The sequence below is a fragment of the Xyrauchen texanus genome, chromosome 12 (genome assembly GCF_025860055.1).
Source record: "Xyrauchen texanus isolate HMW12.3.18 chromosome 12, RBS_HiC_50CHRs, whole genome shotgun sequence".
Taxonomy (NCBI): domain Eukaryota; kingdom Metazoa; phylum Chordata; class Actinopteri; order Cypriniformes; family Catostomidae; genus Xyrauchen; species Xyrauchen texanus.
In genome coordinates, this window is record NC_068287.1 from 6,476,963 (window position 1) to 6,549,051 (window position 72,089).

At 42.4% G+C, this 72,089-nt stretch overlaps 1 protein-coding gene across 1 annotated transcript; it reads left to right on the forward strand.

The window, feature by feature from the left end:
* The first annotated feature begins 6,729 nt into the window (after window positions 1–6,729).
* Window positions 6,730–37,436, forward strand: LOC127653320 (SEC14-like protein 1). Its single transcript, XM_052139971.1, has 16 exons — window positions 6,730–6,873; window positions 7,547–7,633; window positions 15,005–15,154; window positions 16,636–16,767; window positions 16,870–16,998; window positions 18,221–18,410; window positions 18,552–18,661; window positions 18,830–19,019; window positions 21,317–21,405; window positions 21,491–21,561; window positions 25,485–25,656; window positions 26,028–26,162; window positions 26,438–26,572; window positions 29,169–29,420; window positions 34,909–35,087; window positions 36,483–37,436. Exons 2-16 carry the CDS (start codon window positions 7,571–7,573, stop codon window positions 36,586–36,588), a joined length of 2,103 nt encoding a protein of 700 aa, XP_051995931.1. The 5' UTR covers window positions 6,730–6,873; window positions 7,547–7,570; the 3' UTR covers window positions 36,589–37,436.
* Window positions 37,437–72,089: the final 34,653 nt, after the last annotated feature.

Consider the following 72,089-nt stretch of genomic DNA (forward strand, 5'->3'; position numbering starts at 1 on the left):
TGAGTATTTCTGTAACTACTGATCTCCTGGGATTTTCATGCACAACAGTCTCTAGAATCTACTCCGAATGGTGCCAAAAACAAAAAATATCCAGTGAGCAGCAGTTCTGTGGACGGAAATGCCTCATTGATGAAAGAGGTCAACGGACAATGGCCAGACTGGTTTGAGCTGACAGAAATTCTACATTAATAGATTTTTTATTAATTTACTCTGTTGTTTCAACTGAAGTCGCAAAGGGCTGTTTATGTTGAAGTGCGATTTTAGACCAAAACACATTTTTGAATGTTTTGTGTTTTGTTATTTTTATTTTCAAACAATAATTGCTATTTTGACAATCCTTAATGTGGTGACCAGTCATACTAGTCAACTCAAATGGATGTGCCGCATAGCGCTCTCTAGCCTTTGATCCACTCAGGACTGGAGGCCTATCACTGCAGTATTTCTGACGATTGAATCCTCTCCTCAAATGCAATATCTTCATTGGTCCCTTGATTTCTTTTTAAATGCTGACTTGAAGTCCGCCAAATTATTCATCACCCCATCCACATCCCTAGTGGAGTTGGCCACAGCCGTAACAGCCTCCAAACCCCTTTCCCATACCCTCTTCTTAATTTCCAACATTATATAATTGTCAAGCATCCCAAGCAGAACTTTTTTCCTTGCAGTAATTTCCTCAGAGAACCTTCAGCTTTTGCCTACTGAAGCTTTTTTTTCTTCTTCTTCTTTTCCTCCATGTCAAAATAAGGGTCATGGCAATGTGTTTCGCTGCCCCTTTCAGCTTATCGCAGCTCACTTTGTCACACCCCGGACCAGTTTCACGGCCGGTCAAAAGGGAAAAGTCCTGGTTCTCCCGATGGCCAGTCTTCCTCTGGGCTTGGAACAATACATCAACCGAAGCCTCACCCTCACAATGGCACTGGTTCAAAGGTGTTTCTATTCACTTATAATGCGACTGGAAGTGCATTGCATCAACAGAGAAGGAGATCATAGTTTGCATCCCGTGTTGAAATCATGTTCACATAATCAATGCAAAGTGTGATTTGGCTGTTCCATTTTGCGTCCAAGATTATTATGCTTTTCTCCACTGACTGTTAGGTTTAGGGTTGGGGTTTGGGTTGGGGGTTGATTTAATAAATTATACATGCCTAATTACTGTACTAGATCCTTTACAGCTAAAAACAACTCTATTTTGACACCCTCTGTGGGCATTTCACCCAAAAACTGGAGCTCACACAAGCCCCTCCGTTCAAAAACACTTCCCGTTTTGGCCACTGGGGGCAGTGATTCGATTTACAGTAAGCACAGAACCAGTTTAAATCAGGAAAAACTGTTTCGGACTGTTTTCACTGTTAGATCAGTCTCACAACTCACCCATTGCTTGAAAAAAAGAATTACTTTTTAAAGCAAAGACTGAAAGCAGAAACATAAGTACTATGGCTATATACAGAATCATAAATGGCATATGGTATCTTAAAAGCTTTTCTGGTCTGAAAGACTGTATATTCTCTGGCTAGCTTGCACAGAGATCTGCATTGTTTACACAATCACTAATGCTTGGTCTTTTGCACTAATGCTTGGTCTTTTGGGAGCTCAATAGAGTGCCAAAATCATGACTGCCCACTTTTTGAACAGTCTTGGTTCCAGAAGTATTTTTCCCATTCATTTTTTTCCTCTGTATAGGCATTTCATAAATGCATCTACAAAGAGTTATACTGTACCAAACCAACCGTAATGATTGATGAATCACAATATTACAAATTTTGATTAGAGGCAAAAATAGATTTCTGACAGGCTTTATAAAACTTCCACATGCAATAGGGTGCGTATATTGGCTGTTTTACCACAGCTACAGATGTGGCTCATCCAGTGACATTTTTACATATATTTAAAGTGCGAGATTCAGTTTGTTCTCAGTTCTCTGAAAACATCTGTGTTTGTAAACAGACCAAGGACTTTTGACTTGCATTCTCTTTGCTTCAACATGTTTCCTTGTTTTATTACTGAGAGCATGGCTCTAGAAATTGCTTTCCATTTCCAACACCAGCTGTTTATGTGACTTATCCCATTTATGAATATGCATTTGCTTTCTCAGCTGTGACTGATTAAATGGAAAGATAGATAGAGAAACACACAGTCAGTATTGTAAAAAAAAGTTTTGAGCTATTTTTTATGAGGATATGAGATATTGAGACTGAGAATGTTATCTTGAATGAGATACTGTATATAAATATACCTTAAATATCTTAGGGTCTTTAATATGGCACCGTTAGACATATTACATCAGGTTTGACTGATAAATGATCAGTCTTCAACAGTTGTCCTTTTGTGTTCCACAAGTATAAAGAAGGTCAGGTTTTTTCTTTTTTTAAGTATGTTCTTCCTTTAAGGACCTTTTTCAGTCTGATCTGACACTTAAAAATCACAGTACTTGTTGGTGTCCTAATGTATCTATTATTACAAAATAATAGATAATAAATTGTATTATGTCTGACTTTACATTATTTAGATGAGTTTTCCACATTAAGTACTTTTATTGTATTGGTTACATAAGTGCATAGTACTACCTTGACACATAAAATGTTAATACTATCATACTTTTTTGTTATATGAAAATATGATGTGTATTCTTGTAACGAATGCAGGAGTGAAGGCAGACGAGGAGGTGCGGATCCAAAAGCAGGTTCTTTATTATAAATCAAAGTGAGGGCAAACAAACAGGAACAAAGAAATATCCACAAGGGGAAAACAACATGAACACATCCACAGGCAGGAGAAACAACCATAACATTCACGTACAACAACAACAACAACAACAACAACATTCAACGACCGACAAGGGAATGAAGGAACAAACAGGGTTTAAATACACAAGGACAAATCAACAAACAGAACTCTGAAACAGGATAACGAGATAATTAACTAAAACCAATGACAAACAAGAACTGAATCAAGGTAATCAACCAAGGAACCAATAAAACCCAGATACAAAACATGGAGGGAAAACAGGATGTGACAAAACTAGGAACTGAACAGGAATTTTCAAAATAAAAGTACACAAAAGAACAAAGGACAACAATGAACATGACAGAATCCCCCCTCAAAAGGATCGGATTCCAGACGATCCTGAAACAAAAAACAAAAGACAAAAACTCACAAAAATATCATAAGGGCACCAGGGGCAAACAGACAGTCCAAGTGGGCACATGGGCAGACAGACAGACCAGGGGGGCACAATGGGCAGGCTGGAAGTCCAGGGGGGGCGCAGAGGGCAAGACAGGCAGGTCGACGGAGGTGCAAGGGGCAGACAGGAAGTCCAAGGGGGCACAGAGGGCAGGCAGGAAGTCCAAGGGGGAAATGAGACAGTCCATGGGGGCACAAATGGAGATGAGACAGTCCACGGGGCCCATTAGGCAGCCCCGGGGGGCACAAAGGGACAGGGTTAGGGGCCAGGGAGGTATCGACCGGGCAAGGATAGGTCTGGGGGACCGGGGAGGAGGCCACTGGACAGGAACAGGGTCAGGGGGCCTGGGAAGAGGCCACAGGTCAGGAACAGGTCAGGGGCCCTGGGAGGAGGCCACCGGACAGGGGCAGGTTCAGGAGGCCTGGGAGGAGGCCACCGGACAGGGACCGGGTCAGGAGGAGGCCACAGGACGGGAACTTGGTCAGGGGGCCTGGGAGGAGGCCACAGGACGGGAACTGGGTCAGGAGGCCTCCTCCCAGGCCCCAGGACGGGAACAGGTCTAGGAGGCCTGGGAGGCAGCCTCAGGACAGGGACAGGTTTAGATGGCCCGGGGGCTGGCCATGAGGCAAGGGCCGGCTCAGGGGGCCTAGGAGGCGGCCACAGGATAGAGGCCGATCTAGGTAGCCTAGGAGATGGCCATGGGGCAAGGACCGGTTCAGGAGGTCTGGGAGCTGGCCTCAGAGCAAGGACGGGCTCAGGGGGCCTGGGAGCGGGCCACAAGGCAAGGATAGGTTCAGGAGGCCTGGGGGTTGACCACGGGATGTGGGTAGGTTTGGGGGACCTGGGTGGTGGCCGCCAGATAGGGACCGGTGGAGCCGCGTGAGGCGGAGCCAAGGAGGACTTCGGAGGCGGAGCCGTAGAAGACTTGGGAGGCTGCTTCGGAGGCGTAGGCAGGACCGTGGGGGGCTTAGGAGGCGGAGCCGAGGGAGGTGGCGCCGTAGGAGGTTCTTCAGGCGGTGAGCTGGAAGGCTTCGGAGGTGGAGCAGAGGAAGGTTGAGCCGTAGGAGACTGGAGAGGCAGAGCCGTGGGAGGCGGAGCCATAGGAGGCGGAGCCATAGGAGGCGGAGCCATAGGAGGCGGAGCCATAGGAGGCGGAGCCCTGGGAGGCTCGGGAGGAGGAGCCCTGGGAGGCTCGGGAGGAGGAGCCCTGGGAGGCTCGGGAGGAGGAGCTCTGGAAACTCGGAAGGCGGAGCTCTGGAAACCTCGGGAGGCGGAGCCGTAGAAGACTCGAGAGACTTGAGAGGGGGAGCCCTGGGAGGCTCGGGAGGCGCTGGCTCTTGGACGGTCATGGCTGCTGGCGCTGGGACGGTCGAGGCTACAGGCGCTGGCTCAGGGACGGTCGAGGCTACAGGCGCTGGCTCAGGGACGGTCGAGGCTACAGGCGCTGGCTCACTGACTTCTGAGGCGACAGGTACTGGCTGGGTGACCGAGGCATGCGCTGGCTTGGGTTCGCTGACCGTGGCTGACGAGGACTCAGGATCACTCACGGTGACATGCGTGGGCTCTGGCTCGCTCACGGTGACATGCGTGGGCTCTGGCTCGCTCACGGTGACATGCGTGGGCTCTGGCTCGCAGACCGGGGCAGGCGCGAACCGGGAGGCAGAAGCCCGTCTTCTCACCCTCCTCTGGGCAGACGAAGTGGACCGTGCAGGCTCGATGACGACAACAGGCGTGGGGGTTTGCACACTGACCGTAGGGGCTGGCGTGACAGGGAGAGCTAGGGACGACTGGAGAGTCACCGCCGCGGGAGGGGAGGCAGGATCCTCATCCACAACATCCACAGTAAGTGGCGAGCCGCATACCAGCAGCGTCTTCGCCACAAAATCACAGAGCGTCCAGCCGCGTGTCGCCGGTGGCAACCGCTCCTTCAGTGAGGGGTTCAGGTTACCCCAGAAGAAAACCACCAAGGCCGAGTCCGGGAAGTCAGAGATGTTTGCCAGCTCAAGGAAGTCACGGATGTGGTCCTCCATCGGTCGGTCCTCTTGCTTTAGGCAAAGCAGCTGGTAGTTCGCTTGCTGAACCGCTGGATCCATAGTGTGGTCGGTCGTTCTGTAACGAATGCAGGAGTGAAGGCAGACGAGGAGGTGCGGATCCAAAAGCAGGTTCTTTATTATAAATCAAAGTGAGGGCAAACAAACAGGAACAAAGAAATATCCACGAGGGGAAAACAACATGAACATGAAAACATCCACAGGCAGGAGAAACAACCATAACATTCACATACAACAACATTCAACGACCGACAAGGGAATGAAGGAACAAACAGGGTTTAAATACACAAGGACAAGAGTAACAAGGCCAATCAACAAACAGAACTCTGAAACAGGATAACGAGATAATTAACTAAAACCAATGACAAACAAGAACTGAATCAAGGTAATCAACCAATGAACCAATAAAACCCAGATACAAAACATGGAGGGAAAACAGGATGTGACAAAACTAGGAACTGAACAGGAATTTTCAAAATAAAAGTACACAAAAGGACAACAATGAACATGACAATTCTGTCATTAATATTTATTCTTTAATACTGTCTATTTATTGTCTAAATGTAATGGTATGATTGCTGGACTCCCAGCATATTTCAGATGTACCCTTGAGAGCTTCTAAAAGACAGCTGCTTGACTAACATCTGCAAAATTCCCCTCTGTTACACAATGTAATACTTTCGGAGTCTCATCCCACATTGTATTTCTTAAACAAACTGCATTTCTCAACCCCAAAAACAACCACTTCTACTTACTAACTGACTATCAGACAGATAACAGACACATCTATTAGACACAATTCAAGCATACATAGATAAACAGATATTGCAAAGGACAGCACAGCAGTCAGTTTAAAAAGTCCACATTGCCATCTGCTGGCACCCTTCACGTATTACACACATTTGTATGAATGTACTGTAATAATCTAAAGTAGGCATATGAGGTAAGCAAAAGAAAATATAAAATCACTCTATCTATCTATCTATCTATCTATCTATCTATCTATCTATCTATCTATCTATCTATCTATCTGTCTATCTGTCTATCTGTCTATCTGTCTATCTATCCATCCATCCATCCATCCATCCATCCAAGCAAAGTAACAATGGGGCAACCTGCCAATCACCATGACCACCCCAGCAAACTGTTTTGCAATTACCTGGCAACAATCCAGAGCACTATAACAACAACAACTAGTCAGAAAACTTCTATCTAATAATCCAACATTTGTCTGTTTGGCTCACTGTAAAGCCTGAATAAACTTCAAACATTAAGCTTTTTAAACAACTCTAAACTTCCATGCAAGGCTTTGGCAAGCCAGTATTAAAGTTGCAGAACAAAAATGAAAATGTATATCAAATAATTAAATTCATATATAGAACAGTTAAATAAAAATTCTCTAATTCTTAATTTCACCTACCCACTGGACTGATAACTAGAGCACTGAGGCGGGGTTTGTGGGTTATATGACTGATGTGGGTTATGTAACCTCACTGACACAAGTGCAGCTTTCACTCGACTGGCCGAATGAATCTGGATAACTAAAGCAATCAGACTGGATTTTAATTATTTCACATCAGGTTTATCTTCTTATCTTAAGACTTCCATGCAACTGCATTCTCTGTGGATTCAACTTCAAAGGTAAAGTGTAAAAGTTCATTTCACGGCTGTCATGAATGTTTGTCTAATGGCTTTTTGGATTGCTGTGCAGTCAGTCTTTGCTAAAACATTAATTCACTTGTGTTTTGTCCACAGCTCTTGAACCTGGGCACTTTGTTATATACTTTCGGTCTTTTAAACATTCATAGGAAGCCCGTGATTAGAAGTTGACCACAGTAAAGAAAAAAGTGTTTGCTGTTGACTGCACCAACAGCAATTTAATATTACAAATGTTCAGGTTACCATTCAGTGAACCTCAAGAAGGCCAGAGGATGTAGTCGTAGATACACTGTAAACAGTTTCAACCTTGTAAAATTGAGTAAGCTTAAGCTATCTAAAAGTACGAAGTACACTCAAAGTTACGTTTGATAAGTTCATTGCATATTTATTTATTTTTTTACTATTTTAAATGTATTACTGATAAAGAAAATCAACAAATAGACCAAAATCATAGAAATTATTTTAATGAAGTTAAATGGAAAGATGTTGTTCTATAATAATGATGAAAAGTATTGCATCATTGGAAAAGCATTTGTCATCATAATTTGATGACAAATGTATTGTAAGCTAAGTCTATACCTTCTGATGTCATTCAAATGCTATTATCTCAGTCCATATTCTATAATATAACCATTTAATTTGTATTTTTTCTAAGGAGTGGCTTTGTATCAGAGCAGTGATGGTGCAGAAATATCAGTCCCCTGTGAGGGTTTACAAATACCCCTTTGAGCTCATAATGGTGGTGAGTTTTTAAGAAATTACATGTTTTTTAAAGTTTTAATTTTATTAAAATAAAGTATTATAATGTTTTTCAAGCTTTTATAAAAGTGCAAATCGAGCTTTTCTGTAGTGAAGGTCCTTGGGTGTGTTGTAAAGCGTAAAAAAAACATTGGTTTAAAAGTAGACCCATGTACAAGACTTGGTTTAATCATTTCACATACTTGTTTTCTCTACTCTGTCTTGTTTCAGTCTTGTCTGGAATCAAATAGACTGGCCCCTTTGAATTTATATATATATATATATATATTTTTTTTTGTTTTTTTTGTTTTTTTTGTTTTTTTTGTTTAAAGAATCAACTTTTAGTTGTTTTTATTTTTAACTTGGACATAGTTTGTCCAGACAGCTACACTCTGCCACAGCTGCTTTGCTCTTGAGTTCACTAGTCTCTTAGATCAGTTGTCTTAAGTCAGCACAAATGGAAGTAAATCTTTAACCTCACTGCGCACAAGTCTGTCAAGCTTTACAGCATTAACAGCGGATTTATGGTTTTATCTGAACAAGCGTATCATGAGGTATGAAGACTTTATTGATTGTCTACTTTTTAAAGCAAAGACTGAAAGCAGAAACATACAAGTACTATGGCTCTATACAGAATCATAAATGGTATATGGTATCTTAATAGCTTTCATGTCTGGTCTAAAAGACTGTATATTCTCTGGCTAGCTTGAACAGAGATCTGCATTGTTTACACAATCACTAATGCTTAGTTTTCTAGGAGCTCAGTAGAGGGCCAAAAGAATGACTGCCCACTTTTTGAACAGTCTTTGTTTCAGAAGTATTTTTCCCTTTCATTTTTTTCCTCTATATAGGCATTTCATAAATGCATCTACAAAGAGTTATACTGTACCAAACCAACCGTAATGATTGATGAATCACAATATTACAAACTTTGATTAGAGGCAAAATGAGTTTGAAAATAGAGAATTTCTGGGAATCATTTTTTACATAATGCATTTTCCAATTTGACATTAGATTCTGACATTGTTTTTCTTCTGCGTTTAAGCTCTAAATACTAGGGCAGAAACTTTTGGAATTTATCCTGAGACATTACACTGATGTAAATACCACAAACAAACACACACACACACACACACACATTCCATGTTAATGATCAGGTGATGGCGAAAGGACCCCTTACAAAATTAACTTAAGTAATTAAGTACTTTGCAGCCTTTGTGATTATAGAACAACAATGGTACACAAACTTGTTGTTATATCATTGTGGGCACTCTCCATAGACTTCTATGCATTTTATGGATTTTATACATAAAGGTCATCTCAGGTAGGTGATCTCAGGTTCCATTTTGAGACATTTGGTCCCCATAATGTAGTATAAACATGTATGTAAATTGTGACAGAATTTAAATTTTTGGGTAAACAACCCATTCATTTTAAGCAACAGGCCATAGCTAGTGTATAACATAAAACAAATGGCTCAAATTAATATTAAAACCAATGTTAGGTCTACCATGTCTTACCAAGTGAAACTTTGACTTGAGTCTACAAAAATATTTTTTTCTGAGATCTTTAAAATATCACTACTCATCTCATCACAAGATGGTTTGCTGTGAAAGCTGATAAAAGCACATCTGTTTAAGTAAGAATTTAAATGTATAGACTTAGACCTTTTACAATTGTGTCATATCCTCTTTGTATTATCTCATCTTTGATGTAATCATTACCGTTTATCGTGAAAAGTTGCAGCGCTGTCAGTTACTGTATCACAACCTAAGAATAACCATCTGAATGCCTTTGATACAGTGGGCAGATCAAGCTTTTGGGCTACTATGCCTCACTTAAAAATGTGTGAAAGTCATTGCATTAGTTATCATTTTTCATCACTTTGTGGTTGTGAAACATTAGTGGAACATATCCAGAGTTGTTTTGCTGAACGACACCTGTGGTTACTCTGCTAGGACAACATGGTTGTGTACAAAATCGAATACGGTCAGAGTATGTACTGCATTTTATCAAGAACTCTGCAGTTAATACAGTGCATTCTTAAGGTTTGTAAGTGATTAGTATGAATACATTTCTGGACACTTCACCTGGGAATATGGGCATTGTACTGTGGGCATGCAGTTAAAAAGAGAGTGCTGACTCGCGGTTCTCCGGCATTTTTTTCAAATGTAGCATTTTGAACATGACTTCTCCTCACCTCCTATAGCTTTATGGGATAGTAACATGCCCTGTCGATGAACACTTCAGAATCTCACAAGATATAGAAAGCCATCCGGGTATTTCTCACCTTCTCTTTTATTGAATACTTAATTAATAATTAATCATTCTGACACCCTACTCCATTGGCAGACTGTTTTTGGCATATAGAGAAGAATGCATAATGCGGTCCATGTGAATTTGTAAAAATCACCTAGACACTAGTTGGTTAAAATGAGCAAAAATGGCAAAGTTAGTTCTGAGAAAAGGTCTAGCATCATTAGTTTGCAGATGTCACTTGCTTTTACATTTTTATGAAAAGTTTCTGACATTTTGAGCTCAGGATATGGCTCAGGTACAATCTAATCTCATAGAATGAATGGTAATGTTTTTGCAAACTGAGTTTTATGTGCAGCTTTCTACGTTTTCTGGTGAAATTAACACTAGACGCTCTACAACAACTGTTCATTTTATTCACTTTCACACAAATCACAAGTGTAATGGCTGATTATTACTTTATAAACACTTAGGGCTCTATTTTTGTGACCACGCTAAGCGTAGCGCAACGCACTACTACCGTGCGGTTTGTCATATAACATTTTCCTGAGAGCGCTAATTCTAAGTGCAATTGTCTTGCCAGCAGAAAACACAATGTGCGTGGGAGTGTTTGCGCTATCTGTAGGTGAATGCGTGCAAATTGTGGTAGTTTGGTACATTAATAAAGTGGCACAAAGTGCAAATATTTCATGAGAAATGGGTAATTGAGCAAAGACGTTTGAGAACCACTTCTTATCTCGGCGCAAATTCTAAAATAAGTTACAGTACAGTTTGGGGATTCCAAAAGCAGATGACATTAACGAGCTATCAATCACTTTTAAAATAACGATTTGTGTGTCAGTATATTAATAATAATAATACTAATAATACAAATAATAATAAAGTTTATTTTGTATGGTGCCTCAAGGATTTTGTACAGAAATAAAACATAAAATATTAAACAAAGAAAAAAGTATCAAAGTATCAAGTGTCCCGTAAAACCGCTAAGTCCGCAGGTGAGACAGGCCAATAGACAAAACATACATCAAGGCAAGAGGAAAAACAAACTTAACACCACAGCACTGGAACGATGGCAGACAAAGCGTTTCGGTTACTGTCGTAACATCCATTCCCTTATGGAGGGAACGTTGTGTTGATGTAGTGACACTAGGGGTCTCTCTTGAGATCCTTGGTTACCTCTTATCTTTGAGAAAAGGCCAATGAGAATTGGCGAACAGAATTTGCATGCCTCTCCCCCAGACATACGGTTATAAAAGGAGGGAAGCGTGCATCTTTTCAGACAGGTTTTGAGCTGAGGAGCCTAGAGTAAGTTCTCGGCCACATCAGAGGCTTAGGACAGTGTTGTGGCAAGAGGGACACAACGTCTCGTTTCCTCCATCAGCAGATACCACATCCTGCACAGCAGGGGAGGTTCACATGTGGCAAATACGTCACATGGGCCTACCAGCCACACATGGAAGTGGCGAGGTGGTAGGTCCTGCCTCGATGGGGACTAGCTCTACAAACACAGGGACCGGGGGACAGAGGGAGCTCTGCCCAAGGGAGACACAGGTCCGCCGACAGGGGGACCGTACCACGGAAAATACATCACAGGAAATATTGGAATAGTCACAACACAGGACGAAACCGGTTCAAACAAAATGTGGAAAAAGTGATGTGCTGTGCATACTTCCAGATGCACTGTAGGCCTGTGGACCCCTTACCCCAGAACAAAGCACTTGAGGTTCGTAGTGGGTCTGGCCGCAAATTCCTCCACTGAATTCACCAGACAGAAGGCTAGGAAGCAAGAGCTTAGTGGCTAACCTGGGAGAGAAAGCACACTGGATCACTTTGGTTAAGGGCGCTAGGTGCAAGCGGAACACCCGGTTGGCTGTTCCGTATTACCAAGTTCTACCGGCTCGGACCTGACAAAACACCGGACGAGACCGACTCAACCCTGAAATTGTAGAATCTCCGTTGGCCAGTGCCCACAAGGATGCCACACTTCTCTTCAAGTGTGCTTGAACCCACAAGGCCTGGGTCTGGTAGGGCAGGTAGATAGCGTCAACGACCCAGTGAGCTAACCCCTGTTTGGAGATGCCGTTCCCTTTCCGCCGTACGCCGAAGCAGACAAAGAGCTGCCAATGTAATTGACTGTAATCAAACAGTGTCTACAGAGGTCAAGGCCCTGGCTGTACTGAATGTTTCATCTACTGGGACAGAAGGAAGTGTTGCTGTCTCTGTGATTTCTCAGAGTAGATTGCCAAATTCTAAAATTTGTGCTCTGATATTTTTCAGTTAGTTTGTCAAATTTGGCCCTGTTCTCTGATGTTACATCTTTTACCAATGTGCTAGAGCATGACATTGATGTGGGTCAAACTACCCCTATTAAACAACATCCATATAGGGCAAATCCTGTGAAGCGCCAGCTTATGCGTAAGGAGGAAGTGTATATGTTAAAACATGGCATAGCTGAACCCAATTCTAGTGCTTGGAGTTCACCATGTTTGTTAGTTGAGAAGAATGATGATTCTCTTTTTGGACAGATTTTCACAAGGTAAAGGCCATCACCAAGTCTGATGCCTATCCTCTCCCACACCTGGATAACTGCATCAACCAAGTTGCTTCTGCATCCTTTGTTATGAAGTTAGATCTGTTGAAGGGCTCCAACGTCAGGTTCCATTCACCCAGCGAGCCCGTGGGATCTCTGCTTTTGTGACGCCAGATGACTTCTGCCATTATAAGGTTATTTGTTAACCTTATGAGAAACCTAATGAGCCTTAGCGTTGCTGTGTCTTGTGTGTACTTTGTTTACCTACTTGGATCGAACGCAGAGCTTTAGACACTCTGAGCAGCTCTTTGTCTGCTTGGTGGACAGCGGAAAAGGAACACTGTCTCCAACAGAGGCTTCCCCACGGGATCGCGGACACCATTGTGTTGGCCTTCCAGACCCAGCCCGTGCCCACCCCCTTCCGGGTTCAAGCACACACTCTACTTTTGTCATTTGTATTATTGTTATTACTTTGAGGATTTATACATTAGTATTATATTCCTGTATTATTTACTTTACTTGCACCTGGAGCTTATATTCTGCATAAATCTGCAATGTATTGTTCACCATGTCGCAAAAGACTGTATTTTATGTAGGTATCGTGGCAACATTCTTAACAGTAACAGTAAACACACAAGGCGCTGTGGTCCATCAGCACACTAGAGCAGAAGGGAAAAATCATTTCGGTTTATGAAGTGCTGAAACTTTGCTTGGTGCAGATAATCTGGAATAATGTTAAACATTGTAAATTGTCACCTCTTTACAACCTGAACGTTAAATCTGTGACACCTGCACTAAAAAACAATCTAGATGCAGCGCAACGATTGAAACAGAACGCATGTGTCTCGACATGCGTTTTTGAAATCTGAAGTTCTTATTAACTTCAAAAAGTGTCTAAAAAATGTGCCAGTTGCTGCGTGAGATACTGAAGAAACAGCGATACACGGTGCAGCAGTCAAGGATGAGATTTACATAGGAAAACAATAAAAAAACAGAGCAGATGCACACAATAACACATTTAGTGTGAACGGCCCCTAACTCATCCGTTCGTGCAAATCTGAGCATGTGAGTGAATGTGCCAAGAACAGAAAGCTGGCTCATAGAGACAGCACATTGTCCTGTGCCCACAGAAGAATGTGATGTGCCAGCTTCAGCATGGCAAGAGAGGGCACTCCTCCCTGGCAATTGATGTAGTACACCACCGTCCTGTTGTCCGACTGGATGAGGACATGGCTCTCCTGAATTTCAGGGAGGAAAATTTTTATTGCCAGCAGCACCGTGAACATCTCCAGACAGTTTATGTGCCAATATTGCCGCTGGCCTGTCCAAACCCCATAGGCTGGACGACCCTCATTTACAGCACACCAAGCTGTGGAGGAGGCATCTGTCATTATCACCTTTCGGTGACACACCTGTCCCAATGGAACGCCCAACATCAGAAGGCGGTGCTTTTCCATGGTAAGTTTGGTAGCACCCACGCGTCACTTTGAAGAGACAGAACATGTGTCAATGTGCAACTATGATAGTTGATCATTCCATTTTAATGGATACATGAAAGAGATGGTTGGGAATACCTGGGGTGGCTTTAGACTGGTTTTGTTTCATATTTGTCAAATAACAAATGTGTAATATCTGTTGGAGATAAGATGTCCTCCTCTTCAACAATGAATTGTGATGTACCACAAGGATCCCTGTTAGGGCCAATCTTGTTTTCTCTATATATGTTATATATAGGGCCTATATATGGTTCTGTGATTCAAAAATACAACATACATCATTGCTGTGCCAATTATTTGTCATTAAATCTCAATGATCTGTCTAGTTTGAATGTTCTTCAAGAGAGTATAGCAGCAGTACCTCTGCACTTTAAATCAACACACTTTAGCACAGCTACAATCATTGCAAAATGCTGCAGATAAACTTTTGACACAAAGAAGGTCTTTTAATCACATTACTCTAGTTTTAGTTTCTTTGCATTGGTTACCAATTTATTTTAGGGTTGATTTTAATGAACATTTAAAGCATTATATAGTTTGGCACCAGATTATTTAGCTGAACTTTTAAGACCTTATGAAACAGTTAGACATCTTAGATCTTCTTGACATTAACTTTTGGCTTTTCCAAGATCTAGATACAAAACAAAAAGTGATTGAGCGTTTGTAGTGAAGGCCCACTATTATGGAATAGCCTGCCCTGGGACATTAGATCTACTGAATCTTTGTCTTTTTTTAATTCTCGTTTAAAAACTAATTTGTATAAAGTTGCTTTTACTATTTACACTTTAGTTTTTACCTTGTATTTTACTAAGTGTGTTTTGATTTTATGAAGCACTTTGAGCTAAATTGCTAAAAAAAAGTGCTATATAAATAAAGTTATTATTATTATTAACTTTATGCAAATGATTATAACCAATGGATTACAGATGCAAAATATTGTTTATCTTGAATGCACTTTGTCACTTTGAATAAAAGAGTTTGGCAAATGCATAAATGCTAATTTTCTTTCCTTTTGCATTCTTTCACTCCTTTCTGACTCTATTATCCAGTTTTCTTCCACTAATTTACATTTCTAATTTGTTCCCACTCATAGGCCTATGAGAGAAGATTCCCAAACTGTCCACTGATTCCCATGTTTGTGAACAGTGAGATCATTAGTGAGAGTCAGAGTGAGGATGGGGAGACTAAGGTGGTCGAGCGCAGATGTACGGTGGATGTGGATGCACCTAGACTCCTAAAGAGGGTATTTTATCACCAAAATGTTACAAACTATGAAATTGTGACCCTTTTGTCTATTTCCTGTAAAATAAATGTTTTGTTATTTTCAGATCAAAAGAAATTGTCATCTGCTATTATTGTACAAAAAGTATCTTGGCACAGTTATCTGATGAATACTAATGTTAGTCAAACCCTTTTTTATGCTCATAAAGCAAAGGTTTTTCCAAAATTGAAAATTCTGTCATATTTATTAGGGCAGTCAATTGATAACAATCGTTGACAGGCTCATAAAAACTCTTAGAGGGTAGGCAAATTTCACTTTTATGATTATTAGTATTTTTTTTACAGATTTGTGTATATGATTAGCTGCATTTTAAAACAAAAAAAATTTGAATCTATCACACTTAATTAAATTAAATTAATGTTGGGTCCTGATCACCCTATCAGGGTTTATTTTGACTTACTGTACATCACCCCACTTACTACATGGCCAAACTAATAAATACATACATGGATATAAACTATTCATTTGCGTTGGAATTATGTTATTATGTGAGAAGAAATAAATCGTCAAACAGCTGAATTCCACCGCCAGTTTGCATTGGAGTTCTGTTCGTTTTTATTTTTCAGATTGCTCATTATCCAGCTTATTACAAGACTTCCTGCCAAATAAATAAATGGACATGAAACTGATTTGAGTTGAAATTATTTTATTAGCTTACTTGAGATCACTCAGCGATTCGAGAAATAGGAAAGATAACTAGCAATACCTGGATGACCTGTCTGATATGTCTTAATATACTGATGTGTTGTTATGCAAAAATATCAGACCACTAGATGATGCCACTGACCAATCAGAATTGAGTATTCCAGAGATCTGTGTAATAAGAATAGTGAGCATACAGCTTTTCTCCATGCAATGTGAGCTAAATAACAAGCAACATCTCTTAAAAACACCCCAAAGTAGTCCAAATGACCTGTGCAATACATTTGATATTTTCTGAAGCCATCCTGCACCTTTGGGTGAGGAACACATTGGAATTTAAGCTTTTATTTACAGATAATCTTCCCATCTACTGCAGCTATTATGTATTTCCAATCCCACATTTGAACTGGCATGCTACATTTAGTTATGATACATGCAATAACTAATGCTGTTTTGGCATCAATGGCGTCATACCACGCATCAGCACACTATTGAATTTACAGTATACGTTGAATACGAGTGCGAATAACATTTCAGACTACATTCAGTGAATAGCAAACTAACTTTCAGTGTACTCCTCACACAAAGCTATAGTATGTACTCAGAAGACTTGGAATATTGTGCATTGACAAATTTTTGGTACTTTAATCGTGTATTGTTTGGAGCTTGAAAACCGTGATCACTATGAACTGTTTACAGAATTGTCATTATTGGGTGGAATATTCCTTGAATTATTGCACACTCCTTTAAGTGTATAGGCCTACCTTTAAAACATGTCTGGCTCATGTCTCCATGTACAGATTGCAGGAGTGGAGTATCTGTATTTCATTCAAAAGAACTCTCTGGACCGCAGACAGAGAACTCTACACATAGAAGTCTATAATGAGTCCTTCTCTAGTAAAGTCTTCGTTCGTGAACACTGTTGCTACACGGTCTGAACCCACACACATCCTGACATTTTTCTTATTTGTGGATATGCGGTTATGTGTTTAAGGTTTAGCAATGATCCTGGTGTTTAAACAATTGCTCCTCAGGTTCACCCAGAGAATGAAGACTGGACCTGTTTTGAACAGTCTGCTGACATGGACATCAAATCGTTTTTTGGGTTTGAGAACTCAGCAGAGAAGATCGCCATGAAGCAATATGCTTCCAGTATTAAAAAGGTGTGTGCATTTCTTATTTGTAGTTTCAAAACATGACACCAGCAAGACTCAAAACATGCATCACCACGTCAGCGTTTCTGGGGCATATGCGCTAACCTCTAGGCCACACCTCTGGCAATACATTTTATTTCTTAACAATACTGAAAAGTGTCTGATAGTTAATGAAAAGATAAAAGAAGAATACTGAAATCATTAATAATATGATATCTCACGAAAACATACTACCATGGAATTTTTCGGACTATTTTCATGACAATTAAGCACACTTTCATCTGTTTAACAATTAACAAAAATTTTTAGTTCATACTGTGAAACTTTCATTATTTTAATTTTTTTCCCTGGTATCTTCATGAATGGGTATTTTACCTTTCCTCCTATTCTTCAGTTGAGCTTTTTCAAAATTCTATATATATATAAATTTCTTATCACTAATTTTCTATTTTTCCATTTTTGTGTCTTGCAGTTTGCGCTGTGGGCTGTAACATTACAGGGCTTTGGGTTGGGAAACGGACTGCTTTCTGCATGAAAGTTTAGAAGTAGTTTAAAAAGCTTGCCCAGGGGTCATTAATGGCAGAGTGGAAAAACCATTTGCATGTCCCACAGGGCACCAAGCACATCTCTAAAATTTTAGTGGGCCTCACAAGTATAGAAAGTTTAGCTTTGTGTATTCACTCTGTGCAGTTAAGTGGATAATAGCAGTTCGATCTCTCACTGGCTGGGAGAAGCTGCCACTGACGGATCACAAGTGTCAACTGTATGAATTTTTTCTCTAAGTCTATTTACAGTACATGGTGATCTCTCCTGAATTGCTATTCATTTTCTTTTCAATTTAGGTTTATATATCTTTTCATATACATTTAGGCCTTTATACGGATCTTACTTGCAAATTACCAGGTATTTTTTTTATGGAATCAAAATCCCGACAAAAGTATTCACGGATCCCAAAATAAAAAAAGCTTAAATAAAAAAATAACTAGCAAAAAAATTATAAGCGCAAAAATAAATAAAAAGTGCAGATCATTTTTTGTATTTTTTTTTTTAAACAACAGAAAAATTAAAACAACGTCATCAGAATTGCAAACAAAATCATTTTTTCCTTGTATGACTTGCGTGTAAGAGTATATTTTCATTAGAGAGGCTTTGTTAAATGTGTACATAAAGCCAGTGTTTACTTATGGTTGTGTTTCTCTCTCTCTCTCTCTCTCTCTCTCTCTCTATACAGGGGAAGGAGATTATTGAATTTTATCTCAAACAGCTGGAAGAGGAGGGTATTACTCATGTGCCCCTTTGGACTCCTCCTCCTGCCCCTACCACATCTCACCAACTGCCCGTCAGCTTAGCCAGAGCTAACCCAGCATGCAGCAGCAGAGCTCACCCTGGCTCCACAGACATCCTGCATGGCTCACCAGATGGTAAGATGAAGCATATTGCCTCCCACTAGAATAATAAATGTGGACGAGAAATGAAAAGATACTGTGCATCAACATGCCCCAGAACTTAAAAAAGTACCTTTAGCACACTATGGTCCTGTACACACTGTGTTTTGGTTACAGACAAGTTAGATGCCGATTACATTTCACGCTATCTGGGAAAGCTGACCCCTTTCCAAGAGAGCTGCCTTATTCGTCTACGACAATGGCTGCAGGAAACCCACAAAGGTAAGGTGAGTATCATATACAACATATACACACTGTACAATGTTCTTCCTATATATATATATATATATATATATATATATATATACACTGTATATATATATTAGTGATAAACATCTTGCAGATTCTGCAATTAAAAGTTGATTAAAAGTCTCATATGTACCACCTCCTGGCAGATCCCTAAAGACCAGCATGTGCTGCGTTTCTTGCGCTCACGGGACTTTAACCTGGATAAGGCCAAAGAGGCTCTGTGCCACACGCTCACATGGAGGAAGCAGCATCAGATGGACTTTCTGTTGGACACATGGCTGTGTCCACAGCTGCTGCAGGACTATTACACTGGAGGCTGGCATCACCATGACAAAGGTCCACCTTGTCTACTTTATTTGCAACACATTCTCACACCCCAACTCGTCACATATGGACGCTAGGGCAGGACCCCTTGGCGTCGCTTATTGACGCGCCGGGTGTACCTTTGGCGTCATTTTACGACGCGTCCGGTTTTGAAACATAAAAAACCAGTTGGAGGGCCATTGTAGCATATTCCTTTTTATTTTTATTGATTGTGGTCTCGACTCTCGACCCATTCGCGGCGTGAGCTTACCCGAGACGTGAAATTTCAACGCTACACGCTCCGGTTCAGAGATATGTAGAACGGCGTCATTTTACGACGTGTCCGGGGTTTTAAACATCAAAAAACAGTTGGAGGGCCATTGTAGCCTATTCCTTTTGATTGTTATTTATTGCGGTGTCGACTCTCCACCCATTCGCGCCGTGAGCTTACCCGAGACGTGACATTTCAACGCTACACGCTCTGGTTCGGAGATACATAGAAGTCTATCGGACTACCCTGCGCGTCGGAAAATGATGCCAAAGGTATACACGGCGCGTCAATATGTGACGAAACTGCCCTAGCGTCCGTATGTGACGAGTCGGGGTGAGAATGTGTTGTTATTTAACTTTGATAAAAATGTGACAGAACTTACAGAGACCTAACTTTTTACCTCTCAATCCAAGAAATGTGTCAGTCACGCCTTAGACTTCCATTGTATAAAAGATAAATCTAAAAGTTGGATACCGTTCAAACAAAATTGATCTGAGCGAGGTGTTTCCAATAAGAGTGCCTACACATTAAAGTTTACACTTTGTCAGAGAATGCTGAGAATCCATTGATTTTAATGGGATGGTGCATCACAAATAACAGTCATGCTGCAAACATGGAGTAAATCAGTACTTTTGCTAGAATGCTCTCTGATGTAGGCATTAATTGACCAATACAATTTCAGATAGGCAGTTGTAGTTGTTTTCAGAAATCCAATTGGCTGTATTCCCGCTTGATTTCAATACTGATTGGCTCTTTACACTTCCTCACAATGGATGCATTTCTAGCCATCAAACATATCGGCTTTTTCTAAAGTGTACAGTAGGCACTCTAAATGAGCTATGTGAACCTTATGGAATTAGCTGTTTTTTTGCATTAAATTATTATAAAATGTGATCTCATTTTTATCAAAGTCACAAACACAATGTGCTTAAACACACAAACAATTATAATCTTTCGTGTCTTTATTGAACACATCCAATTTAACATTCACAGTGTTGTGGAAAAAGTAAGTGAACCCTTTGGGTTTTATAACTGGTCAGTCCTCCTTTGGCAGCAATAACCTCAACCAAGCGCTTCCGGTATCTGCGGATTAGACCTGCACAACATTCAGAAGGAATTTTGGACGGTTCTTCCTTACAGAACTGCTTCAGCTCAGACATATTGTTAGGATGTCTGGTGTGAACGGCTATGTATTCATGTTAGTAAATGGAGCGCTTTTTACACCAAACGTAGTGCTGCGTGTTCTTCCCAAACAATTCAACCTTAGATTCATCAGTCCACAAAACATTTTCCCAGTAGCGTTGTGGAGTTTCAAGGTCTGTTGCAAACTCCAGGCACACAGCAATGATTTTGTTGGAAAGCAGTGGCTTCCTTTGTGGTGTCCTGTCATGAACACCATGCCTGTTTAATGTTTTCCTTATAGTAGACTGAGGAATAGAGATGTTAATCAGTTTCAGTGATTCTTTCAAGTCTTTAGCTGTCACTGTAGGGTTCTTTTTTTTTTTTTTACCTCTGAGCATTCTGTGGTGTGCCTTTTTAGTCATCTTGCCTGGACAGATGAATATATAAGCACTTCCAGATAACTTTGTAACCCTTTCCAGCTTTATGCAAAACAACAATTTTCTTCTGAGATTTATTTTTGTGAGGCATAGTCCACGTCAGCAGATGCTTCTTGTGAATAGCAAACTAAAAATGTTTGAGGGCTTTTTATTAGTCAAGTACCTCTTGTTTCACTGCTTGGATGCCAGGTTTGCCAACTCCTGACTCTAATTAGCTTTTGTTAACTTCATAAGCCTAGAGGTTCAAATACGTTTTCCAACTGTGAATGTTTGAATGATGTATTCAGTATGTACAATAACAATACAAAAATGTGTGTTTTAGTAGTTAACACTGATTGTATTTGTTCATTATTGTAACTTGGATGAAGTTCAAACCATATTTTAAGACAAATTTATTCATAAATGCAGGCAATTCCAAAGGGTTCACAAAATATCTTGCCTCTGTATTAATATAAAAAACAGTGTAGTTAAAACGGTTATGTGATTGTCTGTTTTTGTAGATGGTCGTCCACTCTATATTCTTCGACTTGGACAAATGGACACAAAAGGTTTAGTGCGGACACTGGGAGAAGAGACCCTACTGAGACATGTAAGAGTGAGACTAATAAACATACTTTCTATAATGACAAATATTCATATTAACTGACTCCTATAACCTTTAATTCAACTTTTAGGTGATGTCCATCAATGAAGAAGGCCTCAGACTCTGTGAAGAAACCACAAAAATCTTTGGAAAACCAATCAGGTACTTAACCTATCTGTGCATGATCAGACAAATCATGTACTCATCAATGTGTAGATAACCATACACATCAATGGCTCTCAACTGGTGGGTCACAGCCTCAATTGGTTCACAGATCTGTTCTGATTAGGACGATAGGAGGGAAAAAACGATTCTAAATACAAATATTAAAATGCAACTTATGATATAAGAGTGTTGTAACAGGTTAAAGGAATGAGGAAGAGGGGGGCCTGTCTGGCCAGCCTACCACCCACCTTTCTGGAGAGGAAGTCAGCAACAGCCATCTGTGCCCCTGGCACGTGAACCACCTCAAACTTAAACGGCTGGAGTGCCAGATACCAATGGGTACATCCTTCATGCTGTGGAGCCACTGGAGCGGGGCATGGTCTGAACAGAGGCTGAACGGTTGCCCCAAAAATTAGTAGCAGAGAGTGAGGACCGCCCACTTGATGGCGAAGCACTCCTTCTCCATGGTGCTATTCTTCCTCTCCCTCATAGAGAGCTTCCAACTAATGTACAGCACCCTGTCTGATGCGTCTATCTGCAAAAAAAAGGAGAGAGAAAGGAGAGAGAAGTCAGGGGAATGCAGAAGCGGCCCACCACAAAGTGCAGCTTTTACCTGCATGAATGCTTCTTGGCATGGCTCTGTCCACTGGACCGGATCTGGAGCCCCCTTTTAGTGAGATCAGTCAGTGATTGCCAGCAAACCCCAGGAACTGCCTCACCTCCTTTTTGGTCTTGAGTCTTGGGCAGGTTGCAATCGCTGCAGTTTTATCAATTTGGGGCCACACCTGATCATGACCCAAGTGGAACCCCAGATACCGTACCTTCACCTGCCCAATTGTGCACTTCTTTGTGTTTTCTCTGAGCCCTGCTCATCACAGTGAACTCAGAACAGCTCCCAGATTACGCATACGGGCATACGCAGCATGTGGTCTGAGGACCCTGTCCATAAGATGCTGAAATGTAGCTGGAGCCCCAAACAAACTGAACAGAAGGGTCACAAATTGATGTAAACCAAATGGTGTGGAGAAAGCAGTTTTTTCACAGGACAGTTGTGTTAAATCCGGTGTTGAATTAAAGCGAGCTGTGCCCAACCGATCGAACAGTTCATCAACACGAGACATATGATAAGCATTGAATTTTGACAACGTGTTAACTTTTCTATAATCCACACAGAATCGGATCAAGCCATCGTTCTTGGGCACCAGAACAACCGAGCTGGCCCAATCACTGAGGGTGATTTAATTATTTCCGTACTACCGGTTTCTTGTGTTCGGGTAAGCGGTAAGGACGACTACATACCACTACCCCTGGTGTTGTCTCGATGTGATGTTTTATGAGATTAGTGCAGCCGGGAAGAGGCAAGAACACATCATAGAAATTATTTTCTATCTTCGTACGCTGTGACGGCGACCGAGGTGAACTGATTGGCTTTCAGATTCACCTCCAGCCCGAGCTCCTCCTCCTACAGAACTACCGTTGCCAAAGATACGAGGACCGCTTCTCTCCTCAGTTTTGGTATTGTGAGGTGGTAAGTCTGACGTGCCCCGCTCCTATCTGTACACACTACCTCATAGTAGACTTACACTACTCGCCATGTGTCCTCAAAGGGCCCTTGCGACTTTGAGTAATTTCGAGCTTGATATGGGCATCAATACAAGTACTTTATTTCCCTGTGCAAACTCCTGTAGCTGATCTCCCCTGTTATACAGACGGGACTGATGTTCTTTCACCTGTAGAAAATTCTCCTGTGTGAATTCCCAGTGTGTGAAGTTTTGCTCTCAGGTCAAGAACGTATTGAATTTCATTCACTTACACACCACAGATCTTACGCCCATTTAACAATTAAAATGGGGAAAACCCTATGGAGGCTTGCAGGACCTCTCACACTGCAAATAACAGGGGCCACTTATCTCAGTTCTGAGCATCTTCGTGCACAAACTTATGAATCTTATTATATCTTTCGACCAAGCAGTCCATTTGTGGATGGTACATGCTTGTCTGAATCGATTTAATACCTAATAATTCATACAGCTTGTGTAGTGTACATGATATAAAATCAGTGCCCTGCTCCATTTCTTTTGGAATCCCCACTCGGGAGATAATTCTTAAGAGTACCTCCACAACACTACATGCTGAGATGTTGAGCAGAGGCACTGCTTATGGATATTGCGGTGTGTAATCCTCCAGGACTAGCGCAAAGTGATGCCCTCGTGTGGTCCATTCTAATGGCCCGATGAGATCCATACCAATTTGTTGGATCTCAATCAACGAGAGGGTGTGCAATGACGCTTTTGGAGCATTCGGCAGATTTACCAGCTGACATTCTTGGCATGCTACACACCACCGGCGAATATCCCCATGAATGTCCAGCTAGTAGAAACGGGGTTTGTAGGAGCAGGGAACCCAAATGACTGGGGAGACGGGCTTGGTGGAGTCTTCACCCGTTTCTGGGGAAACAGAATTGTATGGAAGGAAGGAGTGGGGAGAGAGAAAAGGGGAGGAGACTTTAAAGGCATAAAGGGTGTGGGGCGTGCCAGCCCCTGGAAACACTGCCAAATAGTCTTCTAGTAGCTGGACAGCTTCGTCCAGAAATGCCAGTTAGTGGTACTGGACCACTCATCCATCCCGTTTGGTAACTGGGAGATGAACTGTTTCACCACCAGCAGATTGATGTCATCCTCTGCATCACTGTCTTCCTTGGCCAGCACCCACTGCCAGCAGGCATCACGGAGCTGCTGGGCAAAGGCAAATGGGCTGTTGACCTCACTCAGCGTCATGGAGCAGAAGTGCTGGCGGTGTTCTTCTGGGCTGTGGCAAGATAAACTTCGTCAGCACAGAGTAGTCCAGGAGGGGGGCGACCGGAAGCTGTTGAGCCTTGATCTGGGCTTCCCTGGTCAGCAGCAGCAGAAGATGGACTGCCCATTTCAGAGCTTCAGCAGTGTGCTCGAAGGGCTCACGGTATGCCTCCAGATCATCTTGAGGCCCCAACTTAGTGAGCAACACATGGGAGATGCCCCCTCCTGGAGTACTAAGCTCCACAGCACCTGCCAATCCTCCTCCTGGGCCCGAAAGAGTGCCTGAAAACACTGCTGCTGCTCTCTGTGAAGATCCATGAGCACCTGGTGTTGGCCCTGGTGGATGCTGACAAGGGACCGAAAGACTTCCTCCAGCGGCGACGACTCCATGACAGCATATCCTTGGCACTAGTGTAACAGGATAAGGGAATGAGGAAGTGGGAGATGGCGAATTCAACTCAAAGGTACATTTATTAATAACAAAAACACATTTGCTGGAATGCGCAACTGTGTAGCTGCAGAAAAGTCACTCGACGTGTTCGCTCATGGAAATGGCCAACACACATGTAACTTGTCAGCTGGGTTCTCTCTCACTCTGAGGTTTGGCCCCTTTTATTTCCCCCATCTCTCATTGTGAACATAGAAACAGCAATTACCAGCAATTCGTCTCAGGTAAAAACCCATACCGCTTCCTCTCTCCTCAGACAAATGCTCAACCATGCCCTCGCCTCCACAAGTGTATTTAGAATGGCTAAATAAATTGGCTAGAAATAAACACTTCCCATTTTTGATGTTGATGTCAAAGGCTGTCTGTCTAATCAAACTCTATGCTATTCTGGAACAAATTAATTTGTCATTTGGTAGAGGCCAGCAAATAAAGGCTGCTTTCAACATGGACAGATTGCTTGATATTCCTTCATTTAAAAAAAAAAAACATGGAAAAGGTATGCAAGGTAAAAGAAAATATGACTCAGACTACATTGAATCTGGGATACAGATTTGGTATTGTTCTGAGGTGCCAGTTGATGTCCTTTGTAATCTGGGTCCTGAACCAAATCCAGTTGGGATCCACTGTTTTACATGGTGACTCTACCTTAACAACCAATGAGTGCTCCTCTGCTGTAGTTGTTGGACATGTCTGGTGGATCTGGAGGGGCTGAATATGAGGCACCTGTGGAGGCCAGGAATCAAAGCCCTGCTGAGGATCATAGAACTTGTAGGAGCCAACTACCCTGAGACACTGGGCCGTCTGCTCATACTGAGAGCCCCTAGAGTGTTTCCTGTGCTGTGGACTTTGGTAAACAGACACACACACATACTCATATTCGTATTATTCACTGGTGCATGTGCATACATGTTTTTAGAATCAACTAGTCAAAGGGTTGTCTAAAAGACGTCAGAAATGTCAGATAAATACAGCCAGTATTGTCTCATATTGTTTATCAAGTACATTCTCAATCTTCAATTAATAGTATTAAATGTCACAATACATTGACACTTAAGAGTTGAATGTCATGTTAGTAATGGTGTTATTTCATTCATCTTGCCTTTGTTCATTACTGGGCTGCTGAAGAAATGTCATGTTTGCCTGCGTATGTGTTAGCACAGTGCTAATGAATAATTACCACCTATCCAACTGACCTCTGCTGCCCACTTCTCTCCTCTCAGGTAAGTCCATTCATTGATGAAAACACACGTAAGAAGTTCCTCATATATGCTGGGAATGACTACCAGGACCCTGGAGGTCTGGTGGACTACATCAACAAAGACTTCATACCTGATTTCTTAGGAGGAGACTGTCTGGTGAGTATTTCAAAACTGCAGCTGGGATCATATTACATGCCATGATTAACTGGATGTTTTTAACTAACATGTACTTTTATTCATTACCAGAAGATTTTATCCAACGCAAACTACAAATGAGAAAAAAACCACAAATGATCAATAAAGATCACTGTTAAAAATGCCAGATTGTCAGTGTGGTCGTATACTTTTGGAGCCCACTATATAATTCAGACAAACAGGCCAATATCACTCTCTGTCTAACCTGAATGACCTTGTTTCTCTTGTCTATTCAGTGTGATGTTCCTGAGGGTGGTCTGGTTCCAAAGTCTCTGTACCGTACAGCTGAAGAACTGGAAAATGAAGATGTTAAACTGTGGACTGAAAACATCTACAAGAGCGCAAGCGTGTTTAAGGGAGCTCCACATGAGGTAACGCTTAACCACAGATATTACCTAGCAGTACATAGCTGGTAGTGTTTACTTTGTTCTTAGTTCACTTGCAAATGTTTATAATTGGTGCCATCTGTTGGTAGAAGAAAGCACAGTGTGAAAGTTTAATTTTGCTTGTAATTATAAACTACTTCTGCTCTATAAAACACAGTATTGTGCATGTATGAATTTACAGTAATTGCAAGGGTTGACTTGAATTTGAATTAAATTGGCCGTACTCCACATGACATTGATTCGCAATGTGAATTAGAACGACAGTTACACCAGATGAATTTAATTTTTCCAAGACAATATATACATATATATACTGTATATACTATCAATAATAATAATATTAATAATAACACAGCCATCAAAAAAATATAAATTTTGCAATACAAAATGTATCAAATTCTCAGAGCATTCTATGAAAATAATGTGCTCCTCTGCCATTGTCCATAAAAAAAATAAAAACATTAATTTATTAAATATATATACAAATTTAAATTGATATTAACATGAATTACAAATACAATACACATTATTTATAAAGAAAATATGTAAATAAGACACTTACTTTTACAAATATGGCACAAATATTTTTAAAATACTACACAAATTACCATTTTATATATTTTAAAGCATTTATTTGCAGAAAGCATTGTCCTGCTGTAAAAATTAATCCTCAGAGTTGGGGGAGTATTGTCAGAGCAAATGGAAGTTTTCTTCCAGGATATCACAAGGACCAATTCAAGCCTTGCTGAAGCATCCCCAAATCATCACAGATCCTCCGGTTCGAGTACCGTTCAGAGCAGGGAGGGCAGGGTCGTTTACAATGGTGCCGTGACCCGGATGGCAGTGAGGTTTATAGGGGTGAGTGTAACGGGAGCCAGCTGGTAGATAGCTGTGCAATGTGTAAAACCTCACTCTCCTGACCTCAAGAGGTGCACTAGCGACTGATACTAGAGGCTGTAGCCTTTAGCCTCCTTGTTAGCACACGTGCCTCCAACGCCGGAGAAGGCGGTTCGAGTACTGTTTGGAGAGGGGCGAGCAGGTCCGATTACAATGGTGCCGTCACCCGGATGGGAGTGAGGTTTAGGGGGGTGAGTGTAATGGGAGCCAGCTGGTAGATAGCTGTGCAGTGTGTAAAACCCTACTCTCCTGACCTCAAGAGGAGCACTAGCGGCTGACGCTAGAGGCTGTAGCCGGATCCTTGTTAGCACACCCGCCTCCCACGCTGGAGATGCCGGTTCAGTCCCGTTCGGAGGGGGGTGAGCAGGGCTGCTTACATATATATTACAAATTTATGTGTTAAAACATATAAACTTTTAATTACTCAAATGCCACTTTATTAGGTACACCTATACATCTACTTATTCATGTGATTATCTAATCAGCCAATCATGTGGCAGCAGTGTAATTTTTTAAATCATGCTGATATGGGTTAGGAGCCTCACTTAATGTTCTCATCAACCATCAGAATGGGGAAAAGTGTGATCTCAGTGATTTGGACCGTGGCATGATTGTTGGTGCCAGACGGGCTGGTTTGAGTATTTCTGTAACTGCTGATCTCCTGGGATTTTCACACACAACAGTCTCTATAGTGTAAAGAGAATGGTGAGAAAAACAAAAACAACCAATGAGCCAATGCGGAGGAAAACACCTTGTTGATGAGAGAGGTCAACAGAGATCGATCTAGCAGAAAGGCTATGGTAGCTCAGATAATCGATCTGTACAATTGTAGTGAGCAGAAAGTACAACATGCCGAACCCTGAGGCGGATGAGCTACAGCAGCAGATGACCATGTTAGGTTCCACTTCTGTCAACCAAGAACAGAAAACTGAGGCTGCAGCCCACGTTAGCCTCAGTTTCCTGTTCTAGGTTGAAAGTACTGGTGCCTGGAGGGGTCTTCTGCTGCTGTAGCCCATCCGCCTCAATGTTCGACGTGTTGGGTGTTCAGAAATGCATTTCTGCATAGTAACGCATGTTTATTTAGGTTTCTGTCACCTTCCTGCCAGTTTGGACCATTCTGGCCATTCTCCTCGGATGTCTGTCATTAAAAAAGCGTTTTCGCCCACAGAACTGCCACTCGCTGGGTGTTTTTGTTTTTCGCACCATTCTTTTTACACACTAGAGACTGTTGTGTGTGAAAATCCCAGGAGATCAACAGTTACAGAAATACTCAAACCAGCCCATCAGGCAATCATGCCATGCTCCAAATCACTGAGATACATTTTTTTCCCCATTCTGATGGTTGATGTGAATATTAACTGATGCTCCTGACCCATATCTGCATGATTTTATACATTACACTGCTGCCACATGATTGGCTGATTAGATAATTACATGAATAAGTAGATGTGCAGTTCTACCTTATAAAGTGGCCGGTGAGTGTATATACAGTGTTGGTTCATATATAGCCATATGTCAGATTTCTGTATTGGTTGAAATTGTGATTATTATAGTAATATTTTCTGTTGTTTCTGGAAATACTTGATATGATGTGTGTTTAAACAGAAAATAAAAAAAAATAAATATACATATTTTTTAAACTGCACTTACAGCAATAATAAAAATAAAATGCGTCCACTTTCAGGTACTGATAGAAATTACTGATGCATCGTCGGTAATTACATGGGACTTTGATGTGTGTAAAGGCGATATTATCTTCAATATCTACCACTCCAGAAGGGCCCCTCAACCGGCCAAAAGAGACGCACTAAGCGCACACAACCTCGCCTGCCCCTGCAGCAATAATGTCCAGTTCATTGACAGATCGTGGATGCTTGGACAAGACTACAGCATGGTGGAGACAGCCCTTACCTGCAGAGAGGGAGAGAGTGTACAGGTACTATGAGAGCATTTGTATTGTTTTCACGAGAAAACCCAGTGTATGTAGCACTGTGGTGTGGTGCAAAAAAATTGGGGTTGTAAGCTAAATTTGTTGGTTCAAATCCCTAGGGAATATCAATGAAGTATCAATGTTGTGCCCCCGAATGGATCCAGGGTGACTGTTCTTTAAACATGGAGTGTAGGGATATGTCCCTACCAAAGTTAAGAAACACTGAGTAATTTCTAGTGATCGCAGTTGTGACTGAATGGAATTTAATTGTATAAATAAAATTCAGATTTATTAGGAATGCTGTCTATCCCTACCGATATTCCTAGTGATCGCAGTTATGACTGAGGGGAATATAAGTAATACAAGTTTTTGTGTCATGTTATCAATCGTAAAATTATTATTGTATTTCTTTGAATAAATTTAATTATCATTTATAAGGGATGCCGTCTAGCACGTGACTTTGCCTTTCCTTTTTAATGCCTTGTTTATTCACTTTGGCGTGAACCACCGCAGACGGCTCGCACCGTCAGAGGCTCTGAGAGAAATGTATACAATGTGTTCTCTGTTGCAATATTCTCTTAAACTACAGGCAGAAGAGCAGAGAAAAAATCAGCTGAACATGCAGTAAATAACAGTGAGATTTAGTGGTTTACTGAACTTTACATTTACCCTTTCAAGGTACAGTGAGTTGTTCACTGGGTGTCATATGTGGGCAAAACAACTAGAATCAAGTCTGTGTGTCTCTTGTCCTAAACACTCTCTGTTTATTACAGTTTACATTTTAGAGACTTGTGATGTTGACTTTTACATTACAAGTGCTTAACATAATCAAATTGCATTAAAACATGTTAAATACAAAATCAATACAATTTTATACTTTATAAAATTGGATTAAAAAAACATTTTAAATAATACAAATTATATGTATTTTTTTTATTTTGGTCCAATAATATGCTGACAGAATATTTTATTACTATTTCTTAAATAAGCAGTGAAACATTTTTGTTTTAAAATGCTATTAATATTTTAAAAACTTTTGTCCACCAAATCAAAGTCAAGTGGTTTAAACAACATACATCAGGTTCTTTAAAGTTTTAATGAAAGGCACATTTTGTTCAGGTCAAATGGAGTAACCCTAAAAAAAAACATATATATATATTTGTGTATGTTATACAAATGTATGTTATTTGTAAAAAATAAATATATTTTTTGCAATTAAAATATGAAAAAGTTTGAAATTAATAATAACAATAATAATAACGATTAAGTTGTCTATATTCACATGTGTACAACGAGCAAGTATTTGAAGACCTTTTACTTGACCGCTACACCACGTTTCACATTTAATTTGTAAGTTATAGGAAATGCTATAAATTTCTATTAAAAATATATGAAATCACCGTGCACACAAATATTGAATTCATATTAACTTGATACTTGTCTTTAAATTAGATTTCTTTAAATACTTTTTATTATTATTACTAATATTATTCATGGACAAGCTTATTTGTCAACAACCCAAATACTAAATAACTTACCTAATACTATAAAATGTACATAAGAACAACTAGATGTAACAATATCACAGCTGTAGTTGTTCTAACATACACCTTCTGGTGCTACTTGGACACGTCATCAGTGATGAACCCGGGGTCAAAAGGTGTTTCGGGTCTTTAATCAACAGACACCCTCGCCCGGGCGACCCAGCCGGGGGTGATCAGTCCCCGGCCTGTGTCCAAGTGGTGTGCTACTCCACGGTTCCCCCCTCCTGATCCACATCCATCGTGAGGCTTTTTCGGCAGCCTCAGAGATGTTCTTTATGGCTCGCCTGCACAGTTGTCCTTTAACTCCAAGGAGTTTGAGTGTTCGGGGTAACGACTGTCCTGCAAAGCCCCGGCAACCGACCTCCACTGGCTCATTGCGTGTTTTCCAGCCGCCGCTCCTGCACTCCTCCACCAACTCTGCATATTTGGCTCTCTTGCGCTCATTTGCCTCCTCCAATCTGTCTTCCCAGGGGACAGTAAGCTCCACTATGACCACCTGCCTGGTCGACTCCGATGTAATCACCATGTCTGGGTGGAGTGAAGTGGCCGTGATGTGATTCGGGAACTTGAGCTGCCTTCCAAGGTCCACTTGAAGGTGCCAGTCTCTTGCATTGGCCAGGAGCCCGCCTGGGGAGCGTGGCTGCTGATGTGCCTTCTCTCCAGCTCTGACAAAGGATATGGTTTGCTTGGAGGGCTGCTGACTCTTACTGCTCTGAATTGCTGTGGTGATAATATCCGCAAGAGCCCTGAGGACTTGGTCATGTCGCCAGCGATACCGCCCATCCCCCAAAGCCTTTGGACAGCAGCTGAGGATGTGCTCCAGTGTGCCACTCCTTTGACACAGTTGGCATGTTGGTAAGTCTACCAGGCCCCAGCGGTGTAGGTTGGATGGGCTAGGTAGAAGATTGTACACCGAATGGATCTGGAACTTGATGTGCTGTGGTTCAGAGCTCCACAGCTCTGCCCAGGTGATCTTGCGCTGCTCGGCGTTCTCCCACCTAGTCCAGGCGCCTTGCTGTTTCATACCGACCATCTTGGTCATGCGGTCCTCCTCCACCTCTGCCCGCACCTCGTCCAGCACCAACTGACGCTTCTCCCTCCCTCTTGATTTGTCATAGCGTGGCTTAGGGAAACTGCCCAGGCCTGCACGTCCCACTGCCACGTTGCCAACCAAGACACCATGCCTCAGCCGAGCCTCCGCTCTGTCCACCGCTTCCTGTGCCTTCCACTTCCTTCCCGTCTTAACACAGATTCCAGCTGAGGAGACTTTGGCATCGGAGGAATCTTGGTACATGATGACCTCCCGGGCACGTGTGACCTTGAATTCCTCGGACAAGCTTGGGAAGTTGCAACTTGGTGGAATGGCCATAGAGGGCGATGTTACTCAGGGACCGTGGGAGTCCTAACCACCTCCTGAGGAACTGACTGATGGTTCTCTCCAGTGCTTCTACCTTTGTCATGGGTACCTCGTATATAAGAAGGGGCCAGAGAAGCCTTGGTAGGATTCCATGTTGGTACATCCAGGTTTTGTACTTTCCTGGAAGCCCCGACTTGTCGACTGCCGTGAGCCAGTTCCTCATGTCGCTTCTGGTTTGTTGGAGCGCGGTTGTGTCCTTCAGGGCGCTGTCAAAGATCTTCCCCAAGCTCTTGACTGGTCTTTCTGTTACTGAAGGAATTTGTGTCCCCTCCAAGTTAAAGCGGAACCTATCGGCCACTTTGCCTTTCTTTAAAACCAGGGACCTGGACTTGGCTGGCTTAAAACTCATCCTTGCCCATAGGCATCTACACCGGGGAACTGAAGCTGCTGTCACAGTAAGGTCATCCTTGAAGGCTCTTATGGGTGGCTGCCGAGTACCAGATCTAGCCATGGGACCTCTACATTCCACCTCTGATGATTTGACGATCATGTTCATGGCTAGAGCGAAGAGTGGTACGGAGATTGTACAGCCGGTGATAATACCCTTCTCTAGCCGTTGCCAGGCAGATGTTACCGTTCCTGATGAAACTCTCAATCTGAAACTGTTGTAGTAGTCCAGAATAAGGTTGCGGATCGTCTCTGGCACATGATGTCTTGTCAGTGCTTCTTTGACCAGCTTGTGGGGAATAGACCCGTAGGCATTGGTAAGATCCAGCCAGAGTACGGCAAGGTCTCCTCTTTTCTCCTTTGCCTCCCGGATCACCTGGCTCACCACTCCTGTGTGCTCTAAGCATCCAGGTACTCCTGGGACTCCCCCCTTTTGCACTGAGGTGTCTATATACCCGTTCTTCAAGAGGAACTCCATTAGCCGTTGTGACACGATCTTGAAGAAGATTTTACCTTCGACACAGAGCAGCGAGATTATGCGAAACTGCTCGATGGTACTTGCATTCTCTTCTTTGGGTATCCAGATCCCCTCTGCTGATCTCCATTGGGAAGCCACCTTCCCTCTCTGCCAGAACACCTTCAGGATTTTCCAGAGTCGTAAAAGGAGCCTTGGGCACTGTTTATAGACCTTGTAAGGTATTCCGCTGGGACCAGGAGTGGAGTTTGATCTTGCTGCCATTACCGCATCCTTCACTTCTTTCAAGGTGGGCCCGGAGATGTTGAACTGGGCCGCTGGTTCTGGAGGTTCGATGAGCTTCTCACAGGGGCCGAGGTCTTGCTCCCTAGCAGAGTCACTGAATGTGATACTGAGGTGGTGGTTCATTTCCTCTGCCGAGCACGTGAGGTTGCCGGTTTTCTTCTGTCCCAGGAGTCTCTTAGTGAAGCCAAAGGGATTTGAGATGAATGCCTTACGCTTGCGGGCTTGCTCCTTCCCCTTTTTTCTGTGCCACTCGGCCCGCCTGAGTGTGGTGAGCTTCTTCCTTACAATCTCTCTGAGCTCTGCCAGGGCCATTTTCTCCTCCTCCTTTGCTACCTTGTACTGACGTTTCAGGGATCGTAGATCTTGTCTGAGCTGGCTGATCTTTACCTCTTGCCGGTTTGGTTGTGATGGAGTAGATGTACCACACTTTTCTATAACACCAAACCGCTCTGCGCCTATACCCATTGTGAGGGTGCACATGGAACGGAGTTTCTGTTCAACATTCCCCTTGCATGTCGACTCCAAGATCTTATCGAGGTCCTCATCGAACTGGTGCCACTCCTTCTTGTTAGCGATAGGCCACTTCACCCGGCGCTGTTCTGGCTTTTTGCTTTGAGAAGAGGCTAGTGCAGCTTGGAGGTTCCGGGCCTGGCTCCTCCTCCGTCTAACCAGGTTTTGCAACCGGTACTCCAGAAACTCCAGAGGTACTCCAGAGGTACTGGCTACTGCCCCTGTGCATTGCTGCATTCGTCCACCCTTAAGGCAGGCCATCTTTGTCTGATAGATCTTCAGACCTGTCGGGTTTTTGCAAACCTTGCCGCAGATACAAACTGTGCTCATTGTCGGTTGTCCGTTTGCTTGTGTCATAGCCTGAGAGTCTGTCCGATTGGGATTCTCATTCTCCCCCCCTCTCGGGAATCCCTGGGGGTATTTTTCAGAAGGGTTTTTTTGTAGCTTGCTTGGGTGCTCCTTTACAGGAGCTGCAGTTCGGGCTGCTAACCCTTACTGCCCCGGTTGCCGTCTTTCCGCGCTGTCAGCTGTCACTCCAGCCGTTGCCATACTATTCATGGGCATCATCCGGTCTTTCCCGGAGGTCACTGGCTGAGCCAGCAGTGAAAGTTCTAACATACACCTTCTGGTGCTACTTGGACACGTCATCAGTGATGAACCCGGGGTCAAAAGGTTTTTCGGGTAAAAACACCTTTCGGGTAAGATGTTTAAAACTAAATATATGCCCTTGCCCTAAAATAAATGTAAAATGTAGTAAATATTAATGTTTCGAGTCTTGATGAGTTTAAAAATCTGTCAGTGACTTCTTAAACTAGTTAAAAAGATATTTTATGCTAGACTTTCATTCTCTTTAGTGATCCATCTCTTTTCCATCAGGGTTCTCATGTGACACGCTGGCCTGGATTGTACATCCTGCAGTGGCGTTTTTACAGCATTCCAACATGTATATCATCCAGCAGGCCACGTGTGGATGACGTTCTGGCTTCACTGCAGGTCTCCTCACACAAATGCAAGCTCATGTATTTCACTGAGGTGCTGCAGTCCACTGACTTCAGGTTAATAATATTTACCTTTTCATACATATTGTAAGGTGTTTAAATGCTTAGCATGAAAATTCAAACATGGTAAACATGGTAAAAATCTGTAAAGCTCAAAAAAAGGACAAAAAATACAATAATAGTACCATAAATGTAGTCCAGATGACTCATGTTGTATAAGACTTTGCAAGCCATTTGATAGCTTCCTGATAGGAACAGACTGAAATTTAAGTCTATTATCAGTGTTGGGTATAATGTAAGTTACTCAAAAAAGTAATCGACTACTCCACTCAATGAATTCAAAATGATGTTTTGAAATGTTCTACTTATGGGGTGTAAGCCGTACAGCTGTTACAGAAATGTAAATAAATATTACATATTAATATAATGAATGTGTTGTGTATTATACCTAAATAATATTATTTGAGAAATGTAATTTCCTTATATTTTACATTCACTTTAAAGCAATTCATGTAATTGAACATCAGTAACTGTGATCAGGTGGCGTATGTATAAAGTGGCTTAGAGTAAAAGTTTAGTCTGAAGGGTGTCATTATTCTAAGAATGGTGTCATTTTGCAATTATTTCTAGAATTAAGAATAAGTGTAATTATTATTATTATAAAACACAACCTTGGTCAGTGACATTACCATTGTGAAATGTGTTTCTATTGGAAAAACACTTGAAAAATGGTACAGAGCTGCATCTGAAAAGAGCCAGACCAAGCACTTGATATAAAAGTTTGATTGGAGCTCATCATCTCATGTGGGGTGTCAAGTGCTATAACAGATTTCTTCTGCTGTTTAATGAGCTTAAGAAATTTTTGGCCCAAGTGCATACCTTACATTTAACTGATTTATTCTTATCTGTTATTCAAACTGACTGGAAGTCAAAGCGTAGGACTATTCTCAAGAGCATTTCTGAGCTGTCTGATACATGCAGCCCCTGATTTAACCATAATGAATTACTTTGTAATCAGATTTCACCAACACTGGTCTTTAATCACTGAAATCCTTCCCCTCCACTGTGGCTTTTGAATCAAATATTGCCTTTTTTAATCAATCATCACTTTTCAAGGAAGGTTGTGTGAAATCATCAAATGCTTCTCCAATTTTTTAATAAAATGTTTTTGGTGAAGTATTCCTTTAATCCAAGCCCTAAATACAGTTGTATAAACAGTTGAGCGTTCTATTAAATACTTGCATAAATTAAGTATTTTGTCAACTGCTGGTATTTGTACTGTATATTAATACTAATAATAATAATACAATTAAAATTATTATTAATAATAATAATAATAATAATAATAATAATAATAATAAAACTGTCCATATGGGTTAGTATCTGGTGGTATACTTAATTTTGTGTTGGCCTGTGAATATGTGTTTCACTTCTCCTCTTTTTTTCTGTTAGGGGCTCCATGAGCAGTCTGGAGTCGAGTCACAGCGGCTTCTCTCTGCTCAGTGCCACCACCACCTCATCCAGCCAATCACAGACAAGTTCAACTATTTCAAGATAGCATCTTTGTTCAGCTGGAAAGCAAGAAACTTTAGTTTGCGAGTTAAGCAAAATCTCCTCTTCAATGCCAATATACGAACCTGATGGCCTGAATCATGGAACAGAACTTTAAAGGATTGTTAATAGTTCAATACCAGTTAAACAGCACTTGTGGAGTTAGTGTTTATTTTTACAAAAATAAGTGACTCTAATTTCGTTTTTTAATAATGATTAGTTTTTTAATAACTAATATATATATATATATATATATATATATATATATATACACACAGGGTTGGGGAGTTGCAGAATATGTGTAATGGGATTACATATTTAAAATACAAAATATAAGTAACTGTATTCCACTACAGTTACAGTTTAAATCATTGGTAATTAGAATACAGTTACAATCAAAAATTATTTTGATTACTGAAGAGATTACTTTATTTTATTGTCATTTGTTTCATTTCAGATGGAAAACATTTATAAATATAAATGATGCGATTCAAAGTGCATTTGAACAGCGGTGAAACACTTTCTTATGATGTGTTACATTCATACGAGCAGACAGAGAAGAACGTTTGAAGTAAGTTTGAAGTAAGTTTGGAGCAGAAGAAATAGAAATACATTTTGGGTACATTTCTATGAAGAAAGTTCACGTTGGATCATAATTTATTTTTTCAAGTAAAACCTTTGATATTAGGGCTCAATTCGTATTCTTGATAATAACTTTTGTATTGTCTTGCTGTAAAAATATTTAAAAATCCTTAAAACAAGATCAATTTGATTCATCTTGTCTTTTTCAGAGAATGTATTTTTAACATGTTTGTTCCCTTCCGAGGGAACTCGCACTGCGTCGTTGAAAACGACTCTTTGGGGAACGCTCCTTAGCGTGCGCCTCTGAAGTATGAATGAAACTATTCCAATCTTGATTGGTGTTGCGTCATGACGTAACATGTGACGGCATAACCGGATGCATAAAAGTGACGCCGGCACACATACACATTAGCTTTCGCTCTTCAGCAAGCGCTCTATGTATATTGTTTGTCTTATTTGGTGTTGTTTGTCCTATTTAAAAGAATTATGGCCACCAAGCAGTTCAAGAAGTGCGTGCACCCCTGCCCTCGTTTTATTACGGGTAGGGACACGCACGATTTGTGTGTGAACTGTTTGGGAGCGCAGCACGCACAGGCAGCTCTCGAGGGATCTGCCTGTGTAAGTTGTGAAGCACTGCCCATGAGAGTGCTGCGCTCCCGGTTGGCGTGCTTTGATGAGCACGGTCAGGCTCGCGTTCCCCACGGTTCTGGTCCCGCGTCTGTTGAGGCAGCGCGGCGATTGAGATCGTGGGGTTCGCAGCGGGATCTTGCAGATGAGAATGAGACTGCTGCGGCACTTTCTCATTCTTCATTTGAGGATCCCGAGCCTACTGTGAGTGGTGCAGAAGCCCGCGTCGCGGCTTCTTCTGCCCACGATCAGGTCCCAATGCTCGAGCTCTCTGCTTCCGAGGAAGTGGAAATGCTCAGCATTGATGCGGACGACCGTGAGCAGCCAAGCACGCCGGTTTTCGGCCAGGCTTTTGAGGAGCTGATTCAGGTTGTGACGCGTGCTGTGGCCAGACTTAACATTAGCTGGCCACAAAATGAGCAGGGAACGCACGTCGGAAGCAAATTAGACGAGCGTTTCCTGCAGCACGCGTCACAACCCCAGCGCCGGGGTTTGCCGTTTTCCCCGATCTCCACAAAGAGATCTCGAGATCGTGGGATAAACCACATTCGTCCCGTGTCTCCACCCCCAGTGTGGTCGATTACAGCGACGTTTTAGGGGCACGGGATATGGGCTATGGGAAGATGCCTGGTGTGGAGGAGGCTTTAGCCGGTTACCTCTCTCCTGAGTCGGCATCTTCCCTTAAAACCCCGGCGCTGCCTAGTAAGCCCTGCAGAGATACATCTGCATTAATAAGCAGGGCTTACATGGCGGCAGGTCGGGCTGGTTCGTGCCTGCACTCAATGGCGATTTTGCAGGCGTACCAGGCCGATCTCCTGAAAGACTTAGACGAGGGGAGGGGCCAACTCCCGAAGATATCGCGGAGTTGCGCAGAGCCGCAGATCTGTCTCTCCGGGCAACTAAAGAGACGGCCCGCGCTATTGGCCGCTCTATGGCAGCTATGGTGACCACGGAGAGGCATCTGTGGCTAAATTTATCGGGAATAAAAGAAAAAGACAGAGCTTTTTTGCTTGATGCCCCGCTCTCGCCCTCTGGCCTGTTCGGCGACGCCGTTACATCGGTCGTCGACAGGTTTCAAGAGGCGAGGAAACAATCTGCGGCGTTCAAGCAGTTTCTCCCCGTAAATCCAAGTCTAAGTCAAGTAGGGTGGGGCAAACACATCAGCCCCAGCCTTCAGTCAGCTCCTCGCACCGCGCTGAGCAAAGGAGAGCGTTTCCTCTAGAGCCCCTCCTCCAGGAGCTTGGCAACAGAGGAAACGCTCCCAGCGAAGCCCTCCAGCCAGGGGGCCGACCTGAGGGACGTCCTTAAGGCTAGGAGGGCTTCGGGAAGAGGTCCTAACCGGGGTGTTAGAACCTCGGAGGGCTGCCCCCGCTGCAGAGCAACCGAGGTTGTTCTCGCAGCGGAGTCCTCAGGAAATCGGTGTTGGTTTCCCGCCGTCTCTGACGCTTCGGGCCACACCAATCTCCAGCGAAAGCACACCGTGCCGTTCGCGTCAAAAAATAAAAAACACACATCAATTGTGGTCACAAGCACTGTATCGACCAAATCCTGCCGGTATCCCGCTTCAGGAAGTCGAGAACAGTGCTCGAAAACACCCGAGACCAGCCTCGAGAGGCTGGTTCCCTTAGTAGATTTTGTAGAGGCATGGAATCATCTTCCCAACATATCTGCATGGGTCCTGCATATAATAAATTCAGGGTACAGACTGCAGTTCGGGCACCGCCCCCAAATTCTCTGGGGTGGTGCAGACTACAGTGGTTCCGGAGCAGGCTCAGGTGATGGAACAAGAAGTGCAATCTCTGCTGCTGAAGGAGGCCATAGAACGTGTTCATCATTCAGACAGGGAGTCCGGTCTTTACAGCCGGTACTTTATAGTTCCAAAAAGGATGGGGGTTGAGGCCGATTTTAGATCTCAGAGTTTTGAACCGGTCTCTGAGGAGGTTCAGGTTCAAAATGCTTACTATTCCTGTCATCGTGAGTCAGATCAGATCCGAGGACTGGTTTGTCACGATAGATCTAAAAGATGCCTATTTTCATGTATCCATCCTTCCATGTCACAGGAGGTTCCTGAGGTTCGCTTCGGGGCGAAGCTTACCAATATCGGGTTCTTCCGTTCGGCCTAGCACTATCTCCCCGCACATTCACCAAATGTATGGATGCAGCTCTTGCTCCACTGAGACTTCAGGGCATCCGTATACTGAATTATATCGACGACTGGCTCATTCTGGCCCAGTCTCGAGAAATGGCGGTTCGGCATCGAGATGTCGTTCTTGGCCACATTCGAAGTTTGGGGTTGAGACTCAACACAAAAAGAGTGTGTTACAACCATCCCAGTGCACAACGTTTCTGGGCGTTGTGTGGAACTCTGTTACGATGCAGGCACGCATGTCTCCTGCACGTATCGAGTCCCTTATGGCGATGGTGTCCGGGTTAAAGCTAGGCCAGGCCATCACTGTAAAGCAATTTCAAAGACTGCTGGGCCTCATGGCAGCGGCATCCAACATTGTACCGTTGGGCCTTCTACACATGAGGCCCCTCCAGTGGTGGCTGAAAGCCAAGGGGTTTTCCCCAGCGGGAATCCATTTCGTATAATCAGAGTAACGCGCAGGTGCCTTCGTTCTCTGCTAATATGGAAGAAACCTTGGTTCCTGTCCCAAGGGCCAGTGTTGGGAGCGTCATGTCGCCGGAAAACCGTTTCGACAGACGCCTCCCTCACTGGCTGGGGCGCGGTCATGGACGGCCGCTTTGCCAGGGGTCTGTGGCAGGACCATCATCATTCTTGGCACATAAACTGTCTAGAGATGTTGGCTGTGTTCAGGGCTCTGAGGAGCTTCCTTCCAGACATCAAGGGTTACCATGTCCTAGTACGTTCGGACAATACATCAGTGGTAGCTTATCTGAACCGACAAGGAGGACTCAGATCGCGCCCTCTGTGCAGACTGGCGCATCAGATAATTCTTTGGTCCCAAGGGAAAATACTGTCTATCAGAGCAATGTATATTCCGGGGTTCAGAATCAGGGAGCAGACATCCTGTCGAGGCAGGGGCTGAGGCCCGGGGAATGGAGACTTCATCCAGAGGTGGTGAAGTTGATATGGGACAAATTTGGACCATCAGAAGTGGATCTGTTCGCGTCTCGAGAGCGTCCCACTGTCCACTTTGGTTCTCCCTCTCACATCCAGCCCCACTGGGGTTGGACGCCATGGTACAGGCTTGGCCGAGGCTTCGCCTGTACGCATTTCCCCGATCGCTCTGCTCCCGGGAGTCCTGGAAAGGGTCCGCCAAGAGGGCATCAGTCTACTTCTGGTTGCCCCCATGTGGCCGGCCCGAGTATGGTTCTCAGACATAATTTCACTCCTGATAGCTCCGCCATGGCAGATTCCTCTGAGGAGGGATCTGTTGTCTCAGGCGGGGGCACAGTCTTCCACCCTCGTCCAGAGCTGTGGAAACTGTGGGTCTGGCCCCTGAGGGGGTTCAGTACCTAAATGCTGGTCTATCAGCGGGGGTGGTTGAAACCATACTTAGCTCTAGGGCTCCGTCTACTAGGAGATTATATGGCCTCAAGTGGAATGTGTTCTCCACTTGGTGTAGAGAACATGAAGTAGATCCAGTTAACTGCCCGGTGGCTTCAGTTCTGGAGTTTCTTCAAGATCGTTTCTCTGCGGGTCTCTCCCCTTCCACACTCAAGGTGTACGTGGCTGCCATTTCGGCGTTCCATGCACCACTGAGTGATGGGCCTCTGGGGAGGCACCAGCTGGTCATTCGTTTTCTCCGTGGTACATGGAGGATGAGACCGACAACCAGGTCCAGGGTTCCTGCCTGGGACCTGGCGGTGGTTCTCGAAGGGTTATCCCTGGCCCCCTTCGAACCCCTTCAGTCGGCTTCGCCCAAGGACCTGACGTTCAAGATGGCTTTTCTCTTAGCTATTACCTCTCTAAAGAGGGTGGGTGATCTTCAAGCCCTGGCAGTGACGCCAGCTTGCTTGGAGTTTGCCCCTGGCGGAGTTAAAGCCATTTTACACCCGAGACCTGGCTATGTGCCTAAGGTGCCGTCTAACACGGCACGGTCTACGGTCCTGCAGGCTTTTCATCCTCCACCTCATGTGTCGGCAGAAGAAGAGAGGCTCCATTTGCTCTGCCCTGTCAGAGCTTTGAGCGTTACCTCGAGAGGTCCTCTTCTTGGAGGAGGTCGGACCAACTGTTAGTGTGTTTTGGGTCACCTAAGAAGGGGCTCCCTGCCTCGAAACAAACCATTAGTAATTGGATTGTTCAGGCTATTATCTCGGCCTACAAGGTGCGCAATTTGCCTTCACCTTTGGCCGTGAGGGCTCATTCAACTAGAGGCATGGCGTCCTCTAGGGCTCTCTTATCGGGAGTACCCCTCCAGGAGATCTGTGAGGCAGCCGGTTGGGCTACCCCGCACACTTTCATCAGGTTTTACAGTCTGCACCTCCCTAGTACGCCTGGCGCACGTGTGCTCTCGTCCTAGCTGAGTGCCTGAGTTCAGTTTCACCCTAGGGCAGGCCTTTTTTCGGTGCGTGGCCTAGTGGGCATTCGTTCCCCAAAGAGTCGTTTTCAACGACGCAGTGCGAGTTCCCTCGGAAGGGAACGTCTCGGGTTATGACTATAACCCTTGTTCCCTGAGAAGGGAACGAGACACTGCGTCGTCCTGCCACGCCCCTCAAGGCCTGAGAGCGGCTTGCTTCATCGCTAGGCTAATGTGTATGTGTGCCGGCGTCACTTTTATGCATCCGGTTATGCCGTCACATGTTACGTCATGACGCAACACCAATCAAGATTGGAATAGTTTCATTCATACTTCAGAGGCGCACGCTAAGGAGCGTTCCCCAAAGAGTCGTTTTCAACGACGCAGTGTCTCGTTCCCTTCTCAGGGAACAAGGGTTATAGTCATAACCCGAGACGTCTTCCTGTACTGGCAGAGCTTTATAGTCAAAACAAGTGAAAAAATCGACCAGTGCTGAAGAAGTAATCCAAAGTATTTAGAATACATTACTGACCTTGAGTAATCTAATGGAATACATTACAAATTACATTTTACAGCATGTATTCTGTAATCTGTAGTGTAATACATTTCAAAAGTAATCCTCCCAACCCTGAATATGTATATATATCCCAGGAGATCAGCAGTTACAGAAATACTCAAACCAGCCCGTCTGGCACCAACAATCATGCCACGGTCCAAATCACTGAGATCACATTTTTTCCCCATTCTGATGGTTGATGTGAACATTAATTGAAGCTCCTGACCCATATCTGCATGATTTTATGCACTGCACTGCTGCCACACGATTGTCTGGTTAGATAATTACATGGATGATTGCTGGTGCCAGATTGGCTGGTTTGAGTGTTTCTGTAACTGCTGATCTCCTGGGATTTTCATGCACTCTAAAATTTACTCAGAATTGTGGCAAAAACAAAAAAGCATCTAGTGAGTGGCAGTTCTGTGGAAGAAAATGTCTTGTTGATGAGACAAGTCAACAGAGAATGATCAGACTGGTTTGAACTAAGATAACCACTCTGTACAATTGTGGTGAGAAGAATGGTTGTTGGCACTATTTTGGCAGCAAGGGGGAACTACACAATATTAGGCTGGTGGTTTTATAATATATATATATATATATATATATATATATATATATATATGTATATAGTGTATATATATTAGTATATTAAAAAAATATCTCTCAGCTGATGTTTTTTTAACATACAAGGGACATTTTTGTATCTTGGTACAGTATGAAACATTAATTGTAAAAATTTTATTTTATCATACATTTTGGACACATTTTGCTTTTTTAAAATGTAAATATTAAATGTATATCATCAATAAATATGATGTCTTGAGATTGCACATATCCCTTTTGCAAGCACCGCCACTTTGGTGTGGATCGGGGTAAATGACATACCCAAAATAAAAGGTTTACTACTCATGAATCCCTCTGACTTCACACATAATCAAGTATCTTTAGATAGCTAACACTTGAGATTTTACTATGAAATCTTCAGAATTACTCAACCGGTTACTAACACAGAGATAAAGAAGTTCAAAAAAATCATATTTCATACTTATTTTGAAATAAATACACAATGTTGTGGTATAGGCACCTAAGCCCTAAGTCTTACCAAATTATGTTTCACATTTGAAGTAAATACTAGCAAAAAGTAGCTTTCTGTAAGCCTTTATCTAAGTTTTGTCTGGGTGCCTTTCTGAAAAGGACATTTGGAGACTCCAAAAGGTCCCCCAAAGTGACACTTGGTTGCCAGCTTATATTATGAGGTATATCAAACTGTTAGATCTGTTTCTGCTTTAGACTATCTAAATGTATACATACCTAAATGTAAATTATTTTAATGGTTTACAATCGTATAAATGTGTAATAAATGCTTTTTAGTCATTGTTGGAGTCTGAATGTCTGCAAGCTCCAAAGTTAGTGTCTCTCTGATTGCCTTCTGAGAAAGGGGTTTACAAAAAAACAAGTCTGGTATCGCTTTTTGGTTTTGTGCAGGAAGTTGTAGTAGACAATCAGGGGATCAGAGAGATCCACTCCCCACATATGCCTGGATGGAAAGCAAAAGTGGAATTTTAGACAAGCCAACATACATGTAATATGTGTACATGATAATATAATACTATAAACATACAATTTGTCCAATATAATAAAGAGTACAAACCTTATTGTAGTCCTTGATACAGTAACAGCTTGAACAGGGACATCTCTCCCTTTGACCCTTTGCTGCACATAATTACCGGTGAAGGCCTTGTGAAAAGTGGAGGCCATCAGCAGTTCCCTTGTGTCTTTCCACTCCACAAACATCAGATCGCTGTCCCTTATCCAGCGAATAGTGCCATGTGTTGCATTTCTGAGCATCTTGTTCACTGTTGCATTGGGAAAGCCTTTTTGGTTTGGTCTGATGGTGCCACAAGCATAGATCTTTTCCCCCAAGGAGGTCTCTGAAGAGTTTTGGACACCTCATTTACAATGGTCATGACTGAATCATAGCTCAGTCCATTAAATTTCTCTGCTGCTGTAGACTTGCCCTTATAGACAAAGAAGTCCCAGGTATAACCACAAAGGGAATCTGCAATACAAACAGTTTGTATACACACTTTGTGGGTTTATTTTTCATAAACTGTTTGAGTCCACATCTTGCTTTTGATGCAACCATCCGTGTCATCACTATTGAAAAACAAACACAGAAGTAGATTGTAATTCCAAACTCACATGTTTCACTTAGAAAACAAAATAATTCGATAATCAGATTACTGTCTGAGTTATAAGCTAGTGGTATGAATGTGTGCTAAGAGAATTCAAAAGAACAGGTATTGGAGCTGTCTGAACACACAGTTGGTTTATGTCTCAGATAGAAATGTGGCCAAATATCATATTTTATCTATTCTTTTTGGCAAAAATGCACATCTTAGCAAAAAAGAACACACTTTACTTACCAATAAGCATGTGTGTTGTCCCTGTCTCCCTCTTCCCCTGGCACTCTGGAACCAGCTACAGGTTTTGCAGGCTGGCAAGGATGTTTTGCTGGTGCTCTGGAACCCATTATTTATCTTATGAATCATAACCGTTGAATTACGCAAACAGGATTAGATGTGTTCTTCTAATCACAGCAAACTGTGAAAAAAAAAGCCATATAAAGAGAACAAGATATGACATTCAAACTGACATTCTAAAATGTTGTGTTGGAAATAACATTTTCCCTCTTTGTAATCATTCTAGAACATCTTGTTTTCTACAAAGGCAAATGTGCTACATTTTTACTTTTATATCCAACTTTCTTAGTGCTGTCACTATTGAACAACAAAAAGGGGATCAGAACTTACTTATTACTCAACTGATTTTCTCACACTACAATCTGACATAAACTATTACATTGTCTCCTCTGTGTACTCATTTATAACTTGTTATTTAGAGTCTTGTTCTATTTATATAGCTGTGTGCTACATATACATTTTATGAGGTTTATATAAAACTTCCAAAATCTCATCGCTATCAAAGCACTCCAACAGGATTAGAAATGCTTGTCCAAACTAGGTTGTTTGTTTCTCATACAGCGATCTGGCATAAATTATTCCATTGCTTCTTTCTGCACACTTACTCCTCTCTACACAACACAAATGATATATTTTATTTATGTCGAACATTTTGTGTCGAACATTTTAGTAAGTCCCTCAATAACTCCAGATGCATAAAAACTGTAAGAACAAAGTGCAACAATCGCTGCAATTCTGTAGAAACTTACCGATCTAAATCGGGGTCGAGACCTTCCAATAACATGTCTTCTGCTATAGAATCCACACTGTTTTTTAGTCCTATCATCGTCTGAAATGTCTATAAATTCTTAATCGCTGCTTCACAGTAGTTCTTCTAGCACAGCAGCTGGAGTAAACAATCTCTGTTCTCTGCATGGATGCATGATATAACAGCATTTTCAAGGAGACTACAGGTGTCAGCAGCTATCATCTGTCACAGCGATGCATTTGAATCTTCCAATGAGACGTGTTGTCACATATGAAATGACGTGATATTTTATGCGCACTTTCAATACCCACAGATTGCCATATTCGTAATTTCCTCCTGGAATGCTGCAACAGACCCTGAAGCAGGGACCCCTCTCCTCTTCCTCCTACTCTTGTGGATGGAAAGAGCAGTGGGCTCCTCCGCCTCCTGGCTGTCTGCAACGGACAGAGCAAGCAGGTCCTTGGTGGCCACAGGAGGCTATGCAGACTGGATGGTGACTGCTGGTGACTGGATAGGATCATCAACGGCCAAAGGGGACTAGACAGGCTTGCATGGGACTGGAAAGACTTGTCGACAATCACAGGGAACTGGGCAGGCTCGTCAACAGCCTCAGGGAACTGGACGGATTCATCGACTACCATGGGGAACTGAACAGACTTGTTGACAGCCACGGGGAACTGGACAGGCTTGTCGGCAGCCTTAGATAACTGGACGGACTCTTCAACAACCACAGGGAACAGGACAGGCTCGTCGATGACCACATGGAACAGGACAGGCTCATCTATGACCACAGGGAACTGGACAGACTCAATGACTTCAGGGAACTTGACAAGCTCGTCGCTGGCCACAAGGAACAGGACAGGCTCGTCAATGGCATCAGGGAACTTGACGGCCACTGTGGTCGGGAGCACTGGCAGCAACTGAGGAATGGCCTCCATGGCCGTAAACGCTGGCAGTGACTGGGGAACGGCATCCGTGGCCATGAGTACTGGCAGCATCTGGGGAGCAGGCACCTTAAATCGGCTTCCTTCTCCTCCTCCGGACAGTCGGAAACACTGCAGTAGGAATTGCCTCCACCTCCTAGCGGTCAGCAGTGGGCCCCTCCACCTCCTGGTGGTCATCAGCGGACCCTTCTGGCTCCTTTGCTGCAGGTGAGGGAGTATCGTTGACCTCGGCTGGGATGTAAAATGTCCTCTGAGGCACAGGTTGAGATAAACTCATCCCATCAGGCAAACTTGATCTTAGCGGCAAGACTTCCATCTTCACCCATCTCCGGGACACAAGACCTGATGGGCTCATTAAGACTAGCCCTAAACATTTGCATAAGGCTGGCCTGATCGTGACCCAAGGACAACACCAAAAACTCCAAAATATACCCCTCACAACTTGCCCTCCTGTCAGAGTCAGAAAAGATTCCTGGCCTTCTTGACTCTGCATCATGTAGGAAGTAGTGAACAAAAAGAAAAACAGACTCAGAACAGACAGAAAAAAAAACAGAACAGACTCTTGACAAAACTCACAAAATGATCTGACAAATGCAAGAGGGAAGAGGGCACAATATGTAGGCAATGCACATGTGGAACAGGTGAAGAAAATTTAAATAACAAGGACTAAACATGGGAGAGTGACAAGGGTAACAAGGAGGCGGGGATAGGAAAGAACACGTCTAACAGAAACACAGACACAGCCAATTACACATACACACGAAAAACATAAACAAACAGAAAACAGACAGAGACCGAAAGGCAGACAGAACAGGATTGTGACAAATAGTAATAAAAGCAGCATATCGTTTAATCTGTATTTGCGGAGTTTCCTGCTCCACTGATACAATTTCCCCCACTGCTGAATCTCCAGCATCACAACTAAAGAAATTATATTTTACCTAAGATTTGATTTTGCAGTTAGAATGAACCCATGAATAAATGCCAAAACAGCACGCCTTTCTATTGTGTTGTGACTGTTGCGCTCAAACATTGAATGAATCATATGTGCTGGTACTTTCAGTGAATTATAATATTGGTTTGAATCAGTCTGATGAATCCTTCACTGAATTAACTCAATGAAACAGATGTACTTTGTGCACAGTTCATTGAAATTCTGCTCATATGAATGATGTCTATGAGGGGGATGCCACAGGACTGATCATCTTGTACCTCCTGAATAAACTTTGCTTCTGCTTCTCCTAAACCTTCCATGACATCTCTTAAGCTTGCAAAAGTCTTGTGTATGACTTTCTGAAATGATCTGTTAAATCTGTTTACCACTACCAGAATACCAGTGAACAGGTGAGTCGGAGCAGGAAACATATGATTCTACAGATGATTTAAGAGACCCTTTGCTTTTGGGCATTTCTAGCTGCCTCCTCTTCCTCCAGATCCATTACCAAAGCAGGTCACTTGGCACGAATGCCACCCACCACACTCTCCAGAGATAACCATAATGAAAATCTTTCTCCATTTCTTTTTTATGTTTATGCGGTCAGTGTGTACATATGGAGGAGTTGTGGTAGAATGTATAAATATAATTGACAGTAGTGATATACACACTAATTTCTCACAGCTTTGGAGAATTCTTGGGGAGCCAGAATTGTTTGGTGCACGCCGCAGTGAACGTTGACCATGTATGAGCAATCGTGACGTAATTGCTGTGCCATTCCAGCCTTGCATCCTCTTATCATACTGACACCATCTCTACCAAATCTGATGACTCTGCTTATGTTTACATCTCGGCTAGTGAGCACTTCTATCATTTTAGCAGTTATCCATTCAGCAGTGCCAGAGGGTATTACATAATTGCTGATGAAAGCAGTTTCAGTCTTTTCTTCTTATTGAAACATCATGCACATTATCAGCATCTTCTCGACAGTGATATTTGTTGTTTCGTCAACAATTATTCCCAAAAATATACTTTCGGCGATGTGTTTATCAAGTGAGATGGTGATTTGGATGGTTTTGGCTATTGCCTCTTCTATCTAATTGCATCGTAGGGCATCCAAGTATGAATCCATTGCTTGCGTTTCTTTTATGCAAATGTCCAAGTAAACTTGCCACTGTACTTGGTACTCCCTCCTAACATCTTTGCTAGCAATCCCCAGTTGTGTTGCATTTATCTTGTTTGATGTCTACCTGACATTTGTTCTACCAGCTGCAATTTATTAACCCTTCACTGTATGAATCGGTTGTTTTTTTGCCTCTTTTATAAAGGCCACTGGTACTATTTAGCCTCTTCAAAAAAACTTTGACGCCAAGTTGTCTTGACATGTCAAATTTCAGACAGTCTAGTCAGGTAACTGAAATTGTATGATCACCACTAGCTGGACAGGATATTATCTTTAAATTATATTTAAGAAACAGCCAAGTTATTTCACGATACGACTGGTTCAGTGAAGGTGCATAATCTTTCAGCAGGTGAAACCAATGATATGCTGCTTCACAGCTTGCACTCAAATGCTATTGGCTCATATTCTAGTCAGTCTTTATAGGCATGAAAATCAGTAGAGCTCATTGGCATCAAAAGGGAGAGATGTCAGTGAAAGAGAAATACAAGTCAGTGTAAGGAAGTGAAATACTTTTTCAAAAGACTGATTCGTTCATGAATAAAACATCAATAATACACTATAAACTATACCCATTTAAACACACCAATGTAAAATATTGAAGGTTCCTCACATTTGCGTATATGCACGTACACTGGGGGAATCCCAGACTTTTATGATAGAGGAAACACCACTATTGCAGAGCAATTCCACTGCGGGAAATTTAGAAAATTAAGGAAACAAACAGCAACAACACTGGAACATCTGGAAATAAAGCAAACAATGGGGAATAAAATAGCGAAGTCTTCCCTGTATGCCATGTTTGTTATTTACACATAAATATGTTGCTGTGGAGAAAGCTGCTTACTGACAGCGCCACATGTATATACTGAATGAGTAAAGATTATGCCGCTTATACAATGCATTTCTCGCAATTCAACCGTTTTCGCACAATAAGCCACTTTCTGGTGTCCATGTAAATGTAGTCACTTGAACTTAGTTTAGAGAAATATGTCTAATCATTTGAGAAAAATTCTTCTTATGAGTGGATAAACAGACAGTAAATTCAGAATTTTGCCCAACACTGTGGTCACTTTGTATTTCCTACACCAATTTCACATCTACAACCAAAACATCATAGCTATTTCAATATATGGAAAAAATTAAAAGTTTTCATGTAGGCCTATTTTTGTCATATAGGAAAAACATATGTTGCCAATCAATATTTTTTTTAATAAAATGAATCACATAAAAATAATATAGTTATATTTAAATAATTATAAATATTAAATATACACTATTATATATATATATATATATATATATATATATATATATATATATATATATATATATATATATATATAATCATTCAGATACTTAAAATGCATTACATTATTGTGGCAGAAAATACAAAACGTGGATTTAGAAGGCAATATAGTATTGAACGTAAGCCTATCATTAGCCTATGGTCCACAGCAACTGAATTTGTCAATCTGTCTGATTATACGGGATTTTCTAAGGATGCATTCATTTACACATGTGTCAGACAGACGATTTTGGTGTGTCTCGCTTTGGTTGTGTCATGTCATAAACATACAGGTTTATAGCAGCTGAGGGTGAGTAAATAATGGCAGATTTATAAAAAATTTTAGTGAACCAAGCCATTAATGTTATTTAACTTTATTTAAGTTCTCCACAAGATGGCGACACATTGCTTTAGAGTAAAAGAGCCACTGGTAACTTATATCGTGCACATAAATTAGTGTTTCAAGACCTCTCTGGTACCTATGGATTGTGCCTGTGTTTCAAGGGATTTGTTAGACTTTTAAAAAAATATGAGACCTAATGAATTTATCCCCTGAATGTACAATGTCAATTTACTTTGTGGATAATAATCTCTCAGGTAAACTTCATTTTATGGTGACTGCATAAATATCCACTTTTCAACTGTTCTAGTTATTATGGATAACAGTCTTTGTGAATTATCTGCAGAGCTAAAATAATAAGTTATGGTAATGAAGTCATCAAATGCCATCTCTGGAGTTCACAAGTGCTCAGATTTGTTGTTCTGCATTTTCTTTTGCTCATCTCAGCATATCAATGAGAAATTATTAACATATATACTTGTCATTTCCATAAACTTCCATAAAATGCTTCCAGCTAAACCGGATACATTACCACTTCCTGTGTTTTTCTCTCCATTACTGAGGATACTTACAATGCAGTATATCTGAACATTGTAAGTTATCCTTGGCTTGCATATTAAAGCAAGTGAAGCAAGTCAATCACAATGCAATAACACTGTGCTAACAAAAAAATATCACGGTAGTGATACATGTTCCCCTTCTGTCACTCACTCCACATTGAGTCGAATGAAGTGACACAAGGGGTCTTCCTGGGATGCCAAACGTACCTCTGAACTTGAGAAAAGGCCAATGTCAAGTTGGCAGACAGAATTTGCATGCCCCGCCCCGGACAGATGGGTATAAAGGGAGGCGAGGCAGCGAGTGTCAGTCAGAATTTTTCTTCGAAGCCGAACGGTTGTGCAACAGCAAACTGAGTTCACCACTGTTCCATTCACCTCTACTGAAGATAAGCACTGCTGCTGGATCTACGGCACATTTCCAGCTGGCATTCTCTCTCTCTGCATGGTGTGCAGTCCACGCCCCTGGGTGCTTCAACAGCTCTTTCATTGCCTGAAAGAGTGTTTCTCCTCCTAAAAGAGTTTATTTCCTCTAAAAGAGTTTGAGTTCCCACTCAGAAAAGAGCAATACACAGCAGGCGTTGAACGTACTTTTCAGGACGCGTCTTTTTAAAGATCCCCTCCAGAGCCTGTAGAATGTCTACAGCGCCACCAGACAGGCCGCTTCTGCCCTGCATGCCATGGCTCTCCTGCAAGTTCACAAAGCCAAGGCACTCAAAGATCTGTACCTGCCGACCCCGACGTGCTGCAGGAACTGCGCTCTACCACCGACCTCGCTCTCAGAGCCACGAAGGTCACAGTGCAGGCACTCGGGCAGGCGATGGCCACCCTCGTGGTCCAGGAGCGTCCCCTCTGGCTGAACATTGTCGAGATGCACGATGTTGACAAGGCACGCTTTCTCAACATCTCATGGCACATCTTACGAGGAGCTGCCAAACCAGCATGCCCCATGCCCCGCCTGCTCGCCGATGGTGTCCCCCTGCGGCTAAACAACAGGTAGCTCCGCCTCACCAACGAGCGTGCTCAGTCAGTGCTCAGGTTCCTCGCTCTCTTCGAGCCCGGCACAGCGGTTCCTCTAAAGCAATTCCAGAGGCTCCTGGGGCATATGGCATCCTGAGCCGTGGCCGCGCCACTCGGGTTGATGCATATCAGTGGCATGCAAATTCTGTCTGCCAACTTGACATTGGCCTTTTCTCAAGTTCAGTGGTACGTTTGGTGTCCCAGGAAGACCCCTTGTGTCACTTCATTCAACACAACATCTCGTTCCCTCCCTCGGGGAACGGAGGTTACAACAGTAACCGTGATGTTTTTTGGACATGGTATATTGAGTATAGTAATAATTTTATACTATCAAGGTTACCATGGTCATGGAAAACATGTTGATATCATGCATCTTTAAAAGCCAAAATATATTTGAAACATTTTGTGAACATACATTGAAAGTGCAATGTTAAATTATATACACAGAAAATTTGTAAAGAAAAGTTGATGGGTTTGAATCCCAGGAAATGCGCTGCATTCAGGCTATATGTTTTATCAATTTAAGACACTTAACTATCTTCCAAAGGAATAAATGTGAAATTGTTATGACAATGTACCCTCAAGACATAGTGAAAAAAGCAACTACAGTGTAAAATACGATGCACTGTTAACTTAATAAAAACACATTCATCTTACTTTTTTGTCTGGTCTGTTGACATTAATCATATTTATTGTGTTACTATTCTTGCTGACATTAACTTTTTCAAATATACAGGTATTTAGGACAATACTTGAATAATAATAATAATAATAAATAATAAAAAAAAATTATAATAAAAATGCAACTTTCAAATCGTGTTCATCACTGATTGTGCAAAAGTGATAACTTCCTGGTTTCAATGCGGAATCTGAACCCAGGTCTCCATATTGCTTATACAACATGCTTCCTGAGGCTCCACAAGGGAAGGTAAACATGCTGGATCCAATGCAAAAATGCCTGATTGGAGATGCCACTTGTTAGTAGAAAACATGCTGTCTTCCCGTGAGAAGTGGCCTCACACACGCAGGATGATTCTGGGCTCCAGCCGAAACACATGTCACTGAAATTGATTTGTGGACATGTAATGAGTTTTGTGCTGAGAGGTGAATAGTGTTGGATCATGCACTTGTGCCCAGTGCACTAGTCTGTATATATCTGATCTGTCTTGAGGATGGAGTTCAGGTCTTCAGATTCTTGTAAACACCTCTTTCCGTTTTTCCAAAAGTGCACAAAAATATTTACAAAAATATATACACAGCTCTTGGCTGGATTTCCTTCTACACAATAGATCATAAACACATTACTCGGAAAAATGGCACAACTCTTTCACATATTACTCCTCTCAAAAAGAACCCCCTAATGTGAAAGAGAACTGTGCCTATAAAGTGGAAGCTCCACCCACTGGGGACAAACCATTGTGTGGTAAGTATTAGGTAAGTATTAGCAGATCAACCTTCTACAAAAAAGGTAAGATTTCCCCATCATATACATACACATCTACATTTAAGCATATATGTAAAGACCCTTACGGGAAGGAGGACATGAAACGAGTCTTCAACCAAAGGTAAGGCTTTAATTGCCATCTTTCTTACAATAGCTCCTACACAATACACTACAACACAATACAATACAAGCGCACTGAGTTGGCTTGTCGGGGCTCTCTCTCACTGGAGGCTCTGTGTCTGTTTTTATACCGCTCTCCTCGTGCTCACTGGAATTAGAGACAGGTGTTAGGCATAATTTAGCTTAGGTGTAAGCGCCCTTACCGCTTTCCTCTCCTGGACGGGCGCTTGACCACGCCCCTGCTGCCACATACCCCCACCGCCCGACTCAGGCCTGCTACCACTCCCCCCCATTTCTGGAGAGAAAGTCGGCGACAGCCATCTGCACCCCCGGTCTGTGGACCACCTTGAATTTAAAGGGCTGGAGAGCCAGGTACCAACGGGTGATCCGGGCATTAGTATCTTTCATGCGGTGGAGCCACTGGAGTGGGGCGTGATCCGAGCAGAGGGTGAAGGCCCGCCCCAGCAGGTAATACCAGAGGGTAAGGACCGCCCACTTGATGGCCAAACACTCCTTCTCCACGGTGATGTACTTTGTCTCCCTCAAAGAGAGCTTCCGGCTAATGTACAGCACTGGGCGCTCCTCCCCCTCCACCACCTGCGAGAGTACGGCCCCCAGCCCTCTGTCTGAAGCGTCCATCTGCAAAATAAAAGGGAGAGAGAAGTCAGGTGCATGAAGAAGCGGCCCCCCACAAAGTGCGGCTTTAATCTGCATAAATGCCTGTTGGCACTGCTCCGACCATTGAACCGGATCTGGAGCCCCCTTTTTAGTGAGGTCAGTCAGCGGGCTGGTGACGTCCGAATAATTAGGCACAAACCTTCTATAATAGCCAGCCAGCCCCAGAACTGCCTCACCCCCTTTTTGGTCTTAGGTCTAGGGCAAGTCGCAACCGCCGCGGTCTTATCAATTTGGGGACGCACCTGGCCATGACCCAAGTGGAACCCCAGATACCGTACCTCCACATGCCCAATTGCACACTTCTTAGGGTTTGCCGTGAGCCCCGCCCGCCGCAGCAATCTCAGGACGGCCCTCAGCTGTTGCATGTGCCGCTGCCAATCATTGCTATAAATGATAATGTCATCTAAATAGGCAGCAGCGTAAGCGGTGTGAGGTCTGAGGATCCGATCCATGAGTCGTTGAAACGTGGCTGGTGCCCCAAACAAACCGAAAGGAAGCATCACAAATTGGTGTAATCCAAACGCCGTCGTGAAGGCTGTTTTCTCACGGGACATTGGTGTCAAGGGGATCTGCCAATAACCCTTTGTTAAATCCAAGGTCGAATAAAAACGAGCAGTACCTAACCGATCGAGTAGTTCATCAACACGGGGCATTGGGTACGCGTCAAATTTAGACACCGCGTTGACTTTTCTGTAATCCACACAGAATCGAACAGACCCATCACTCTTAGGAACAAGAACAACCAGGCTGGACCAATCACTGTGGGATTCCTCTATTACGCATATCAAGCATCGCATCTAATTCCTCCTGAACTATTTTCTTTTTATGTTCAGGTAAACGATAGGGGCGGCAACGCACCACCACGCCCGGCTCGGTCTCGATGTGGTGCTGTATGATGTTTGTACGGCCCGGTAGAGGGGAAAACACATCTGCAAATTCCTTTTGTAAATCGGAAACCTCTGTGAGTTGACGCGGCGAGAGGTGGTCTCCACAAGTAACCGGGATGTTGAGATTGCGGGCTTTGTTTACCTCCGGTCCGAGCTCCGCCCTCTCCAGAACTACCGTGGCCAACGTCACAGAGGCCGCCTCTTCCCTTTTATTAAATCGTTCCACTAGGCCATCTGTCTGGGGGTGGTAAACGCTAGTGCGAATCGACTTAATGCCCAAGAGCTCGTAAAGTTTGCGGAGTGTTCGTGACATGAAAGTCGTGCCTTGATCGGTGAGGATTTCTTTCGGAATCCCCACCCGGGAGATTATCTTGAAGAGTGCCCCTGCAACACTACGTGCGGAGATGTTGCTCAGAGGCACTGCTTCCGGATATCGCGTCGCGTAATCCACTAGGACTAACACGAAGCGATGTCCGCGTGCTGACCATTCTAATGGCCCGACGAGGTCCATACCAATTCTTTCGAAGGGGACCTCGATCAATGGTAGAGGGAGCAATGGCGCTTTTGGGGTGGCCGGTGGGTTTACCAGCTGACATTCACGGCATGCCGCACACCACCTGCGGACGTCACCGCCAATGCCCGGCCAATAGAAACGGGCTATTAGACGGAGAAGTGTTTTTCGTTCCCCTAGGTGACCGGCCATAGGATTATAGTGAGCCGCCTGGAAAACCATTTCCCGGCGGCTCTGTGGAATCAATAATTGTGTCACTTCCTCCTTTGTTTGAGCATCCTGTGTCACTCTATATAGCCGATCTTTAATCATGGCAAAATACAGGTATGAAATGGCGATGCCCGGCCGGAGCTGTTGACCATCGATTACTCTCACTTGGTCAAGAGCATGTTTAAGGGTTTCGTCCCGCGACTGCTCTAGAGGGAAGTCCCCCCCAGGGAATTCCCTGAGAGGAGGGGTAGCCACCCTTCCCCTTCCCTCATCATTCAGAGCAGCCGAGGACGGCCCCGGCTCCGCCTCTCCTGCCAAAGCATCGCACACCGCACACCTCTTTTTGCAGGACTCATCCGCGCAAATACCCTCCAAAATGTCTCTAAAATTAGGCCAATCAGTACCCAAGATTAGCGGATGAGTGAGGCGGGAACTAACCGCTGCCTCCACACTATGGTTTCTTCCCCTGAATTTAATTGCCAAAGTCACCATGGGATACTTGTGAACATCCCCATGCACACACCTCACCCTCACCAGTTTAGCTAAACCCAAAGCCCCGGGTTGAACCAAGCATTGGTGGATGGTGGTCTGATTGCAGCCGGTATCCAGCAAAGCTTGGTAAATACCCCCCCTGATCCTTACCGGAATCCGGTATGCTCCAGCCCGATCGGGGGCAGCCTGCGGGACGTCGGAGACCCGCACCACCGTCCCCAGCTCCATCAGCGGACACTGATCCCGGAAGTGGTCTGGGTCCCCGCACCTCCAACAGGCCGGCCCAGGCGTTACGCTCGCACTTGTGCTGGCGGACACCCCACCTGAGGAGGAGAGCGGCTGAAGGACGGGGAAGGAACATTCTCCCAAGGCCGGGAAGCTGGTTGCACATACACTCCACGCCTGCGCGGGGCAGGAACGGGCCCTGGGGAGAGAACAGAGCGAGAGAACACAAGGGAGGGGGAAGAGGGGGGTGCAGACACAGGGGAAGGGGAGAGAGAAGAAGAGGGCTCGTCCGCCCTCAGGATCACCGCCAAATGGTCCTCCGCCAGACGAACAGCCTCCTCCAGCGACGCCGGGCGGTGGCACTGGACCCACTCTGCCGTCTTCCGGGGCAGCCGATGGACGAATTGCTCCAGTACCACCTGGTCGATCACTCCCTCGATGTCGCGGTCCCCCGCGAGCAGCCACCTCCGACAGGTGTCCCGGAGCCGTTGCGCAAACGCAAACGGGCGATCGGACATTTCTATCTTCATGCCGCGGAAGAGCTGGCGATTCTCTTCCGGGCTCCGACCGACCCGTTGCAGAATGGCTTTCTTCAGATCTGGATAGGCCAGGAGGTTCGTCTCCGGCAGTTGTTGTGCCGCAAGTTGAGCTTCCCCGGACAGGAGGGGGATTAGGCGGGCTGCCCACTGTTCGAGCGGCCAGCCCCAGATTTCTGCCGTGCGCTCGAACAAATCGAGAAAGGCCTCAGGATCATCTTCTGCCCCATCTTCTGTAACGTGGGCGGGGGCAGCGTAGCGCGGGTGTCCGGGGTCGCGGTTGTGGCCGACGCGGTCTCCTGGCTGAGGAGGCTCCGGATGGCGTGCCGGTCCCCTGCCTGAGCCCGCATGACTTAAAAAAACCGGCGATCTTGGTCCTGCCGGACCTTGGTCCTGCTGGTGGCTTTGATGTAGCGTCGCGAGGGACTGGAGGACCTCCGCCAGCTGGGAGGACTCTATGGAGCGACCTTTCTCCATGCTTGGAATTTTTTTAATTCCCGGGTTTCGGCACCAGTGTAAAGACCCTTACGGGAAGGAGGACATGAAACGAGTCTTCAACCAAAGGTAAGGCTTTAATTGCCGTCTTTCTTACAATAGCTCCTACACAATACACTACAACACAATACAATACAAGCGCACTGAGTTGGCTTGTCGGGGCTCTCTCTCACTGGAGGCTCTGTGTCTGTTTTTATGCCGCTCTCCTCGTGCTCACTGGAATTAGAGACAGGCGTTAGGCATAATTTAGCTCAGGTGTAAGCGCCCTTACCGCTTTCCTCTCCCGGACGGGCGCTTGACCACGCCCCCGCTGCCACAATATATTATGCACATGATATGAACAATGCATATTATTAATCACACTTTCCATAGTTCTATATATTAAAGTGCACCTATTATGGTTTTTCAAATATTACCTTTCGTTTAGTGTGTTATATAGCTGTTTGTGAATGTAAAAAAAAATCTGCAAAGTTTCAAAAATCAAAGTGCACAACAAATGGAGTTATTGACTCCCAAAAGAAAGAACCGATTCTGAACACATGAAATGAGTCGTTAATAATTCCAGACTTACTTCCTGTACTAACCTATGTAATTTGGTAACAAAAAACCCACCAGTGGTCTTCATTGGCTGCTCATGAACAGCTTTGACCCACCCTCAAACACTACACTTACTGGTAGACCAATCACAACAGAATGGGACCAATCAGAGCAGAGGAAATGTGTTATGGTCCATGAGCAAGACAGACTGGTTAAGCCATTGCTCGCCATCTCTAGGACGCGAGCGGGGTCCGATTTGGGTGACGTGGGGTGGCAAAGCACATTTTTAGGGTGGCAGCTTCCACCCGCTGCCACACTTCTGGCCCTGCCCCTGACTTGAATACAATAAGTTCCCCAAGAAAACAAATTTTCATGGTTAAATCAGGTTAGATGTGCTTGTTTTTACAGTGTAACCTTCCAAAGTTATTTACTTCTGCCTCTTTATACAATACCATTTCAATTTAGCACAATGGAATGGAGTGTTAGTCTAGTACCTTGTGTGGCCTTTGCTACCCATGTAAAGCATTTCATTTCAGTCACTTGGAAGCTTCCTGTCTATATACCAATGTATTTGACTAAGTTTTAGAATAGGGCTAAAGTGTTGTTAATGCCTCTGTTTATGACAATAATATAATCATTATTATTTCAGCTGCAATTTGATCCAGGGACTTAAGGCCCACTGTGTTTGTCTTTGGCATCCTATGCCAAATTCTTGTTTTCCTGATTTTGGTGGATCGATGGTGATGCTGTTCCACTGCGTATTTCTGAACTGACTGCTTTCATTTGGTGACATTTCCCTCAGTGCCCCATTTTTAATGGAGGGTGAGCCCTTCTTAAATGTTAAAAGTGCCACCATCAATCTTCCTGAGCCCTGCACTCTTCTCTCTTTGTTGGCAGCAATCCTCTCAGTTTAACTGAAAATTCTTCCCATATACCTTGACACTCAGATAACAAAGAGGTCAGAAGTTTCCCACTAACTGTTATCCAGACATTTAAATTATCCACATTTCATTTGTAATCATGACCCATGCCTTTCAAAAAAGCTTTGACCAGTTACTACCAGACCACAATTCCTGCAAGTTGAAATGCATATAAAATGATTTTAGATAGAAAAAGAATAATAGTGAAATTGCAATTAGCATGAAAAAGGACTTAGTAGCAGTGGTCAGTTATGATGGGTCTAATCAATAAATAAATTAAATCCATTTATAAAATGTATTCAGCCGTGGCCAAAAGTACTGGCAGATTTTGTGTTTTCTGCTTCAGCTGTTGTGGTGTTGATTCACATTGTTTCTAGATTATTGTGCAGAGTGATCAGATGCATTTTAAATGATTACAAAATTAAAAAGAAAGCTCCACTGGCCAAATTTACTTTATCACGAAAACCCAAATTTCACAGTTTTTTGGCCCTGGCACAAAATGAACAGCTAACATAATTTCACTAATCATATCAGCAGCACCTGGGAAAGTGTGAACGAGTACTAGTCAGGTGAAATCACTCTATCATTCTGATTGGATTATAAGAGCAGACAGATTGCTAAAAAAGGAGGAAATAAGTGCTTCCAACCATTATCTTCATGTTAGCAATGGTTACCTCTAAAGAAAGACGTGCAGCCATCATCAATTTGCATCAAAATGGCCTCACGTGCTAGGAAATTGCTGCAAAGAATATTGCATCTGAAAGAACCATTTACCGGATCATCAAGAACTTCAAGGAGAGAGGTTCAATTGCAGTTAAGATGTTTGGGATTCAGGACATCCCAGAGTGTCCAGCAAGAGCCAGGACCGACCTTAACAACCATCTCCTGAGAGGAGAGCTTGCTCAATATTGGCAGCAGGTTGGTGTGAGTGCCAATATTTTTGGCCATGGCTGTAGGCTTGGGATCTATTCATTTTTCATGCATTGATAATCAGAACATTTTCCAGATGATTATTGATATATATCAGCATTTTTTCTGCAGTGCCAAGGAGCACAACTCACATAGTTCCCCTTCTGTCACTCACTTGACGTTGTGTCGATGTAGTGACACTAGGGGTCGCTCTTGGGAGCCCTCAGATTTTTGAGAAATGGCCAATGAAAATTAGCGAGTGGAATTTGCATGCCACTCCCCCAGACATACAGGTATAAAAGGGAGCTAGAATGCATGATTCATTCAGATTTTTTCTTCGGAGCCGAGCGGTTGTGTGTCAGCAAGCTGAATCCCACTGCTGTTCCAATTCACCTCTACAGAAGCGTTTGCTGTTGGATATACGGTGCATTCCAGCGACTTTCTCTCCATCTGTGCTAAAAGAGTGAATTTCTGATCTAAAGAGTATATTTCCTCTATTAATGCAAACACTTTGACGTGAACGTCTTTTTAAAGATGCCTCTCTGCCTCTGATGGCCATGATCGCTGCCATATGTGTCTGGGCCCTTATCTCATTGAGGAAGCATTCATGGATGGTTCATGTTCTCAGTGCGAGAACATGACCATGGCAACGTTGCAGTTGATGCTTTCCTTCTTCCGGGGGAAAGCCACTTCAGCTGTCCCCTCCCCGGTCCTTCTACCTATGGGTATGAGGCTGGCCCTGTTGATGCTGAAGGCTGATTCGGGGGTTTCAATGTGTACGATTCCACCGGGTAATCCCCCACAGACCGCTCATTCCCTGGCATGCTCATTTGCTCCCGACCAGTTCTGGGATAAGACAGACAGCTTGCCACAACTGCGAGTTGCTGGCAGTACAGCTCACTCTGCGGAGGCTATTGCCATTGATCCAGGGCAAGCACGTTTTGGTCAACATGGCGACAGTTGCGTATATAAACCGCCAAGGTGGATTAAGTTCTTGTCGCATGTCGAAACTCGCCTGTCATCTCCTCCTCTGGAGTCAGCGGCGACTCACTTGGAGTTTCTGCGGGTCACTCACATCCCCGTCAACCTCAATGCCACAGCAGATGCACTGTTGCAGCAGATGATGCTCAGAGCAGAGTGGAGACTCCACCCTCAGGTGGTCCAGCTGATTTGGAGTCGATTTGGCAAAGCACATGTAGACCTGTTCACTTCCCGGGAATCCTCCCACTGCCCGCTCTGGTATGCCCTGATGGGAGCCCCCCTCAGGTCAGACATGCTGACACACAGCTGGCCCCTGAGTCTGCTCAATATAGCAGGCCATAAGCTGGAAATCGAGCAAGCTCACAGGGCTCTGGCTCAGCGACCCGCTAAGGGAGGCAGGCCCCGATCAATTCTTGCCAAATTTCTGAGATCATCCAAAAAAGATCTTGTGTTACATGTGACGAGGTCTAAAGGAAGGCTTTCTTGGAAGAACCACAGGAACTTCTTGTTCCCAGACTTTGCGAACTCGACAAAAGAGAAACGTGATCGATTCAAGGAATGCATGAAACAAAGGGTCGCATTTGCACTGATATTCTATTCTGGCCAAATTGAGAAGAGATGCTAAGGATGACAGTAAAACATTTGCATTCCTTCAGCAAGTGATGTCCATCATAAAGTCAATAGAGTAAGTAATCTTGTGGTTCTCACGTTGCAGCCGAGTGGACAGGTGCACTGAACATTCGTTTGACTGTTTGAAGAATCTGCGCATTCTTTTTGTGCTGGTTCCGCCTAGCGGATTAAGTTTATTTTGTACTGTAGAGCAACACACCTTTGGGATGGTTTTGTGGATGAATCTACATGCTCTTTGTGCTTATTCCGCCTGTCGGCTGGAGTTTATTTTGCGCAGTATTTCTGGCAAAGTCATTGGAGCGAGTAAGTCATTTGCTTGCAAAATTGGCTTATTCTGCCAATTGTCTGCAGTTTGGGGGTATGGAAGCCAGTTGGTGCTGTTGTGAACGGGGGTTAATGTGCATGGATTTCTTTTTTCATTTTTTTTTTCTAGGGGATGTTCGGGGTTTGATTGCTGCAATATTGGATGGATATTTTCGTCATTACAGCAGAAACATCTTAAAATACTCCATCATTTTTGGGTAACAGATAGGTGTAAGACATTAGAGACTATAAAGGGTCTACTTTTATTTGTGTACACTCACAATAACAACAAAACCTTGTGCTTTTGTAAAATAAAGAAAATAAAAAGGGTGAGATTTCAGCAGGCCCTGCGATGGACTGGCGACCTGTCCAGGGTGTCCCCCGCCTTTCGCCCAATGTTAGCTGGGATAGGCTCCAGCCCCCGCGACCCTGTACACAGGATAAGCGGTTGACGATGGATAGATGGATGGATGGAGATTTCAGCAGTCTCTGTGTTCACGAGCATATTTCAGAAACAAGTCACAAAAATTAACTGAAACTCTGTGAATACTTATCACACAAACATGAAACATATGTCTAAAGAAAGCTTAAAATGTCTAATTAAGTAAAATAATTCAAATTTAAAACAAATATTCTCCTGCAATGCAATCTGTTTGATACAAAGTGATGTACAGTTTTTACTGGTCTATCTAATTATCTGTAATGTGATCCCACCGACCAGCAGAGTGCGCCATTCATACGCTAATGTGCTGAGACGATCAATGCAAATGTACACACCCCACCACTGTGAGGTTGTAAACACTTTGCATTCACTTTGCGTGTTTGCAACGATACACAGACCAGAAAGCTCCAGGATAGTAAGTCAATTAGTTTTCATTAGTTGACCTGCTATTTTATATAAACATGTTAAAATTTTACTAGTGGTACTGTTTCCAGACTTGCCAGCCAGGATTCAGAGTATTGAAATTTGAAATATGTCCTAATAAGCAAGTTTTAGTTACATTTAAATGCTGTTTCGGCTAAAGCAGGTATGATATAAATATGATATGTAATATGATATAAAAATAATATGAATGTTTAGATTATATTTTATCTAGTGTTTGAAATGCCTCATTATCATCAACAAAGCTTGTGCTTACAAATATGTGTTCAGGTATAAATTAGTAAAATACACTTTAAATATGCCTATATTAGAAAATCAGCATATTATAATGATTTCTGAAGGATCATGTGACACTGAAGACTGCAGTAATGATGCTGAAAATTCAGTTTTTATCACAAATTACATTTTACAATAAATTCAAATAGAAAACTGTTCTTTTAAATTATAAAGAGTTCAGAATATCAATGTTGTTTCTGTATTTTGGATCAAATAAATCCAGTCTTGGTGAGCAGAAGAGACTTCTTTTAAATGGTAGTGTAGGTCTAAAATTAAGTAAAGTCTTTATGTAAAGAAAATGTATAGTCAGATTACTTCTTTTAACCCTCTGGGGTCTGAGGGTGTTTTGGGTCCTGGAGAAATTTTGACATGCCTTGACATTTGTGCTTTTTTCAGTTGCTTAAAAACACATAAATGGCTAAAGTCTGATAACACTGTATTCAGCACAAACTGGGCTACAATAATATGTGAGCAACATGTGTGTACATGTACGTGTTTATGCGTGGTTTTTGAAAAAAAATTAATTTTAAGTCACTGAAATAAGGTCATATAACACATACTAAACATTTGTCCACAAGACTTTTGAGAACTGGCTCTTGTAGCCTAGAGCTTTTGCTACAAAATTATGTGAGAACCATCCTGATCACTCATTCATACAAAACAATATAGTAATCGAACTTTTGTAAGACACTTTTAGTGTTGATGGGTAATATGTGAGGAGGCGTGAAATATCTGTCATTTACACCTGAGGATACAAAGACCCTCCCCTGGGCCTATCAATGAGGAATAGAGAATGAATGTGAGGAGACTTAATGATCAAAATCCAGTTTTAAGTTAACCCTCTGGGGTCAAGGGTTATTTACCCAATTGAAATACAGATATAATACTATTTTGTCACAGAAGGTGGAGTTTTGTCTATTCAGGACAAGACAGTTATACTTTGAGTCAGGGGACAAAGAAGGGAAACAACTGGCTAGATATATAAAACAGAGAGAGTATTGTCTACCATTTCCTCAGTGAAATCTGCTAGTGGTGAAATATTTACCTTGGCCACTGACATTAATAATGCTTTTAAATAATTATATATTGATCTTTATAGTTCAGAGGTATTAGAAACTTTGTGGAACCATTAGAACTTCCTTAACTGTCGACAAGCAAGACTTCGGAGCCAGATGGCTTTGCTCTTGATGGATTCTATGCTACAGAACTGGATCTACATTTGGTAGAAGTTATATGGAATCATTAATGAAAGGAAATCTTTCGCCAACCATGACACAAGCCCGGATCAGTCTGATTCTTAAAAAAGGACAAAGATCCAAGTGAGTGTAAGAGTTAACATCCAATTTTTCTGATCCAGCTAGATAATAAAATATTGTAAAACATTTTGGTTAACCGATAAAGAAAAGTTATGACATCTCTAGATCAGGTGGGGTTTATCCGGGGCTGCAGCTTTTTTGATTACATCTGATAACATAATTTAATCAAAATCATGTGGTCAGAGATGAATGATCAGACTCCGGTCACTGCCATCTCACTTGATGCCGAAAATGTGTTTGTTATAGTAGAATGCCATTATCTTTTTAAGATTTTGGAAATATACGGGTTCGGGAATACTTTTATTGGATGGATTAAATTACTTTATAGACACCCGGTAGCGGCGGTACAAATAAATTGATTAATTTCTGATTATTTTACTCTGATAGGGGCACCTGTAAGGGTTGCCCCCTTCCCCCCTTATTGTTCTTTCTCACCCTGGAACCATTAGCAGCAATGATAAGAAATGAGGATGATTTACCAAGGGTGGTGGTGGGTGGGGTTGCACATAAGCTTTTGCTTTACGCAGATTATATTTTACTGGTCATCTCCGACCCCACTAGATCTATGCCTTGCCTCCAGAGAATTATGAATTCCTTTTCTTAGTTCTCAGGATACACAGTTAATTGGTCAAACTCTGAAGCTTTGGCTCTGACAGTGTACTTTAAATTTTATTCCCAGCTAATTTGTGTAATTTAGTTAATTTTGACCCTTTAATATAAAGGTTTTTGAGCAATATGGACAGGTGGGCTTCATTACATTTATCTATGATTAGGAAGGTTAATATTATTAAAATGAATTGTTTTCCGAAATTCAACTACCTGCTACAATCTCTCTCTAAAGAGGTTCACCTCTCTTATTTGAAGCAATTTGATAGCATAGCAAAGCACTTCATTTGGAATGGTAAAAATCCCAGATTACATTTCAGTAAATTGCATAGGCAGATTAACAATGGTGGGCTAGGCCTACCTAAGATTTAGTTTTATTACTATGCATTTGGTCTCAGACAGCTCATTGGTCACTCCCACCTGAGAGAGCCACTCCCTGGTTTTGTATTGAACTGGAGGTTCTTGCCCCTATTTCGCCTTTCTGCTGGAGTGGAGTGGATTGAGTGGGAGGTTAATATGCTCTGTGACCTATATGGGAGTAGAGTGTTGATATCCTTTGAAAATATGGTTCAACATTTTGGGATTCCCAGATCTCAGTTCTTTAGGTATTTACAGCTGCGCCACCTGCACTGTACTATTTTGGGGAGTAGCATACACCCCCCTAAAGTGGCAGATCTCTCTGGAGAAGTGATTACTGCTTTTGGAAAAGGTCATGAGGCATCAGTGTTTTACTCCCTGCTAATTCATAGGTGAAAGATCTAAAATTAGTATTGGAGGAGGGAGCATGGGCTAGAATTCTAAAAAACGTCATGTCTACATCTAGAGATGCATGGGTGCGACACACATGGCGTTAAACATTGTTTATTATTACACAGCTCTCTGGAATATTCTATTCTGATTTGTGAATCACACCATCTAACAGTTTTATATTTCTGACTTACAACCTCAGTGATATCAGAACGGCTAATCCAGGTACTGAGGATCATCTTCTTCTTGTATCATTCCGCAGTCTAATAAAACTCAGCTCAAATCAATGCTTTATGTTTATTCCATTTTTTTCTCCAAGTAGTCTTGTAATAAGTAGGTTAGGGCTAGGGTTAGGGGCATCCTTATGAAAATCGAGAGTTCATTGCATATTTGCCACAAATTTGCCACCGATAATTTTCACATGCAAATGAGCTTTGCGGCAAATTTGCAGCAAATTGTCCATTGTTGCTAAAGGTTTGCCAGAGGTTCGCAAAGAGATACAAACTTCTGGCAAAGTATTTTTTCATTCCGTTTCTGGCATTCCGCAGACTCTTTTCCAAATGGTAACCAATTAGAATGAAATAATAATAAAAAAGGTTAATTACGTTCTTCTTAAAATGACTGTTTTCTGTAATAAGGGTGGGTGTTCCACTAGTTGCAGTGCTGCCAGATCTTGCAAGAGAAACAAGAGTAATTTTAATCCCCCAAAATAAGGGATTATACAATATGTATATGATATGGCCCGTAATAATGTCTTTTCAATAAATGTATTCTTAGAATTACATATATGCCCCATAAAATTTAAAATATACATCCGGGCATCTAAAATCTATTAATAGCCTTAATCTCTTTCTCTTGCATGTATGCACACTCAGGTTTGGATTAAACATCATCTGATGCTGACCATTTTTTACAATTATTTGAAACTTTTGGTTTACCCACAGAGAGTGCATGTTGTTCTGGAGCTAATTAAGTCCTTAATCAACTTTGAGGAGGACATTTTGGTTGATTATTTGAGTAATCAACTAATGAAATTTCAATTCACATATATGAATGCCTATATAGATGGGGACATAGTTACTCTCAAGATAATAAAGCAGTGGTGAAGAATTTCAGTAAGGATTTAGGCCTCATCACAGTACAGAGACTGCACTTATCAGAGTTACAAATGACTTGCTCTTATTATCTGATCACAGCTGCATTTCTCTTCTAGTGGTTTTAGATCTTAGTGCTGCATTGGACATGATAGATCACAACATTCTATTGAATAGGCTAGAGAATCATGTTGGCATTTATAGAGTTGCATTAGCATGGTTTAGGTCCTATTTAGCAGACCGCAACCACTTTGTCTATGTAAATGAGGAATTGTCAAACCAAACAAAAGTAAAGTGGAATGACACAGGGATCGGTTTTAGGGCCTCTGCTTTTCTTCTTGCATATGCTTCCCCTGGGTGATTTTATCAGGAATCGTGGAATAAGTTTCCACTGCTATGCCGACTATACCCAACTTTATATTTCTTCAAAACTTGATGAGATTTCACAATTCTCCAAATTAGCAGAGTGTATCAATGAAATAAAAGATTGGATGGCCAGAAATTTCCTTCTCAATTCTGACAAGTCTAGACTAAAGACTCATCTATTTAGGCAGGCATACACCTAATTTATCCTTCAACCCACAATTAAGCTGCTTTAATTTAGTCTGCTGGAAACAGAAACCAGAAACATTGATCATGATCTATAACTCTAATTGAATGGCATCTAGGCTTATATTATTTTATTTGTTTCCCTTTCTCAACCTCGGGACTCCTATTGTGAGGTCACCAGAACTGGCTGGATCCAGCACCATTCCTGCTTCGTGTTGGACTCCACAAGGTTAACCAAGGTTATTTATCTCCCATTAACCAACATCTAATGGAGTTTTGTGTTCCTTGCCACAGTCGCCTTCAGCTTGCTCACTGGAGTTATAAATACAAGTATTATTTAATTACTTATTTTTAAACACGATTCACAATCATATTTTATCTAATTACACAATAATGACTCTAAGACATTATAGACATTACAGTCTTATTGTCTGTTAATGCCTGATCTTCTGTATTGAAATTATGTGTGTTGTGAAAATACAATTGACTTGGTGTAGTAGTGTCTGAAGAGGTGGGGATACTGGGAATTTATGAAGGACCCGGTGTCTAAAATGTATATTTATATTTATATACAGTACATATGTAAAATGTGTAAAAAAAAAAAAAACATAAATATTGGTTGTAATCATAGTCCCACATGAAATGTATATCAAGGTAAGTTTCTTGCTGGAATGGTGTACTGTATAGTAAAAACTATGGTATGGTAACTTGATGTTAAATATATATTTCAATTAGTAGGTCTCATTAATGTTGCTTTCATTAGGCTTCTATAAAAATTGTTAAAACTTTACATTTACTCTAATTAATAAATTAATGCATACATAATACGCAATACACTTTTGTATAGCCTACATAAGAATTAATGGATATTTGTTTTATATGTGTATATAATGTGCTGATAGCAGTAAAAGGAAGAAAACAAAGACATTTGATATAATTAAGAAAAACAGATGTCCAGCATCTGTGAATGTCATAAAAACTAGCACTGGTGCAATAACACCATGCTGTATTTTCACAAAGTTTAATTGCATAGGTTAAATGTGCTGGTGTGTGTGTGTGTGTGTGTGTGTGTGTGTGTGTGTGCGCGCGTTTTTGTGATATACCAGGACAATTTTGTAAGTTATAAACTGGTAATCACAAGGTTATTATGCTATAAATGTGCTTTATGAGGACATAGACTAGTGTCCCCATATTTCAAATCGCTTAAAAATCATACTAAACAATGTTTTATTGAAAATGTAAAAATGCAGAAAGTTTCCTGTGATGATTAGGGTTAGGGGTTATGTTAGGTTTAGGGGATAGAATCTATAGTTTGCACGGTATAAAAATCATTATGTCTATGGAAAGTCCTCATAAGGATAGGAAAACAAACATGTGTGTGTGTGTGTGTGTGTGTGTGTCGCGTATATATTTACTTTCTGTCATGCCAGTGCCATCAGTAGCACTACCACCTCCCGCTGCTCCATGAGCATTTAGAGAGAATAACTGTACACTTAAAAAAACAAAACACATTTCACTCAACGGTGCCATGGCATCATGCTAGTAGATTGAAAAATTTCCGGGTCAAAAGCCTACTTTTTGTTCCGCTGGCCAGACGTATCATAACTTGTTTTAGGTGGGCACACGCAAAATCCTAAGAAAGATAGGTGGGCATACGGCGTATACTAAAGGTACAGAAGCAAGAACGGCTTTGGAAAATTGTCATATAAAACAAAATTATAATCCTTTGGGTGCTGGAATCCTTAGCTAATATTGACTTTTAAATTAATTGGCACTAACTTGTGAATAATTAATCTCTAATCATTCCCAGAAAGTCAAGGACACACCTCAATGTGACCATCACTGCATCTGTAATAGGACAGTTGTTCTACTTGACAAAATGATCTGCTATTCCTTATCCAAGCTGGGCTATGTGTGACATTGCGAGGGTATATGCTTATCCTGCAACCTTTGAATTGTGGTTGCTATGGCAACACACTGACAAGTGGTGAATAAATCACCATTGAAAAACTACTTTGGGCACAAAACTGGCACTGGATCTCAAACAGTTTAATTCAATTTGCCACCTCAGTGCCCACTTTATCAGAATGTCATGGACAGGCCAATTTGAGAATTTTTGTCTTAATAGGCCCTAGCATCAGCCCCTAAGAGAGGTATAAAACCATGGATTTGGGATTGTTAAGCATCGCAGATCTTATAATCCTGTAATGCACTTGTTGTGTGGTTGACAATCTTGTCTGATAGCTACATAAGTAAGTATACTTGATCCAGGGAGAAAGGTTTTGCTCTCCTTAAGTGCACTTTTGCATTGGTGTCGGCCATTTGAGGTCCAGATATAATTACATAAACACATAATAAGATTTATGAAATAATCTAGATTGCTTATTTGTGGGAGAGGTAACGGGGTCTTCTGAGATGTCCCATAGAACAGTAAAAAGGAAAAGATGTACTAGTGATGCATTTCAGAAACGGTAAGCTACTTACCTTTCTGTCCTCTGGACATCACTTTCCTCAGATGACCTCCAATTTTAAGGAATTTTAATATAACTGACATTTTCGATTTATTCCATTCATAATTTTTAATTAATTTCAAAAGCAGTTGCTGACCTCAAAGGGTTCAAGTCCCCATATATTGTGCATTCATTGCAATGCAAATTCACTAAACAGATCTGCCACTTTTGCACATAGTATTTAAGAGCAAAAAGCAGTGTCATTTTCACCACCAGTAATCTAGTTCAAGCAGGTGCAATCAGCACTGAAATGGCTCTTTCTTGAATATTTAAATGTAGTAATTGTCCTTTCTATGTAAATTGGGTTTATTATAGATTCCCCGCTAACAAATTTATGTTCTTAAAACATTTTGCAACATTACAATGTGGTTGTGGGAATGTAAAAATGTCCAGGTTTCTTAACGTTAGTGGAACATTATTTAAGGTTAATAACATTATTAGGATGTTCCATTAAAGTTTATTTACAACATTTATTTCCAAACCTTTAAATGATGTTAGCCAAAATTGTTGGAACACAGGCAGAAAGGTGTGGTTAGGCTTGGAGTTCCACCTCAGACAGAAATGGTCCATCAGGTCCCAATATGACCAATAATAAAAAATCTCACCCAGCTCCTCAGCACTGATCAGGTTGTCCAGGCCCGACAGGAAGAGATGTTCAAGACTGGTCTCATCATAGCACCACCTGCCTGGCATAAATTCCATGGGGCTGCCCGTTCTGAAAGATCTTGTCCTGGGTGGTGCCATGACAGACCAACTTCTTCTGGACTGGAGCTTGGTGGAGAAAAATGTTCATCTTGCCTCAGCTGGGTACAAGGTTGGCCAGATTGTTATGTCACGGGTGTGAGAAGGGAAGGACCCAAACGCTGAGGCAAGTAAAAGGGTTTTATTACAAAATATAACAAAAATACAAACCAAAACTCCCACAAGGGGGAAAGAACAGAAAAACAGGAACAGAAAACAGGAGTCTGAACACAAGAGGAGCTTATGCAGGGAGGGGTAATAGGAGGTAGGTTCTGCAGATAATGAGCAGGGTGGAGAAATGAGCAGTTGTCAGGCCAAAGGAGCTAGCGTCCCCCCCATTGGCCCTTATCAATCATTTGCTTCATAAAAATTGTTTTGAAAAATCTATATTTTCATAAAGTACCAAGTTAGAAGGTCCCTGAGTAGGATTCAGATTGAATAAAGCTTGTAAATCATAATCGAATTGAAAAACCTTAATTAATACCCAGCCATACCATATAATAAAACATCCACAATATTTTCATGTAAAAAGAACTCAGGTAAAACTGATTCTGTAATGAAATTCTGTAATGGAGTGTTCTACTGACATTTTGATCTGTGCCACTGATGTGGATGACACAGGTTATGGCTTTGTGATGTTTACTGATCCCATTTTCCCCACTTTCATTCCCCAATAATTTTTCATCAGTCTTTATACTGTAACTCGCAAAGTGAAGTAAGATTTGTGGGTAATCAAATGTAACAGCTTCACTTCATTGCCAGTCATTGGATTTCTTCATTGCCATATTGGCAGCAACACGTACTTATAGAGCAAGGGATGAGAAATTAACATTAACTACACTTCTCAATGTTTATTACCATTCAAATAAAATCGAATTTAATTCCATACCCTTGATAAGTTGGACATTCAGAGGTAAGACACAGATTTCTTTCCATCAATGTCAGGATGACACACCAGATAACTCTGGAAAGAGTTTATAACCAAATGGCTATAACAGAAAATAGCCTTTTTATTTCACCCTGTTTATAGTCAACCAGCCAAGCGTGTTCAGGGTTCAGGCAAATGTGTAATGTGACATCTGATCGCAGTGATGTATTATTTATAATAATAAAAGGATAATAGAGGGTTATTGATTCAATATATACATTTAAAGGCATATTAAAC

Excerpts from the sequence above, each read along its gene's own strand:
- LOC127653320 (XM_052139971.1), top strand. The coding sequence starts at position 7,571 with ATGGTGCAGAAATATCAGTCCCCTGTGAGGGTTTACAAATACCCCTTT. Across the intron at positions 25,657-26,027 it reads TTCCTGTGCTGTGGACTTTG|GTAAGTCCATTCATTGATGA; the intron begins GTAAACAGACAC and ends CTCTCCTCTCAG. Across the intron at positions 26,573-29,168 it reads TTAAGGGAGCTCCACATGAG|GTACTGATAGAAATTACTGA; the intron begins GTAACGCTTAAC and ends GTCCACTTTCAG.